We start from the raw sequence: 71,921 nt of genomic DNA on the forward strand, positions 1-71,921 counted from the left end.
TAATAAAAATGACAAAAGCTCATTACAGAATTACTAAAACTAAAATGAAAACTCAAAATATAAAATAATTAAAATTTATTCTGAAATAGTCTCGTTTTTCAAGGTCTTGGATAGTTGATATATTACATGGTTTTACTCAAAAAAAATAACAAGTAAGTCATGAACATCTTATTCATTAATATAAAATAAAATTGTAATATTAGATAGAAAAACAGATGAGAAATGTTAACCAAAATAAAGTAAAAAAAATTATTTAAAAATGGTAAAAATAAATAAATAAATAAAATATCTAAAGGAAAAAAATGTAAAAGCATATAACTAAATATTAATAAAACGTAGACTAAATTGAAGACTGAAAAATTCAAAATATTAATAAATACTATAAATTACAAAAGTGTACGAGAAACTGTATATTACAATTTAAAATGTTTAATTTCATTATCAAAAGCACAATATTGCATGCCTGCCTGCATGATGCATATACAGTTATGTGTGGCAGGATTTTGAACCCCAACCAAAAAAATGCATTTGCTGACCGGTCTGTGAGGGTTCTGACCTGGGGTTGTTTTTCCGTGAACTGCGTGGCCTGGTTTAGTGTGTTTTCTAGCTGAGAGAGCAGCGACTGTAGAGAAGACGGTTTGGCCGTCACTCCGTTTTCAGTCGTCTTCTCAGAGTTGCGTGACGCCGGCGGATGAGCGAGCGCAGAGACGCAGCCAATCAGACGCAGCGTGAGCGACCTCAACCTCAGCCACAGGGTGTCTTCCTCTAGAGAGCGCTGCTTGTGCTCCTCGTTCAGCTGCCTGCAGTGTGTGATCACCATTAAAACAAACGTATGCTTAAAACACGTCATCGTTCAGGAGGATAGACTCGTCGTACCGGTCCTTAGGGTCCCAGCTCACGAGGACAGTCAGGTCACGGTTGTCCCTTAAACTGTCCCACGGGATGTCATCCTCTTCCGGACAGAGAGACATGGATTTTACACTCTCCTCTAGAGACGACGATCTGTGCAACGATAGAGTGGCAACAATCAGAAACCTGTCGAAATATCACCTTGTGACTTCTAAATACAAAGTACGTTAGATAAAGAGCGACTAACATGTCGGCTTCCAGGAAGAGGTCCAGCAGCATCCTCTCGGTGCGCACCTGGGCAAAGTGCAGCGAGTGATTGAGTCTGTTCCTGAAGGCGATGAACTCTGGGATTTTCTCAAAAGCACCGTACTTGTATGCTTGAATAATGTATTCTGAGGTCTGGGGGATCAAGCAGCATGAGCGTGAGTAAATGAGGACAGAATGGTCATTTTTGGACATGAACTGCTGTTGAACTATGAGAACGTACATCTTTCTGGTTCGAGTGAAAAAACCTGAGGGAGAAGTTACAAGACTGGGAAGCAGCAGCAAACTGACCCAAAGACTCTGCATAGCGGGTTAATAAGTACCTGGATGAAGACAAAAAAACAAAAACACATTGCTAGTGCTTGCTCAGCGCATTTAACCTAATGTACTGTGATGCATTAATGTGATTCCATGATTTTTTCTTTTTTAGATAATTATAGTATGATAGACTGGCTTAATATCATAACTTCTTGTGTTTTCCTGTATTAGAAGAAATGTCACTTTTCAAAATATTTTGAAGTGTATTTTTTTTTCTGTTACTTTGAATTGGTACATAATGCATTCAAATTTATTTTATTGGTGCGTAAAACAGACAAAAGCATACAAATATATATTTTTTTCTTCACTAGTGTTATTAAAAAACACTATTCAAATGCCTTTTGTTAATTCAAAACTGAAAATATGAATTAAAATAAAATCTAAATATTATAAAAAAATATATATATGCATATTTATAATGTGGTTTAAACTAGTAAGAATACAAAAAAATATAAAAAGTATTGCTAGATTTATGATTTGAATAACTGTGTCTGAAATGCTTCATTACAGTCAGTGAAAAGTGTACTTTAAAATAGTTGTTAATTGGAAGAGTAAACATTAAAATTTGATTTAAAAAAACCTTAAACTTAAATGAAATTCAGAAATGTTGCATTGGCTACTGACTGAAGTAAAATAGCTAAGTACTAAAATTACTGTGAACGAACGTGATTATGAATGTAAATATATATATATATATACACAAATAAAAAGTACTATAACAGTACATAAATACTACTAAAATAACACTTACAAACCAGGTGATGTTATTTATTATTACATGGTTTACTTAGTTTTTAACGCGTATGGTAATGTGTATATTTTCAATTGGTTTTCCAATATAAAGTACAATATTTAATGTATGCATTTAATCTCTAATAATCATAAAATAATAGCTTTTTTTAATTTTTAATAAGGTGCACTGATCAACCGTGCACAATAAGACCAGGAACACATATAAAAAAATATATATATATTTTTAAGGCACGTTCTTACCCTATGGTGTCGTGCTGGACGTGTTTGGCGTCCAGACTGGAGTAAAGATCTACCACCGGCTCAAAAGCCCCCAGACGACAGTACAGAAGCAAAAGCAGCAGTTTGAACTGAGCGTTAGAGGAACTGTGGGAGAGACCTTCCTCTAACAGCCCCAGACACTGCCACAACATGTTCTGATCACCTACAGAACAGACACAGCACATTCACATCAAAACATGAACGCTTTCAATCAAGCTGACTGTGGGAATGAGCTCAGACTCACCCGTCTCCAGCCACAGGTCTATAAAGACATGAGCCGCCATCAGACAGTACATATCAGAGAACTGCAGCTCGGTTTTTAAACACGACTTCCCTAGAACAAATAGAAATAAATATAAATATAGGAAGCCGAATAAATATTAGACACATATTAGAAGAAATCTTAATGGTTCAACCTGCCTAGTCATCTGCTTACCGAACTGTAAGCCGTGCTGGTAATGTGCCTTCAGTTGTTTGATGAGGCTCAGTTTGCCCTCGGTGTTGAGCGCGTGCTGCTGACCCAGACTGCGGCTCAGCTGGGTCACACACAGATGTCTCTGAAGAGCTCGAGTGTCTCCTGGAAGAGCAACACCATCCTCTCCCGGAGCGCACAGAGGCACAGCCTCCATCAGCCTGTTGATGAACTGAGACAGTCGCAAGAACGTTCATATGTGTGACCCTGGACCACAAAACCAGTCATAAGGGTCACATTTTCAAAATTGAGATTCACATATACCGTATTTTCCGGACTATAAGTCGCACTTTTTTTTCATAGTTTGGCTGGTCCTGTGACTTATAGTCAGGTGCGACTTATTTATCAAAATTAATTTGACATGAACCAAGAGAAAACATTACCGTCTACAGCAGCAAGAGGGCGCTCTATGCTGCTCAGTTCTCCTGTAGTCTACACTGAAGACATAGAGCGCCCTCTCGTGGCTGTAGACGGTAATGTTTTCTCTTGGTTGTAAATAAATGCGACTTATAGTCCAGTGCGACTTATACATGTTTTTTTCCTCGTCATGACGTATTTTTGGACTGATGCGACTTATTCTCAGGTGCGACTCATAGTCCGAAAAATACGGTAGATATTTATATCATATGATAAAGTTAAACAATATCACACAAGCTGTGAAAGCATTATCACATCAGTGCAGTTTTTGGACTGAAAGAGCACAAGTGCAAATATCATATTGATTTTATAACAGTTCAGCAAGTAAAAAGTTAAAAAAATAGTCTGTTTTTGCTCAGTTTTGCCTCCAAAATTATGAAGAACTAATGCGCGTTTAACAGCAATGATTCTCCTTTCTGAATGAATCAAGTGAGTCAATGATTCAATGGTCCATTCATAAAGTTTAATAAATGAATGAATCAGCCACCTACTGGAAAGTTTAGTTTGTTATAGCCTATCATTTCTTATTTCCAATATTAATAAAATACACATTTAAGAGAGAGTTCACTTAAAATTAACCCCCCCCCCAAAAAAAAAAAAAAATCCACCAATTGATCTCAATGCATTATTTATGCAATTGTAATTTCAGTGTAAATGCATTCATGGCATCTATGAGCTGCAACAAACAGTCTGTAAATATATATATATAAATATATCAAATCAAATTTCTAAAGCTACTTTGTAATGTTTATTTGATGCTTTTCTCATTAAACACAGTAATGACTTTAAATATTCTTTTTGGGGTATGCAAATACACACATGTATAAAATGATTACCTGCACATATTGGTCAGGTGCGAGAAGATCCAGAAAGATCGTCAAGTCGGTGATGCAACATGGCTTGTCTCCAAACTTGACAAAGAACTGGAACATGAGTTCAAGAGGTTCACCTGCATCATGGTGGGAAAACACGTCAGAAACATACAGCAAACATGCAGCTGCGTGTAAAGCGGCCCAGACCCATCCTGTACCTAGCTGCTGTGCTTCAGGACAGCTGCGCTCCCGGAGCCGTCTGATGAGCTCCAGACGGGCCAGGTACGGCCCTCTAAGATGCTTGGACTCCTTCGCTTCTTCTGTGGCTATTCGGTCCTCCATGAAGCTGAGGGCCTGGGATATGGAGGCATGCACCTCTCCTTCTGCAGAACTGCAGCGTTGAGAGGAACACCACAACATGTATGAGACCGAGACAAGATGTGTTCAGAATAGCAACTACTTTCTAATTAAAAAATTAAATGTATGCATTTAGCAGACTTACAGTGCATTCAGGCTAACATTTTTTTACCTAACATGTGTTCCCTAGGAATTGAACCCACAACCTTTTGCGCTGCTAACGCAATGCTCTACCACTTGAGCCACAGGAACTCAACTTCAAGTACACAAACTGTGCTCAATATGCATGGAGTATCCAATCAACTACAGCCAGTATACAATGCAGTGTACTTGACTTTCCATTTCAAATGCAGCAAACTCTTTCCCAGATATAAAATTACTACTTAAATTAAATTAAATTTATGCATTTAGCAGACGCTTTTATCCAAAGCGACTTACAGTGCATTCAGGCTGTCAATTTGTACCTATTTTTACCTATATTTTTACTACTTACTGAGCTCCTTCATGTGGAGGCGTCCAACTCTGATCAATGAGGTGGAACAAAGAGTCAAAGTACAATAAGTAGAACTGCCAGTCATCAGGGCTGCAGGGAAAGATATAAAGTGACAGGTTAACTAATAAAATGGAACAATTTCACTCAGAAGTGGCTTTTTATGTGAAATCCGTTATGGATCAGTTTTCTTAGTGGACTCACTTTTTCAGGAGCAGCTTGCAGGACAGCGCGTTGCACTCGGCCCAGCGCTCCAGACGGCGGTACATCATCATGCATTTGTTCTCACGACTCTGCAGTTCACTGGTCAGCTTCTCTGAGGGAGACATCGCAGAATGACTGAGAGACGTTAAATGTGTGGATAAAATCAATCAAAACTGTATTTTCAGCATCACTACTCCAGTCTTCAGTGTCACATGATCCTTCAGAAATCAGTCTAATATACAAATTTGCTGATCAAGAAACATTTCTGATTATTATCTATGCTGAAACATTAATATTTTTAAGGGAAAATTTGAGAGACCGAGACGGTAGGAAGCGGATACTGTTTGCTTTCTTTATTTTACAAAAGCGCAACAAAAGATGTACTACTCTTATAGATGTAACCTTACTTTATTACCACAAAATCCAGCCGTTAATGATCTGTCCGTCACTGATCGCGTGATCTCACTACTTCCTGTGGATTTTTTTTTTCTGCAACTAAGCGACTTATAACATTTTGGTCAACCAAGCCTCTTCTTGTCGACTAAAGGTTAGTCAGCTATTATGGGGGAAGCCCTAATATTCAATTATTTGACCGTAGGTTACTTAATACCAAAAAGAGATGTGAACTATAAACTATTGTTTCTGCAACAGAACAAAAAATAAAGGCAATTGTGACATTTCATCATTTATTCTTGCTATTCTGACTTTATATCCAACAATTCTGACTTTTTTTCTGAGAACTGCAAAATATAAACTTTCTTTTTTTTACATATCAAAAACTGCGACCTTTTATTGATTTTATATCTTTCAATTCATATTCAAGTCAGAACTGTGATACAAAAAGGTCACAACTACCTTTTTTTTTTACCCAGTTCTCGACCCAAGCTTTCATAATAACATGCTGTTTATATGGAGAAAATCCCCATGCATTGGTAAATTGTTCTTTTTTAAATGCTTCTCAACTCTGGCAACTAACCGCATGTCACAGATGCAACACAAAGACATTCAACTGGGAATAACCCAGAATATTCCTTTGAAGAACACAGTGTTTTCTCCTCACCTCCAAGTGGCCCCTGAACCACCTCCAGCGCCTCCACATATTTCCCCAAACGCTCCAAGATCATGAAGTACAGCTGGACCTGGAACGGCCGAGGGAAAATGCATCATAAACTTCATACGGCTGAAATCAGAAGCAGATTCTCGATACCATTGTCCTACCTCAGCTTCTGCCTCGATTTTCTCCTCCTTTACCATTTTTTCCACCATACGCTCAGCCAGCGGCAGGAACATGGTCTGAGAGAGCTTCTCGTCTCGTGCGGAGATGGCCTGAAACGTACTGAATTGCTGAAGTCGATGTATTTTGTTCTGCATGGGTTCATCTCTGAAATGTATTGTTTATGTAACCAAGAAAACATAAATTGTACCTGCATCACCAAGCTCATAACCGACCAAAAGTAATAAGGGTTTTTGGGGATAATTTTATACAGTGCCATTCCAGCCTGTCAGAAGAGTGGAAAGACAAAAGTCATTCAAGTACTGTCCCCCTTTACTTAACTTACACATAAATTATAAGAGTATTACTAATATCGATAAATAAACACCCTATAAGGTAAGGCTATTGAATAGCAGTCCCAAACTAGTTTTTGTTAATCCAATTAAGTTGGTATTAGCAACCACAGTCATTTAAACATATACAAAATAACACAACATACATATACATACATACATACATACATATATATAAAATGTATTTCTGCAATAAGAAATTATAAAATAAATAAATAATAATGGCTCCCTGTGGTTTTATGCCAAAATAAAACTCAATGATTTAATGTTTGAAAAACATAAATTACTGTAAAATGAAATTATTATTATTATTATTATAGTAATTATATAACACTTTTTAAATTCTAGATTTTTATTTTAAAATGAATAATAAATAGTAATATTTCTTATTAAATTCTTATTTTGTTGATTTAAATAATAATAATAATATTATTATATTATTACTACTGCTCTTATTATTACAGTAATATTAATATATAATCTAAATTTATGCAGAATTTTGCAGCCCTTCAAACAAGCACAGCAAATCTGGAGATTTTCTTTAACTGGATTTTAAAATCAGATTTGATTTTCCCCTATTTAATTCAGCCCTAATTCATTTTTTAAACGGGGTGTAAAGACTGATGAAATAAGAGCGGATACAAACAAAACCTGCTGCATTTTCTTGTACTCTCCGACCCGGGCGTAAGCCATGAAGAGGTGAGAGTGGTACTCCTCGCTCGCTGGAACTTTCCGGACTGCAGCTTCATAAAGCTTGGACACTAACTCGGCTGTAGAAAGAAAGAGCAAAATGCACAAAATTATGGGTTTGTGGTGCATGTGGTATCATTGTATGTTAAAACTAAACATGCTCTGACTGGCATTTCGACAGGACAGAAAAATGACATGTCAGTGCTTGTAACACTCACGTCGGTGCATTTCTCTGTAGAGGATGGTCAGGGCCTGCAGAGAGTTGTCATCTGTGGGTTCGAGAACGGCCACTTCCTGTGCGAGTGTGAAGGCTTCATCCTGTTTTCCTGTGCGCTGCAGACCGATCGCCTTCAAGACCTACCAAACAAGAGCAGAGCATGTGATAAATGTGTCTGGAGCTAATTTTCCAATCTAGCAGGTCAAATTCATGAGGGTTTTTTCTTTCTTAAAGTGCCCCTGTTATGCCATTTTTAAGGTTCCTAATATTGTCTCCTAAAATAGGTTTACATGCATGCAAAGTCAAAAAATGCTTTTGTTTTCTCATATACATTTAGTATCACCTTGTTTTTGAAAATAAAGTAATCAAGACAGCCATAACTATTGAAATTTTAAAGATGTACTGTAAAATTACTATTATTACAATATAATTTTTCTTAAATAGTTTATCTTTTATTTCACAGTGACATTTAGATTTTCTATATTTTACTTCATATATATATATATATATATATATATATATATATATATATATATATATATATATATATATATACATACATTATTTGTTTATATGATTTAATTAAACAATTATTTTTTTATTTATATAATCAATTTGAGAATAATACTAGAAATAACAACAATAATATTGCTATAATTTTGTACTATTTTATAGTCATACAGATATATAAACATTAAAATAGAAATGATATTACTGATATAAAACACTGTGGGCAAACTGTGCAGATTTACAAAGAAGAACGGCAAACCTGGATAAAATAAAAATAAATCCAAATTACATTTTCTCCCCAAAATTCAGCCCTAGAGTTTGCTATTACCGTAATATGACCAGCTGGTCATGGGGTTGTGGGGAAAAATAAAATAAAATAATTAAAATAAAAAATACAATAAAAATAAAGATAAATTAAACTAAACTAAAATAAATAATTAAAAATTAATTAAATTAAAATAAATATATAAATAAATAAAACACCTTTGCGCAGTGAAGATCTTTGTGCTTCTTCAGCAGTTTGTCAGCCTGCTGGATTGCCATCTTGTTATTGCCATTGTCAAGGTAATCTAAAGAAGAAAAAAAAGTTCAATACAACAAAACAGCACAGTTGTGGAAGTAAATAATATTTTTGACGATTACCAAAGAGAACAACCATGTGTTTCCATCATTAAAGTGTGATGAACGACTGATAAACTCTCTCGCTGCCACTAATCAGCCAGTCAAACTTCAACAGACCAACACCTAATTATAATTTAACATATTCATGCAGTTACAAACCTTTTTCGAGTTCAATGAAGGTGATGTAAATGATGACAGAAACTACCTGAACTTTAATGAACTAAAATTTAACTGTGCAAGAAACCTCAAGTTACATTATAGGTAGAGAAAATGCTACAAAATTGAGAAATATGATTCCCTTGAAAAATAGGTATGTACATCCAGTCATGCTAAACCATAATCAGCATCGGTGATGAGGACCGAACGCAACACTGCATCACTGTGAGAACATTCTCTCACCAGCTGCTCAATGCGATTCAGAGCAAGAACAAGAACCCTCCCTTCCCATGAGTCTCTGCTAAAAGAACACAGGACCATGTCTGATGACAGCTGGATGCCAAAATTAACCAGGCCACATCATAGAACACTTCTGTGTTTCTGTAAATTAATGCATCCTTCCTTATAACGGTTACATTTCTAATCAATCACCCACACAAATCCAGATCACTTTCACACAACAGAATGGCAAGAGGGCAAAAAGCACTAGAATGAAGGTCACTGATCTATTAATCAATATAAACCTCACATGCACAGAGCAGCATCTCTAGTGTAGAAGAAGAATAGCGAGTCATTGATATTTTATTTCATAAAAAATAATAACAATTATATATTATATAAATATGTTGTTTGAATCAATGCAATATAAATGCACAAATCTGTAAAGTCTAAACTCCACAACCTGCAATTACATTTAAAAATCTTTTTTATAAAATCACAATTATAAATTCTGGTCCTGGTTGCTGATTGGTAAAAACAGCACTCTATATCTGAATAAAACATTTTATAATTTATTGAATAATTAAATTTAACAGAATACCATAAAAATATTAAAATCAAATTTTATTATACATTTATGCAGTAAATCAACCATTTTATAATGTCAATAAGGCAGATCACGCAATAAAAGTATGCATCTTTAATTAATCTGTATTAATATATGAACTAATGTTCTTTACTACTTTATTCTTATCTACCTTTGATTTATCTTTATTTGTTTGCAACTTGACTAAGTTCGACAGTAAAAAATACAACATTAAATTAACTTAAAACAAAGCTATGCGACCCACAAGGTTATGTATTAAGACCAATTAAGTTTCATAGTTAACGCATTTAAAGCCACTCATAGGGCATTTCTGCACAGCTTTAGAGCAAATGTTCCAATTTAAAACGCAATAGTTCATAACTATATAAACAAAGAGCCTTAAATATAATCTCTGGAAGACAATAAGCAGTTCTACCTTCAGATCATTTATCTTTAATACAAACAATTAAAGCAAAAATGGCTCGTATTGAGTGTGTTAATCTCTTTGACATCTCACACAGGTGATGAACCGGTTGATCAAATGACATTCACACCGATCTCTGGATATTTAAACATTATCTCAGTGTTTAGATAGGCTATAAACCGGCTTAACTCTACCGATTGAAACATCAGAGTGCGACCGCGTAGGGACGCACTGTCATCAGGCGCCGCAGCCGAACCGACACCGCGGCTTCAGCTCCGCAGGCCTCACCGGCTCTCCACAGCTCCTGCAGCCCTTTGATAAACTCAGTAACGTACAGGCCGGTCGTACAGCACTAGTCAGACCCGATATGTCTGTTTAAGCTCAGGACTGCGATGTGAATCTTACCGTAAATAGGTCGCAACCTCCTGTCGTTGGGGTCTTGCACATGGCCCCTCGCCGCCATGATGGAGCTGAGCAGGATTAATTGGTGCGCATGCGCAGAGCAGGCACTCCGGAAAGACTTTAAACAGGAGCCAGGAGTAATTTAATGTAAAAGACACATCCCTGCTTTATTTTTCTTGCTTACAAAAAAAAAAAAAAAAAGAAGTGATTACAATAGTATAAAAATATAAATTGTTTCCAAAATAAAATAATTTTATTTAAAAAATAAAATTAGGTTATAATAAAATAAGAAAACAAATAACAAAAAAATTAAGAATCTGCCAGTAAAGTGTTATTGGTTGAAAATGTTTACTATGTACTAAATAACGTATTAATCTCCAAATGATATTTCGATTTATTTTGACTTTAAACAGGAGCCAGGTTCAGTGTCAATGTAAAAACACAAGTGCAGTGGTACGACCATGTTTTTGCTCCCAAAAAGAAAAAGAAAAAAACATGGTAGAAAATGTAAAATACTACTACTACTACTAATTATATATATATATATATATATATATATATATATATATATATATATATATATATATATATATATATATATATATATAATATTTAATATAGAAAAATTATAATTAATAAAATATTTAACAATAAAAGCAATTATATTACAATAGCATGAAAATATAAATTGTTTAAAAATAAAATAATTAAAAAAGAATTGTATTTTAAAAAAAAAAGGTTATAATAAAATAAGAAAACAAATAACTAAATAAAGAATCTGCCAGTAAAGTGCTAATCATAGAAAATGTTAACTATGTAATAAAAAAATGTATTAATTTCCAAATAATATTTAGATTTTTTTACAGTAAAATTGGGTCTGTATGCAATAAACATTTTTGTTTTTCTTTTTGCATGTGGGCCAAATGAAATAATTTTGGGGTGGTTGCCAAACATGATTTTTTTACATTTATTTTATTTGGGCATTATTGCTATTGGTTACAGGAAATATATTGATCATATATATATATATATATATATATATATATATATATATATATATATATATATATATATATATATATATTAGTGCTGGGCAACGATTAAATATTTTAATCGCGATTAATCGCATGATTTTCTGCGATTAATCGCGATTAATCGCAGCATGCGCAAAATTCAAAAGTAGTGTATTGTATAATTTTATTCTTTCAAAGTTCTACTGTATGAACAAAAGTGCAATACAATTTTGTTTGTCAAAACTTTAAACAAATAAAGTGCTTTTTTACAACAGTTAAAAGTTAGTAGCAGTTAACATTTCTTGTAAATCTTAACTTAAACATTAATGTAATCAAATTAAATATAACATTAACGTATAAATAAAACATTAAAGTTTTGTTTAGTTTGTAAAATATATATATATATATATATATATATATATATATATATATATATATATATATATATATATATATATATATATATATATATATATATATATTAGGGGTGTAACGATACGCGTATTCGTATTGAACCGTTCGGTACGACGCTTTCGGTTCGGTACGCGGTACGCATTATGCATACCGAACGGTTCGTTGGACTAATTAATTATATTTGAAAAAAAAAAAGAGAAATATAATGATATGCGTTCAACAAGGTAGCACAATAACCCAAACAACGTAACAGGCAACGCCCCTGACACTCCCGAAGAAGAAAAAACCCCAACTTATGTTTATGTTATGTTATGACTCAGTCAGGCGCTCGCTCACTCAGTACGCGCTGAAGGCTCGTTGCAAAATGGCCAATGCGTTTAACAGACTAGAAAAAGAAGATGACTCTCAAACATATTGTTTGAGATGCATGATTCCATCTATGAGCTGCTCGATCAGAGTGACATGAGAGCCCCTCCTTAGAACATTATTTGTAAATCCATGTTATGGTAAGTGTGCACGTGAAGTCTTTGCACACTTTCTGAAATCCACACTGTGGTAAGTTTGCACACTACACTAGTGCTCTGCATTCTTTCTAAAATCCTATATAGTGAGGGCTTCGCGCGGTTGCTTCATTGCTTTAAAAAAAAAAAAAAAACACCAGCGTGAATACTTGAAACATGTCAACTCATTTACGCCGACATCACCTTATTGTGTCAGTATCTGGGAAAAGACGAAAAAAAGGAGAAACATGCACGCAACAAACTATGCCTGCAGCATTTAGACACCAGTATTATAGCTTACAGGGAATCCAAAGTGCACCCAAACACCAGACCTGTTGGTTATTTTAGGATCTTATATTTCTGGTCTGTTAAATGCATTAGACATTTTGCAATGAGCCTTCAGCGCGTGCTGAGTGAGCGAGCGCCCCCGTTCACATATCGCTCCTAAAAACGCGTGGAAAACGCTAAGCGCGTCTTTCTCCTCCTTCCAAAGCGCTCGGGCAGAAGCGCTCATGAGGCGTCTGTCTTTGCTAAGCAACAATGACGTGCTCTCTCCATGAGACGCGGAAATTTCAGCGAAGGATAAATGGATTTGCAGCTCTAAAAATCGCTTGCAGTAGCTCTGCTACTAAATTTATTTCAAAATTGCAATCCATATACAACTATGATCAGCTGATCCTTCATCTTGGCTGAGCTCTCAACGTTGTTATGGGAAAGGAAGAAGCTGATTGGTTAGTTCTTGTCACATGACCCGCGGTGCGCTTGCGGCATTCTGAAAAGTTGAGATGTTTTTGCATTTTGCTGTATCTAAAACGTATCGAACCGAACCGAACCGTACCGTGACATCAGTGTATCGTATCGAACCGAACCGTGAATTTTGTGAACCGTTACACCCCTAATATATATATATATATATATATATATATATATATATATATATATATATATATATATATATATATAAATATATAAATATATAAATTATGTCCAAAACCTCAATCATAACATTTTAACTGCCCCCTTCCGAGCAACAACATCAATCTCCTTTAAGAGACTGAGAATCTCAGTCCAAAAAAAAAAAAAAATATCTTTCAGTGATGCAGATTGACTGGACAAAATTAACTTCATTTAGCCTATCCATTCTTCCAACTTTACATTTACTTACTCATCTGCACCTAGCCAGTTGCTTAGACACACAAGGTCATTCACATTTTCAGATCAGAATCAGAATCAGAATGAGCTTTATTGCCAGGTATGTTTACACATATGAGGATGAATTTGTTTTCGTGACAGAAGCTCCGCAGTACAACAGAATGACAGCGAAAGAAAACACAAAACACATAATAAAAGAATAACAAATAACGCGGTTTCTTGGAATGGTAGGGTTTTTTGTAAATTTGTATTGAGATGATAAAGAGAGACATTTTGCTGAAGCGTGCGCTAAACATTTTATTCCTGTTGCACATCAGTGGGACATTTCAAATAAAGTCAGCACACTTAGCACAGATAGCGCAAGAAATATGATAGCTGCTGCGAGACATCTGCTTTTTGAACACGCCCTCTGCAACGCGCACAGTCTCCAGTGTTCTGTCATAGTATCTCTGCACAACAGCGCGTTTGACAACGTCCTGGCCAAATGCAGCGAGTGCTGCAGAATTAGAACAAAACAAATTGAACTTAGACAAAAGAAGGAGTCGCTTATACAAGTCATTCCTACCAGACGGAATTCGGCTCTGGACATGATTTTCTGTTTTGCGCTGTAGCTCATCCCAAGCAGCAAGTAGCCTACTGATAAACATCCCACCCCTCCTGTGACCAATGGTTTGTGTTGTATTCGGTTGTTTTATTACAGTCTAGCTATGTGTAGTGAAACGCAGTGAGCAACGGACTTTCAAAATAAAAAGTACGTTAACGCGCGATAAACTAATTGTCGGCGTTAATTAATTAATGCGTTAACGCGATAAAAACGCGTTAACTTGCCCAGCCCTAATATATATATATATATATATATATATATATATATATATATATATATATATATATATATATATTTAAAATCAAAAGAATTAAATTAATAAAATATTTTATTTAAAAATAAAAGCAATTAGATTAAAATAGTATAAAAATATAGATTGTTTCCAAAATAAAATAATTTTATTAAAAAAATAAAATTAGGTTATAAAAAAAAAAGATTTTTTTTTTTTTTACAGTAAAATTGGGTCTGTATGCAATAAACATTTTTGTTTTTCTTTTTGCATGTGGGCCAAATGAAATAATATTGGGCTGGTTGCCAAACATGATTTTTTTACATTTATTTTATTTGGGTATTATTGCTATTGGTTACAGGAAATATATCGATCATATATTTATATATCATATATTTAAAACAAAAGAGAAACCTTTAAAACTTAAAGAAATCTTTATTTGATATATGTGGACATTGATGCATATGACTGATAGTTAACACAAAAGCACATTTGTAATGAATGCATCCTCCTTGTTCAGTACACAGACAAACATCATGAAAATAACACCGCTGATACAGCATATTTGCATATTTAAGTCAAAGGACAGTCAATTTAGGTGCATACGGTCTCAGACATGACAGCTCAGTCTCCGTCTCCATCAGAACCGTCCACTTCTGCTCGTTTGGGACGAGAGCTGCCCGCTGAACTCAAGTGCTTGTCAAAGTCCTCTTCACTGATCTTCCCCTTCTTGAGTTTCTTCAGCAGACGCGTGTCATTTAAAAGCTCATTGAAGTCTTCGTCATCAACATCTGATTCCTGGAAGCACACAAATATAGCATTGAGACTTTATAGAGTGGTTTATTTAGAGCGGTTAACACTGTTTTAGATGGTGAAACATATTCAATCAAGGGAATACTTCAGCCCAAAATTTTCTGAAAATTTACTTTCTTTCATGCCTCCAAGATGTAGATTAGTTTGTTTCTTCATCAGATTAAGAGAAATGTAGCATTGCATCAGTGTCTCAGCAATGCATGCTCTGCAGTGAATGGGTGCCGTCAGACTGAGAGTCCAAACAGCTGATAAAAACATCACAATAATCCACAGCACTCCAGTCCAACAGTTAATGTCTTGTGAAGACAAAAGCTGCATTTTTTGAAAGAAACTAATTTATTGTTAAGGCGTTTTAACTTCAAATGTTCCCTTCTGGCCAAAAGTTGAGTCTCTATCCATAATATTAATTTCAACAGTAAAAAAATGCAATCCTATCTGAATCAGGAGAGAAATTTGCATGGATCAAACACTGAAAACAGTCAATACAGTTCAAAATAAATATGGGGGTGGATTTTGAATTTATATTTTGGTCATAAATAACGATTTAAAGTTAAAAACATCTTAATGATGGATTTGTCTCTTACAAACACACAGATGTTGGCTTCACAAGACATTAACTGTTGGACTGGAGTGCTGTGGATTATTGTGATGTTTTTATCAGCTGTTTGGACTCTCAGTCTGACGGCACCCATTCACTGCAGAGCATCCACTGATGAGACACTGATGCAATGCTACATTTCTCTAAACATGATGAAGAAAAACAAATCTTGGATGGTTTGACGGGGAGTACATTTTAAGTATATTTAACCAATTCTTTACTGTTTCGCAAAACAAGACTAACATACTTCATCCAGTTTTCTTTTGGAAGCTTTCTTTTTCTTTTTCTCCTTCTTGTTCTTCTGCTTCGACCAGGCTTTGTTCTTAATGAAGTTCTTCTTCATCGGCATCTCTTTTTCTTTCAGCTCCGCCAGTCTTTTTTGTCTGTGTTTCTCCCTGTTTTTATCTTTAAACCGGATGGTGTCGGTGTTGATGGCCTCCGGTTTAAAGTCTGGCAAGGTCTTTCCTCTCAGTTCAGGCATTTTGGGCAAACGGAGGAGAGCAAAGCCACGGGCCAGAGCAGCAAAATCCAGGTCTGTACAAGTAGAAGTCATTTTAATCCGCTGAATTATCTTCATGCATCTTATGAAAGGTTTAAAGTGAAGTCCCTCACCTTTAATGCGGAATATCAGACTACACTCGTGTTTGGCGTACGCCTGCACACACGACACGAAGGCTTTCATGCCCTTCTCAAACATCGCTCGGTCGCCTAAAGCCATCGCCTTCAGTTTAGGCAGAACATCAACCACATCTTTCACTGGAGGATATGCCTGAAGTGGACACTATTTGGGGACGAGAAGAACAAAACTATTTTACCCCCTTAAACTCAAAACACTGGAATGCAATTCAAGTCACTTTAAAGAATCTGCCAAATACATGAATGAAATGTATTTTTATTTGATTATTAATAAATGCCATAAATACTCCATCTGAGTTTGTAAATGAAATGACGTTTCTCTCTGACTTACCTTTTGATTAATGGACAAGAAATTAACATACGACTCTTCCATGGGCAGAAGAAAGACGAGAGCATTGCCTTGGTTTCCGATGCGTGCGGTTCTTCCACACCGATGCACAAAGGAACTAATGGAAGGAGCATTAAATCTGATTAGAAAAATGTGCAACATGCATAAAATATGCAAATAATGTCACCTTAAAACAGTAGTAGTTTCCAATATTATTTATATAAAATTACAGTATTTTTTATTTAATATACATTTAAATTTAGTTTTATTTCCAATGTGATTTTAGAAATTTTGTTATGTGCTTGACATTAGTTTTTGCTTATTTTTAATTTCAGTCATTTGAATGTAAACATTTTTACGTTTCAGTTTTTCATCTAATATTTATATTTAGCTTTATTTCAATTACCCCCCAACATTTTTTATTAATTTTAGTTTAGCACCTATTTGAAATTCACTTATTAAAAACAAAGTGTTGATCCTTAGGAATAATAAATATTTTGTATTTTTCCTGTTACTGATTAAAATAAAAGCAGAAGATGACGAAGCATTTTATAATTATGGTTAAGCACAGTTATACGCCTATATAATAAATTGTTTTATTTCTTCAGTTTAATATGTTGCTAGAGTCAGGAGTAACCTTGAAAAATATATTTTTACTGATATTTTTGGTATATAATATTAGTAAAGTAGTGCTTATCTACATACTCTCAATGCATATTTTATCAGCTTTTTGGCTGGAATGATATTTTATGTACTGTCCTTATCTTAAATAAATAAATATCTATGTATGTTGAAGTTTAAAACTTAATGTTAGGGGTTTGTTTGATTCATAAAGTACGAGTAACATGAATAGAAGGACTTTTAGGCACTGTAACACCAGCATAAAATAAATGATGTAATAAACTATTCCAAGCCTTAGTGAATGTAGTATAGACTCAAAGGTACATGCTTCTGAGCTCAAGTGTGTTGATGAATGTCCTGGTCACCTTGCACTGCTCGGTGGGTCGTACTGAAGCACCCAGTTCACTTCTGGTATGTCGATGCCTCTGGCCATGACGTCGGTGCACACCAGAATCCCACTGCACACATGCATAATGCATTTATTCCCATGCTTGATCTTTAACTTCCTCTTTGGAAATAGCTAGAAAGGCATCACATTGCATTACCTCTTCAGTGCCCGGAAGTCTGCAAAGATCTTGTTTCGTTTATGCTTCATCTTCCCGTGGATGCAGTGGATGCTGACGTTCTTGATTAAGACTTCCAGAGCTTTACCGAAGTACTCCACACAGGCACAGGTGCTGTGGATACAGAGAGCAATATCATTTACACTAATGAGTGTGTAGACAGATTTACACTACTGACCAGAAGTTCAAATAAATTACCATTTTTATTATTTTGTAAAAAGCCTCTTATGCCCAACAAGGCTTTTATTTGATAGAGATTTTTATTTTTAAGTATCTGAAACCATAAAAACCATAATATTGTGAAATATTACAATTTAAAATAACTTTTCCATTTGAATATAATGTATAATGCTATTTGTTTTTCAGTATCATTCCTCCAGTCTTCAGTATCACATGTTCTTCAGAAATCAGAATAATATGCTGATTTGCTCAAGAAACATTTCTGATTAACAATTTTGAATATATATATATATATATATTTTAATTGTGATTCAAAAGTTTGGGGTAAGTAAGTCTTTAAAAAAAAAAGAAAATGCTTTTATTTGGCAAGTATGCATTAAATTGGTCAAAAGTGAAGAAAAAAAATTATAATGTTACAAAGATTTCTAAAAAAAAAATAAAAAAAAATAAAAAACTGTTCTTTTGAAATTTCCAATATAAGAATTCTGAAAAAAAGTCATCACGGGTTTCCAGCCAAAAAAAATCAGCATTGATAATAAACAAAAATGAATCAGTATATTAGAAAGATTTCTGAAGATCATGTGACACTGAATACTGGAGAAATTATGCTGAAAATACAGGGGAATATTTTTGATCAGGGGAATAAATTACATTTTACAATATATTAAAATATATATATTTTTTTCAATTGTAATAATATTATAATAATATTTATTTTCACTTTATTTTGATCAAATAAATGCAGCCTTAGTGAGCAGAAGAGACTTCTTTCAAAAACATTCAAAAGAATCCTAATGATTCCAAACGTTCATCTAACGAACCTGAAGAACACAAGCTGCTTCTCATGTTTGTGCTGCCTGAGAAACGCCACCAAAGCGTTGAACTTCTCCTCAGCACGACAGACCTGCACAGCATGGATAAAACATTCACAAAAATAACCCCCACCAAAACACTGGGAACTAGTTCAGACGAGCTAATACTGCCAAACCAACTCGTTCATAATGAGTGAATAAAAAATCTGATAATGAACAGAGCAGCTATGATGTGCGTGAGTGAATGAGTCCGTGCTGGTTTCAGGCGGCTCTAGATGACTCACGGTGTAATAATTGCTGAGTCTGGCTGGTGTTTTCTGCACGCTGGAGGCCGCCACACCTTTCTCCTTCACTGTGATTCTCACAGGGTTACGCAGACCGGCCCTCACCAGCTTCTCCAGCTCTTGCGTCTGTGTGGCCGAGAAAAGCCCTGTGCGCCGCTGCTTGGGTAAATACCCCAGAATAGTGTTTAAACTGTGGAGGCCAAGAAAAAAGGCTGCATTAGCTCTTTAACCCAAGGTTATTCTTAACTTTGAGTTGTTTTCATAACTTGTGATGCTGGCGGTCCTCTACAGTGAATGGGTGCCGTCAGAATGAGCGTCCAAACAGCTGATAAAAACATCACAATAATCCACAGCACTCCAGTCCATCAGTTAACATCTTGAGAAGACAAAAGCTGTGTGTTTGTAAGAATCAAATCTAGCAAGGCCTTTTAAATTCATAACAAAATAAGAGTCCATAAAGCATAATACTTCTTTCTCTAATGAACAAGCTGTGAATCAGGAGAGAAATCGGCACAGATAAAGCACCATATACAAGTCAAAGCAAATATGTGGATGGATTTGGATCTGAGAGGAGAACAGGACGTTATTATGGATTATGTATTTTAGCTCAAATTAACAGTATGAAGTTAACGCACTTTAATGATGGATTTGTTTCTTACACAGATGTTGGCTTTACAAGACATTAACTGTTGGACTGGAGTGCTGTGGATTATTGTGATGTTTTTATCAGCTGTTTGGACTCTCATTCTGACGGCACCCATTCACTGCAGAGCATCCATTGATGAGTCACTGATGCAATGCTACATTTCTACAAATCTGATGAAGAAACAAACTCACCTTCATCTCGGATGACCTGAGGGTGAGTACATTTTCAGCAGGCTTTCATTTTTGGGTGAACTATTCCTTTAAATGTACTATATTTTAGGTCAATACTATTTTTATTTTCAATAATGTCTTATATTTTGACGGGACTTCAACATAGTAAACAAGTTACACCTCTATATGTATTTCTTTAAAAATATTAAAACAACTTTTTAGAATATTTTTCAATCAATGCAGTGCTTAAATTAAAAATAGAGCAAATATATTCAAAAACGAATGGAGACTAGTGCTATACTTATTGAATAATCTCATAAAACCATGGTATAACCACCTATATACAGAGATTGCTAATTATGCATGTTTAAACACCCAATGCATATTATTATTGTTATTACAAAAGACTCAATGCAGACTCAATAGAAAGTGTGCTTCAGCTGCCAAGCAATGTAAAACTAAGTGTTTTATTGCATACTATTTTAAATGTTTTCTGATTGTTATCTGACAGACTGATGGTTGGAGATCATTACCTGGCTTCAAAGCCCATGTCCAGCAATCGGTCTGCTTCATCCAGGACAAGAACGTCTAACGCCTTCACAGCGGTGGCCAAATCGAGCCCATCTGCCTTCCTCCTGAACATGTCCTCCAATCGCCCAGGGGTCGCAATTAGGATATTAGCTCTACCAAGTGCACATAACATTTGTTACATTATAGTTTCCAGATTTAGTTTTAGAAAGGAGCAGTGCATATACTCACCCCTGAGTCTTAAACTTCTCTACGTCCTCGATAGGGTTGCTTCCACCAATTAAAAGAATCTGCCTAAATGCAGACACATCATTTGTCAAATTTACAGACTGAGACCATCAGACGGTACAGAAGATGTTTTAATCTCACTTAAACTGAGGAAATCCCTGCAGAAATCGTCCCATCACCTCGCTGATCTGCAGAGCAAGTTCACGGGTGGGTGTTATGATCAATGCACCGACCTGAAAACACATTACAATAGAAATGAATGACACTGATCTGATGCAACGCAAGCATCTGATGAATAAGAAGATAGTGTAAATGAAATGTATGAAATACAAACCTGCATCTTTTTTAACTTCTCTTCTCGTTTTAAGAGGATTTCTAATGCAGGAATCACAAATGCTAGGGTTTTCCCACTGCCAGTCACCTGAAATATATTAAATATTACGATAGACACTTTGGAATGACTCTGATTAATAATGTTTCTGAAAAAAAAAAAAAAGTCATATTTTTGGATGGTAGTATATCAAAAGTTTGGACAAATATGAGGCAGCAAAAACATTTTGCAATATGGATAATAATGATAAATGTTTCTTAAGCTGTAAATAAGTATATTAGAATTATTTCTGAAGAATCACGTGACACTGAAGACTGGTGGAATGATGCTGAGAAAATTCAGCTTTGCATCATAGGAATAAATTATAATTTAACATGTACTCAAATGGAAAACAGCTGATATAAACTGTAGAAATATTTCGGAATTTTTACTGTATTTTTGATTAAACATATGCAGCGATGATGAGCACAAAAGACAAAAACAAAAAAACAATTCGCAAAATGCGTTGATACAAAAATAAACATATGGTTAAATACTCACGGCTTCAGCAGCCACATCTTTATTACTCATAAAAAGAGGGATGCAGGCAGACTGAAATCGAGAAATAATAGTTAATACAATGCGAATAATAATATTATGAGAAACACGCGAGTCCAGCCAGCGGGAATACTAATACCTGAACAGGAGTCATGTATGTAAATTTCAGCTCTTTAAGAGTCTGTAATATGCTGTCATGTAATTTAACTGGCAAACTCTCCCATTTTCCATCGCTAAAGTTCTCCATCGTTTATTATTTTAGAAGAGTCTGATCCGTAAAAGTAAACACATGAGGAGAAGACGTGCGCTACACGAAATACGTTCCGAACAGGAAACAAGCGGCAGCAACAAACGTTCCGCATCGACTTCTGCAGGACACCGATATGAGAGATATAACAATGATTTTATATACTTTTTGTACTTTATGCAATATGTATGGAAAATATCCATAAATTTTAAAATGTATAATTTAATATAATTTGCATCTTAATGTGTTTTTGGAGCAAACCATATTTTGAAAAAAGAAGCGTAACAATGGTAGAAATAACAAAGCAGCATTTTCATATATCATATTTCATGGGAATATTGATCTATAGTTTCTTTCCCTCTTGACTTGTGTTTTCTACAAATACCTGATTAACATGATGTTTGTCCTGGTGTCGTGCATGACAACTATTCCTTATTTTGTAACAAGGAATAGTTCATATTATGATTTGAAACACCATTATATTATTTTCTGAGATATTTATTCATGGAGAAACATTTTGAAAATTTGTCTGATTTAAATAACTACATAACATTATCATTTTTCCATAAGAGTGCTAAATTTTATAATTCTGTCAATATCAGAACAAGAGGGAGTGTGTTTAATGTCAAACCTCCAAACATTTGATATCTCTGAAAAGCATTAAATATGATCTGTACAGGACAGAAATTCAATAAAATATATCTTCTACAGAGGACAAACATCAATGTCTGAGTCCCAGGAGGATTTTTGATACTGGACAATCAGTAATACATTAATAAATTAAATAATAATAATAAAACACAAAATATCAAAAACATGGCAGTAAGACTTATATTTTTCTGCAAGTCTCCATGTTGTGCATCCAAATCTACACAGTCACAGATGATAAAAAGGAGACATTTTAAGAACACGTTTCATGTTTATTAAATCAAATCCATATTTGACAAACATATTCATTGAACTTCAGAGGTTTATACAGTTTTATCATCAGTTCACCAGTAGCCTCTGCCAAATCCTTTAGCATTTTCTTTAATGTAAGAGTTGGTTTAGAAAAAAAAAATGGTACAAAACTACAGAGTTCCTCTCGTGTGAAGAGACTGGAGATCGAGAAAGAAAAGAAACTGAAATTAAACATTTATAAAACACCAGAAAATCTGCAAAAGCTTTACCAGAATCAGGTTTAAATATGTGCCTTGGAGGTCGTCAGCATGACTTAATGTGATCGGGAGCATGAAATGTGCTTCCATTCACTCACAACATTGTTCATCTGATGGTTTATTACATAATGATAATTCCTTACAATCTTAAACCATATTCACATCACCTAATTCTCATAGTCATGTGCAATCGTAACAGTACTGAAGAAGAAACACCAAGCAAGAAAATAAAAAGACGTCGGGGCTAAAACGAACTCAACTAATTAACAATTCAAAATCGCACCCTTTACCAAACAAATAATAAAGAGATCTACGACTGGGGCAAATGAAGACCAGAACTAAGACTGGAGGACTAGCGAACGACCAGGTTCTTCCCATCTCTGTTGAATTGGAGATCCAATTCGTATAACTGGACTGGATGTGTTGATGTTGTGGAACACAGACAGGGTTTTATACGACTCTCCGCACTTCAAAGAATCTCTTCAGGTAGTAAATCTGTCCGAGGGTCATGGCCACCAGCACCAGAGCCTCGAAGAAGGACCACAGCACCACCCTGCTGTTCGTGTTGTCATTGACTAGAGGACACAGACACAATCAGACAGCAGGTCAATATACACAGACTAAAAACAGATAAAGAATTAATTCAAAGAGTAATAATAGAATGAGCTTTTATTGCCAGGCATGTTTGCACATATGAGGAATTTGTTTTCGTAGCAGACGCTTCCAGAGTGGAACAGAAAGAATAAAATAAAAATAATAAATATATATTTTTTCTTTCCCAAGTCAATTTAAATATGCATTTTAGCTGGACTCATGTCATGCTAAAATAAAAAATTCCATATATATATTCCAATGTCCAATATAAACATAAATATTTGTTCATGTCATACCAAAATTAATAATAAAAATACATATTAAATTAATTAAAATAAATAAAATGCGATTTCTTTATTAAAGTATATTTTTGATGGGTTTATGTAAAAAAAAAATATATATATATATATACGGTACATATATATATTCATGTCAAAATAAAATAAAAATTCAGGCCACTTAAACATGTATATTATAGCCGGATTAATGAACAATTACATTTATGCATTTAGCAGATGCTTTTATCCAAAGTGCATTCAGGGTATATATTTTTTTAACCACTCTCTACCACTAATGCCAAAATGAAAATAATAATTAAAAAAACATGAAAAAAGAAAAACATGCATATTATAGCTGGGTTCATGTCAATGTAAAAAAAAAAAAAAAAAAAAAAAAAAAAAAAAAAAAAAATATATATATATATATATATATATATATATATATATATATATATATATATATATATATATATATATATATATATATATATATATATATATATATATATATATATATATATATATATATATATATATATATATATATATATATATATATATATATATATATATATATATATATATATATATATATATATATATATATATATATTCTAAAGGCCATATAAATATTGACATTACAGCTGGATTCATGCAAAGCCAAAATTGAAGGGACTGAATAATAATTTAAAAATGCACATAGGTTCAGTTTTTAAAACCCTGCAAAATAAGAATTGCTCATTAAGTGTCAACCACAGCAGCGTCGGTGACGTGATCCGAGCGGATGTCTTACTTGCGCGGTGTATTCTCTCTCGGACCTCCATGTATTCCTGCTCGTGTTTGACCGCCGTCATGGCCACCGCCAGCTCATTGATCATCTCCTCCAGCTTATTCTGATGAGCTGGAAATAAATCAATCGCAATTTACTCATAATGATCCATTTCTACTTATGCAGCATGCAAATACAAAACCAGTTTTTACAAACAGCAGAAGAAAAGTTTGTAACCATCTGTGAGAAACAGCTTTAGTTTTTTGTTTTCATCAATAAAAACACTTTTGTATAAAGCATAAATGATAAATACCAGAATAGACTTCAGTTAAAAATGCAAAACAAGCAATGAGAACTTCAAAACAACCTCTTCTATGATAAAACACAGACATTCCTGTTATTTCTGTAAAACAAACTCCACACAGTATTCTCTTTAGGATTCAGTGAAATCTTTATACACACAGATGCATATTTAAGTGCAGATGCAGTTAGACTAAAGCTCAACATGAACAGATGTTAAATGATCCACTGTACAGTCTATTCCTACCATCCCAGCTGTCACCGCCTCCTGAACAGGGAAGAAAGCACATTACAGGCAAAAAAACAACAAGTTAAATCAACTTCAGCACTGCAGAAGTACAAAAAAATTATTATTAATAATTAAAAAAATATAGAGTCATTTCAGAATTGAGATACAATTATAGCTTCCATTTCTTTGATTATTTTCATAATTAAATTAACTAGTTCAAGTAATTTTATTGGTTTCATTTTTGTGTTATATGTCTACAGTTGTGTTAATCTTAATGTCAGTTTTAATTATTGATGAGCTGGAAATAAACGAATAGCAATTTAAATCAATGATTATATCAACGCAAACATTTCTGCATTTGCAGCATGTAAATTCAACGTTATATTTTTAACTTATTTTTAATTCTATTGTATTTTAATATTTTTAATTTCAGCTAATTTTTTTGTAATTTTGTTAGCTTAATTATTTTTTTTATTTGAAATATGCCTATATATATATATATATTTTTTTTTAAGCAAAAATGATTTACTTTTTTTTATATTTGCGTATAAAGTTATTCATTTCAAGCAATAATTTTTTACTATAATAATCCTGATATATAGAAATGAAGAAATTGCAAGGCCACCGAAATATTTCAGAACTAGGCCGAAAACCTGACATTCATTATAGAAATTTCCACAAATATTTTATTTTCCATGACTTTTCCAGTTGCCCGAAAGATTCCTGGTTTTCCGGGACCCTGGGAAGCCTGCCATCTGGAGCCAAAGAGAGCACTCAATGGAAAACAAGTGTCCAGAAACCCCTGCATCAGTCTTCACGCTCACCCTCTGTCTCCATGTCCTGTCCTTTGGGTGCCTCGCCGATGTCGATGGTGAACATCACAATCTTTGGGGTCATGGTGGACATCTTGTTGCTGAAGCAGAACTTGTAGATTCCATCCATGTGAGCGGCTACAGAATACTTCCCGCTGGACTCACGGTCTCCTTTATAGATCTGCTTCCCGTCCGGACCGGTTATCTGTTCAGGACAAACAACACGAGGTGAAGTACATCTGCAGGTGTCAAACTATGAACACATCTGTCCAAGTTAATATCTGTGTGTGTGAGAGATATTTCAATGTAAACACACACATATACATGCATTTATACACACACACACACACACACATATATACTATACACACACACACAAACATTATATATACACGCAAACACAAAAGCACAGTACAGTGTGGGTTATAGTAACAAGCAAACTATTGGATTATAAATTATACCAGAACCACAGTAATACCACAGTATATGTTTAACAACTATCTGGTGAAAGCAAAGGAAGAGCACCTCGACCCTTCTCTAAATGTTATCAAAACATAAAATACCTTACATTAAAACAATTCATAATCTAGTGTATAAGCATTATTAATCACTAACAGCCAGCAATTCACTTCCGGCTTCATGAACCATCTGGCGCGAGCAGTCCGCGACCCCCGCGAACTCCCCACAGCGGGCTAGGCTTAACTGTTAATGACATTTATGAACAGGAGAGGTATTTTAGAAGCCCACCTCCACGTCGATGTCCAGAAATCCTCCCTCTGCGACCTCGAACATGAGGCCCATCTTCGTGCCCGAGTTGACGTTCTCATAGAAACACTCCTCCGCGTGAGCATCGATGCTAACGAAATAGCCGCTCGCCGTGTAAGATATCGCGCTGAGGAGCACGACAAGTTCCGAGAGCGTAAACATGTTCGGTGCGCTGTATTAATGGAGGATTAAACCCATAAAAGAGACTTTACGCCGCGCTGGACCTGTAAAGGCGGAGACTTCGAAGCGCTAGCTTCGCTACCGATGATGCCACGTCAAGCTTTAGACGAGTCGTCCGAAGGGACAAACAGGTTACGAGGCCGGACGTGGTTCGCGTTTCAAAATAAAAAAGTGGAACATTTACCTTGTCAAAGCGCTGACAGATTGTTCATCGGATTTATCCTGTAAAACAGGTTGCTGCAATATTTTAACAAAGACATTGACCTGAACTATGTTTACACAAGTACAGAACGGATTTATTTGATTAATATATTTATACAGCATTATTTGAAAATTATGTTATTAAAAAGAACACAAACCTTACAACGCAACGCAGAGGGGAAAAAAATATTTCTTTGATAACGATGATTAAAATATTATTTATTTATTTGTATTAATTGCAATATATTAATTTAACATATTATGTATTTGGACATATTATATAGAGAGTATAGAAACGTTTATGTCCACACATTAGTTTTTGGTGCACACACGCGCACACACGCGCACACACACACACACACACACACACACACACACACACACACACACAAACAAACACACACACACACACACACACACACACAGAGAGAGACAGTATAGTACAGTATATTTTTATTAAAATCTATAAAGATGTGTTCCGTTGTTCTTGGCTCCGCCTCTAGAGGGCGCGTCAGTGCATTGCGTGGTTTCGTCGCGCGCTGTGTGTCGCAGCTCTGGTGACGTTTTTCCAATCGACTCCAGAAAACTCTCCGCCGCCGCGGCCTAGCGCTCCCGGTCCCTCTTTCCCGTCATTTAATTCACTCATGTCCGTCTGTCCGAATCCAAACCGAGCGGGAGCCGCTGCCGTGTGAGGCGCTGAATACGGGACTCTCGATTTAAGCGGAGTTTTTACCGGAAAAGCTCGCGAAATTACTGTAAACACAGGGAAGGAGCGATGACATCCCGACGGTGAGAAACTAGCAAAACAAACCCAATATTCTCTAAGTTTCGTATTTATTTGACTTCTCTTATCGCTGTAGTGCATCCTGTTTTCATGATAAATCGAACAAATGTTTGTTTCAAGTGTTTTAAGCGTCTAAATTGCAAAACGAGCGTGTTTAATGGAATGGTCAGGCAATTTAATGATTAAAACCTGATGAGCTATTATCTGTCGTCAGGGCATTGAAAGTCATATTTCATATCTGCTGTTGATTGACAGGTCGCATTGTTGATCTGACGACAATTTGTGTTATTGTTGTTAATCTATCTGTCATCTGAATCATAGATAGACAGAGATGCCTGCATAATTCATTGCATATGAACACTAAAGTCAAATTGCATTAGAAACTGTCAAAGCAAGCATCACTTGACAAAAAGTTATGATTTGTGCATAATGCATTCGTTTTGGCATCACTGTATAGATACACTGCTGACACCAAACATTTGAACGGTAGTGTATGTATATTGTTACAAAAGATTTGTATTTTGAATAAATGCTTTTAACTTTTTAATCATCAAATGATGCTGACAAAAGTATCACAGCTTCCAAAAAATATTAAGCAGCAAAACTGTTTCCAATATTGATATTAATTCAGCATTAAATTAGACGGATTTCTGAAGATCATGTGACACAGAAGACTGGAGGAATGATGCTGAGAATACAGTTTTGATCACAGAAATAAATTACAATGTAAAAGATATTCACAAAGAAAACAGTTATTATAAATTGTAATAATATTTCACAATATCACATTTTTTTCTGTATTTTTGGTCAAATAAATGTAGCCTTGATGAGCAAAAGAGACGTCTTTCAGAAACATAAATATATCTTACTGATATCAAAATTTTGAACAGCAGTGTAAATAAGTTGTGCATTATATTGCAATGTGTTGTTCCAGTAATGTCTAGGGTTAACATAGATAACTATAACTAAACTATAGGAAAACACAAAAGTACTTGTTTCATCTAATTGCCAATGCAACCTTTTTCATTTTGATTTGGTTTAACCTGATTAATTAATTAAAAAAATTACAATTTAAAATTTATTAAAACTGAAATAAGAATGAATAAAAACCATAAAAACATATTTAAAAAATAAAAACAAAACTAATAAAAAACACAACAAAATTACTAAAACTGTAACTAAAATTTAAATAAAGAGAGAAAATAAAAATATGGTTAAAAAAAACTACTAAAATATATTTAAATAAATAATAAAAAAAACTGTAATGGCAGATCAGTGATATTCTCAATATTTAATATGCTAAAAAATGGGTTTATTTTTGAGCTTCATTCCTAGTTTCTGATTCTAAATTATCTTTTTTTCAAATGAAATTTCTGCAGTTACTTTTACGTATGTTTACTGTTTGTTTCCTGGTCAGTAGCTGTTGTGTTTGCCGAGTAAAAAGGGTCCATGCACAGTGCATCAGTATTTGATGTGATGAAGTGTTGATGGTGTTGTGTTTGTTTGTGTCTGTAGCTGGTTCCACCCAAACATCACAGGAGTGGAAGCGGAGAACCTTCTCCTCACTCGTGGTGTGGACGGCAGTTTCTTGGCCCGTCCCAGCAAAAGCAACCCTGGAGACTTTACGCTCTCTGTCAGGTGAGAGGTGATGGAGAAATCAGGATTTAGTGTTAACTAGAAAACATATATATTATGCATTTGACTACAGTGTAGAAATATCCTGCTAAATTTTAAAGCTAACAAGCTTAAAAAAGTGCACAAAAAGGTGTTTCCAGTAATACAGGATGGCTGTATTGAATTAAGTGATATAATGTTAATATACTACCAACTTAACTCTTTAAAAAGTACTGATATCCATCATAATAATACAGTAGTTTGTGTGAATGTCAGTGTTTGGTAGCTTAATGTATTCACATTCTGCATGCTTTTCTTCAAGAGACACAGAGGACTTTTGTATAACGAGCTTGATGAGACATTTTAACATTGATAACTCCGTACTAAAGCCATGGAAGCAGGGTTGCACACCGGCAGAACATCTGGCAACCACAAACACCAAAGCTTGTGGAGGCTTGTCTTGAGATAACGCAAGCTAATGAAAATGAAATGTTTCAGGATTAATAACCAGTCTGTTCATGACAGAGCTTTAAAGTAAAATTGCATTCTCATTTTCCCACATTATATGGCGCGATATCTTACAGTTATGTGCTGATATACTGAACTGTCTGCTATTATAAACTGAAGTTTTATGAGCACTGAATTGAAGCTCTTCTCGTCACTAGGCGAAATGGTGCCGTCACCCACATTAAAATCCAAAACACGGGAGACTATTATGACTTGTACGGTGGAGAGAAGTTTGCCACCCTTGCTGAGCTGGTGCAGTATTACATGGAACATCACGGACAGCTGAAAGAGAAAAACGGAGACGTCATTGAGCTCAAATACCCGCTCAACTGTGCCGATCCCACTTCTGAGAGGTAGCTCATTATCCGTCCGTCCTTCCATGCTTGTTGGGTTTTATAGGCCTTTTTATTGCCATCTGCAACCCAACTCCCTCCTCTGATGTTGTCCTTTATTTTTTTGCAAGGTGGTTTCATGGTCACCTCTCTGGTCGTGAGGCCGAGAAGCTGTTGACAGAGAAGGGCAAGAATGGCAGTTTCCTGGTGAGAGAAAGTCAGAGTCACCCGGGAGATTTTGTGCTGTCTGTACGGACCGGAGACGACAAGACGGACACCAGCGACGGCAAACCCAAAGTCACACACGTCATGATACGCTGCCAGGTTAAGTTCACTTACAGTTTTGACTTGCACGTCAAATTGGTTTTCTTTTTAAAATTAGAGAGAGGTTAGGAGATGGTTAAACAACCAGCTAGTCATTCAGTGAGCTCAAATAATGTACAGTAGATTTAAAAATATATATATGTTGCTTGTTTATTAAATTAAAAGATGCAACTTTGTGAGTTTTAATACTCTTCAAGTAGTTTTTTCTTACATAAAAGATCATAAATAATAATAAAATAAAAATATATACACATTTATTTATTAATTTATTAGATATTAAGGCAAAAATGCATTCTTGCATGTAGTTTGTGTTACTTAATTGTTGCTCTAGATTGGAATCCTGTTTAAATAGTAGGTTTATTTAAAAGGCTGTTTACCTGTGTCGTGTTATATAAGTGGACTGTAATTTCTATTTTCCTTTTATCAGCATGATCTGAAGTATGATGTTGGTGGTGGGGAGAAATTCGACTCGCTTACAGATCTGGTGGAGCATTACAAGAAAAACCCTATGGTGGAAACGCTTGGGACAGTCCTGCAGCTCAAACAGGTGTGTGATTGACCATTTTATGTAACCATGTATCGAGAAGTGCACTTTTAAATCACAAATGAATACACTTCTGTTCAGAAGATTGGGGTCAGTAAAGAAATGAATGCTTTCATTCAGAAACTATGCATTAAATGGAACAAAAGTGACAGTAAAGGCATTTATAATGCTACGCATATTGATTTCATATAAATGCTGTTCTTTTGAAGTACCTAAAATCAGAAATGATTCTTGAGCAGCAAATCAGCATATTAAAATTACTTCTGAAGATCATGTGACACTGAAGAGTTATGATGCTGAAAATTAATATGAATATGCATGTATTTTTACTGTATTTGATCAAATAAATGCAGCCTTGGTTTACAGAAGAGACTCCAAACTTTTGAACACTAGTGTATATGTACTTAGTACGTTTGACATCCCTAAAACACGTATTTGAGATATGAACTGAATAAGATCTGGCGTAAGAGTTTTCCAGTGCAGTGTTATGTTTCTTGCAGCCTCTGAACACAACCCGCATCAATGCAGCAGAGATTGAAAGTCGGGTACGAGAGCTCAGCAAGCTGGCCGAGACCACAGATAAGGTCAAGCAGGGATTCTGGGAGGAGTTTGAGGTGAGAGCACACACTATAGTGCCAGATTCAGCTGATCATTTACTGTATTCATCATAAAGCAGGGCTCGACGTTAACGCTTGTCTGCTTTACCTACCAGACAAGAAACCTGATCCAAATTTTAATCACAAACAGTAACTAGGGCAGCACTGAAACTTATTTTGTTTTATTACTTTCAGTGTAAACGGTGGATAATAACGTATAATGTATTGACAGAATCAATGTCTCATCAGTTGATGCTTGTACACACGGTCTAACTAGCGGAGAAATCAACACTATAAGTGCAACAGCACACAAAGAAACAAACATGAACAAAAATACTGCGGTAGAAAAAAAAATATAAACATTCTATATAACATATGCAACATCAGACGTCCAGGAGTGATGTTTTCCCGACTTTCAGCTCGATTGAAAATGTGATATTGAATTTCTACAAATTTAGTTAAATAAACAAGTAACTGACTTACATTTTAGACACATTATGGATCGTTTTGCTCCATTTCGCTTACAAAAATAGTTCTAAGCAGAGCAGTCGCGCATCTCTGAGCAACACACAACAGTCTTTCGTTACCAAATGATTCATTTTTGAACGAGTCAATGATTCAGTGAGCCATTTATAAAAACGGTTACTTGATTCATTTATTGAATGAATCAGCCGTTTGAACGAATCGGTTGAATCAATGATTCACTGATTTAGACAGTGACTTGCCACCACCTACTGGTGGTTTAATTTTTCCTGACATTTTCATATTTGTATGTCAAAAAGTGAAACATTAATCTAACAACATTATTTATGCATTTGGACAGATTTGAATAGTAACAACCATACAGTGTCTTATTAATCTAACTTAATGTATTGATCACATGTAAGAATTCGAAATAAATGGAGACATGTACATTTAATCAGCTAAGGAAAAAAAGTGTAACAGCGATCATTTTAAGGCAAATATTAAAAATATGCTGATTTAAAGTAATACCTGATAGAGCACTGATGAGACTGCTTCAGAATAAATTACATCTGTCCCAAAAAAAACAAACAAACTTTTTATTTTTTAAGTGTCATGTCACAGCTTAATGTGGAGCCCTGTAAAGGCTCGAGTCCTGACAATCATTTTTAATTCTATGTGCACAGACACTTCAGCAGCAGGAGTGTAAACTGCTCTACAGTCGCAAGGAGGGCCAGCGGCCGGAAAACAAAAACAAGAACAGATACAAGAACATTCTTCCCTGTGAGCAAACCTCATCATCATGCATTAATCACATGCTCCCCATGATCCACCAGTGTCATTAGTGTTATCTCTGTGTCTTCTCCTCAGTCGACCACACACGAGTCGTGCTGACCGATGGAGACGCCAACGAACCGGGCTCTGACTACATCAACGCCAACACCATCATGGTAATAAAGCTGCCTTCAGGTCCTGTCCAAATGATTTCACGTATTTTTTAAGTGTAGTAACATGGTTTGTTGTGTTTCCCAGCCTGATATCGAGACTAAAAGCAACAACTCCAAGTTAAAGAGGAGCTACATCGCCACGCAGGGCTGCCTGCAGAACACCATCAGTGACTTCTGGAGGATGGTGTTTCAGGAGAACTCTCGAGTCATTGTCATGACCACGAAGGAAGTGGAACGGGGAAAGGTGAGGGCTTCTTAATGGTTGGACCAGTTACAGACGTTTTCATTCTGGGTCATGGACTGGTTTATATATTGCTAGATGAAATATCTGAATATGCAAACTTTGACCGTATTTAAGTACATTTGGAATGGTACTAAAGTTATTATTAAACATATTCTTTTGCACTGTCCCAGTTTTAATGCAAGTAGAAAGCAAGTTAGTTCAGATTTTGCCTGAAAAGGTTTTAGATGTTAAATACAGTACAGACCAAAAGTTTGGAAACATTACTATTTTTAATGTTTTTGAAAGAAGTTTCTTCTGCTCATCAAGGCTGCATCTATTTGATCAAAAATACAGAAAAAACAGTAAATTTGGAAATATTATTACAATTTAAAATAATAGTTTTCTATTTGAATATACTTAAAAAAAAATAATTTATTCCTGTGATGCAAAGCTGAATTTTCAGCATCATTCCTCCAGCCTTCAGTGTCACATGTAACATCAGTCGATCACATGATCATTTAGAAATCATTCTAATATTCTGATTTATTGAGTGTTGGAAACAGTTCTGCTGTCTCATATATTTGATCAATAACAGGTTAAAAAGAACTGCATTTATTCAAAATAAAAAACAAATTCTAATAATATATATTCTATACTATCACTTTTTATCAATTTAACACTTCCTTGCTGAATAAAAGTATTGATTTTATTAAAAAAAGAAAGAAAAAAATATTACTGACCCCAAATTACTGACCAGTAGTGTATATTGTTATTACAAAATATTCATATTTTAAAAACAAAGCTTCTTTTTGTTTACTTTTTATTCATCAAAGTATCCTAAAAAAGTATTACATGTTCTGAAAAAATATTAAGCAGCAGAACTGTTTCCAACTTTGATAATGAATCATCATATTAGAATGATTTCTAAAGGATCATGTGATAATAAATTCAGCTTTGCATCACAGAAATAAATGATCATTTAAAGTATAATAAATTTAAAAACAATTATTTTAAATTGTAATTATATATCACAATATTACAGTATTTTTTCTGTATTTGTGATCAAATAGATGCAGGCTTGATGAGCAGAAGAAACTTCTTTGAAAAACATAAAAAATAGTAATGTTTCTAAACTTTAGGTCTTTACAGTATATATTATTACTTGCTGTGTTTGTTTGTTTGCTTAGTTTTTATTGTATTAATGTGATATTTGTCTTTTTGTAATTGAGTTTTTGCCATGAAAAAAGCCTCAGATGCTGACATGGCATTAAATAAGATTATACTACTACTACTAAAGTTATTACTGTAGGATGTGATATAATGTATTTTTACAACCTTGAAATTTGTTGCTGGAAATAGAGCTGCATAATTTGGACAATAAAAACTAATTATTTATTTATGATTTATGACGTGATTCTAAAAGAAACTAAAAAAATAAATGTTTTCATGAATTCAAATAAAACCGATGAAAACTGAAATAAAATTAAATAATAAAAAGTATATTTTATTTCATGTAGTAGCCAAGGCAACATTTCTATTTTAATTTAGTAACTTGATTAATTAACAACTAAAACTATAATAAAAATGAAAAGAACTATTTAGACATAAAAAATATAAACAATTGGAATTATAAAATTAAAAACTAATTCAAAATAATAGTAAAAACTATAATATCTTCTAATGTACGCTAAAATAGCTCCAGGTTTGCTGTGCTTGCTGTGTAGGGATGCAACATTTGGCTTTAATTAAATATCAGAATTACTTAATCTTAATAACTAAATAAAAAATATTTACAAAATATAATACAAAAAGAGAAATATTACTATCGTAATGAAACTATTTCACTGTAAAAAAAAAAAAAAAGTGTATTTAAAAAAAATAATCTATTTTTACAGAACAAATGTAAAATTACAATATTCACAGCTGTCTTTTGCTACCTTTTATTCTCATTGAACATATAGAAAGATGGCTGGTGCATGTTGCATCACTCAGGTTCCTGCAACACACATTTATTCAAATAAATCACAGCCTTTGTGAATGACAATCACACAAAGCCACATCCAGAATTGGATTAATATTTTAGCTCAAGCTGAAATATTCTGAGACGCCCTGTGTGTTTCTTCACAGAGTAAGTGTGTGAAGTATTGGCCTGACGTGTCCGCGCTGAAGGAGTATGGAGCCATGCGTGTGCGCAACGTGAAGGAAACGGTGGCCCACGATTACACCCTGAGAGAGCTGAAGCTGTCAAAGGTTGGACAGGTACGGTAAAACCCCAAATGGTAATGTCACCACGAAACACAGACACAAGTCTTTCTGTAACACCGGGGGATCTGGCTGATGTTGTAGGGTAATACTGAGCGTACAGTGTGGCAGTATCATTTCCGCGCCTGGCCTGACCACGGTGTGCCCGGAGACCCTGGCGGCGTGCTGGACTTCCTGGAAGAGGTCAAAATGAAGCAGGAGAGCATTACCGGGGCTGGAGCCATCGTGGTGCACTGCAGGTTATGAGAACACAATCACAAGGTTTCTGTGGGTCCTAAAACAGCCAAATTCACCCTTGCACAAATTAAGGCCTTAAAATGATCTTGAATAAATGCTTAAAGTTCTAAATTCATTGCATTTAAATGTAGCATGCATTTTTTTGCATTATTTTTTTATTTTTGTTTTTTCCTAAAAATATCTAGATAAAAATTTAGATAATTTAGATTTAGATAAAAATATCTAAACATCCTCAAATCAAGATGCATGAGATGCAAAAGTTATGAAGTCTCGTTTTCTGGTAAATTTAACAAAATCAAGTGAATTTATACTTTAAAAAAAAAGAACAAATATCTGTCATTGGGGAATAAAAAAACTGATTTTCCCTTTGAAATAATTCTATTTTTCTGAGCACATTGGCAGATATTTGTTAGTTTTAATCATCAACTTAATGCATTTTGATCAATGTTTCATGACTTGGAAGCTGTATTTTTAAGCTTTGAAAAGTTGCTAAATAATCATTAGAGAATATATTGATATTACCCCTTCAATATATTCCTTCAGTTTTCTTTACTTGGTCTTAAAGTCATAATTTACCTTTATAAAACCTGCAGAAACCCTGAAAACAAACCTTCATGAATCAACTTTAATGAATCTTAATATTCTTTTAGTAAGGCATTTAGTTCAGTTTTTTTAGTTCATCGTTAAGCAAGTGTGTTCGTTGGTTGTAAACCTGCATTTCCGTCTCTCCTGCAGTGCTGGGATTGGACGAACAGGAACGTTTATCGTGATTGATATTTTAATAGACATCATCAGAGAAAAGGGTAATCTTGTGTTGATCCTCTTTTTGTCGTTTAGTAGGCCCTTCAGGTTAAATCGGGCCACAGTAGCAGATCTGACCTGTCTGTGTTGTGCAGGGGTGGACTGTGATATCGACGTGCCCAAGACTATCCAGATGGTGAGGTCTCAGCGTTCAGGAATGGTACAGACAGAGGCCCAGTATCGCTTCATCTACATGGCTGTGCAGCATTATATTGAGACTCTGCAGCGCCGCATCGAGGAGGAGCAGGTGTGTGCAAGTGACTCTCATATTCATAGAAGAAATCGGGACATTTCACTCCATTGATAGTGTAGATTTACAGGTAATTTTGCTGTGCTTGTTTATAGGGGTGCACAATTTGGCATATTTTGAATTAGATTTTAATATAAAAAAGACTGTGAAATAATAATAATAATAGATATTATTTTCATTATTATTACTATTAGCACATAAAAATATTTACAAAATGACACATTACTATTCCACTGTTTGAATTTTTTTTAAGCATTTAAAAAATAAAAAAAAGAATGCACATACTGTATAATATAAAGTAATAATAATGTTTTTTTTAACCAACCAACAATAAAATTACAGTGCTAATATTTAGGTTTATTTATTTTTAAATATTAAACCATAGAGCTTTTACTGTGGCAGAAAGAAGGTAAACAAAACAATATATACAATTTAAATGAGATATTTCTATTGTAATGATACTATTCCACTGTTAAAAATGTATATGAAAAAATTTTAATATAATAATTAAAAAAAACATCATTTTACAGAACAACAGTACAATTATGATTGTAATATTTAGGCTGTCCTCATTTATTCATTTTCAAACATTAAACCATAGAGCTTTTACTTTGGCTGAAAAATGCAGGGAGAAGCTTAACAGATTTATAAATAAAGGAGCAAAATAGTGTAGATTTGCAGTGTTGCCAGCATTAATTAATCTCAAGGACTTTTAGTTTTAATTAATAATCTTTTTTCTAAAGAGCTCCATGTTTGATGTGGTTATTTGTAGGAATGCACAGTTTGGCTTATATTTGAATGTGATTATAGCAATAAGAGTGTAAAATAATGCTAATATTGTTTTATGATGATGATTATTAATTATTACTACTAGTACTGCTACATTAAAACAAATACAAAATATAATAAAAATGTTTCATTTTAAGATACAACTTGCATAGTAACAGATTTATAAAGAGAGGAGCAGAATGGTGTAGATCTGCAGTGTTGCCAGCATGATTTCATCTCATGGACTGTTTCTTTCAGAAAAGTAAAATTAAAGGACGTGAGTACACCAACATCAAATACTCTCTGTCTGACCTGACTGGAGGAGACCAGAGCCCTCTGCCACCGTGCACACCCACACCGACCTGTGTCGAGTGAGAACATGCATGCATTTACACACAACCACTAGAGAGGAAGCACTGGAGAAATGAATGGCAAATTTTTTTTCTCTCTGTTTTGTTTGAGTTTGATAAAATTATATTTCCAACTCTAAATTCAGATTTGGAATAAGCACCAGCTTTCAGATTCAGTATAATACTGAAGCTGCGATACACTTTACTACTATATCGTGATGTATTTCTGAGTGAAATTACTATCAAATAAGAAAAAAAATGAGCTTGATTTGACTCTTCAGTTTTTGAGTGGATTGTGAAAAGTGAGCGTTGCGTAACGGAATAAAAAGATTTGGTCGAATGTTTTGGATTAGGTTTTCTGACATGCCATTTAAATATGAAGATTATGCATGATCAAATTTAAGTATGCAGTCATTTGCATACATTTCCGGAACCGAAATCTGAACACTTGAAAAAGTCAGGTGCAAAATACTTCAATTTGGTGACACATTTTATGGATTTCTGTTTTTTTCTACTCTATAAATTAGACCATACCAACAGGCTTTAGTTAAATAAATCAAGCAAATGTTATATGAACAACCCCTTCTGTAAAAACCCTCAGAATTTAGGCAAAGTTGTTGTTGGTGTATGCTAAATCTATAAATGCAAACAGATAAAATGTAATAAACTGTTAATAGTGCATTTATTTAATTTGTATTTATTTATCAATTTCTTTTTGGAAATGCACAGATTAATTGAATACAAGAAGACCAGTAACATGCATTAAGAAAAATAGGGTCAGTTTTAATTTCATGCCAGCTATAAGCTGGAGTCTTGTGCCATGAAGTCTGGTTAAGATGTAAATGCATGTGTTTTCAGTATGAGAGACGACAGCTCTCGAGTCTATGAGAACGTGGCTTTAATGCAACAGCAGAAGAGTCACAGATGAGATGAGATGAGATTGCAGCACTATCCAAAATCACAGGTATGACGGCTCACTCTTCACCACAACACATAACAGTATGTTCAGTCCCAGATTCAACACTTTCTTTAGTATTCTGACACATTTACATTTGTTTAGAGTCCTGGTCCCTTCTGAAAATAAACGTATTAACTCTCATGTCTTTAAAACCAGGAGAAGAATTTCCTAGTTAATGTTATCTCATTGGACTGGAAACTTACTGATTTTTGTATTTATTGTAGAATTTTTCATTTCCCAGACAGAAATGACCAGACTACAAAATTGCTTGAAATATCTTGTTAGACGATAACTAGCAAATCTTTTTTTTATTGTTTTCTTTCAATAAGTACAGTTTTTGTACTTTTGTATTGTTTTGTGATCATTGATCTGAGCACATGCACCTGGTGAACATGACCAAAGTTATTCCCAAATAATGTTTGTTTTTTACTCAAACAAGTGCATAAGCTCAGATCAATGAGGCCTACAATCAATACATTTTTAAAAGGAAGTTAAACCTGTGCTAATTGACAGAAAATAAGTTCACGAAGGTCGATCAATGTCAAGATTTTGTGATTAAAGAGCATAATAAGAGATTTACAAGCAATCTTTAAAAGGCTGGTCATTTCTGAAAAGGGACACCAAATTAAGGTCAGGTATTTTCAGCACAGCACAAGGGTCAAAATACTAGCATTTTCATCTCTCTTGAGTCATTTCTGCTTGGGTTTTATAGAATTGATGTTGCTTGTAGATGAATATTTACAATATTAACTCTTTCCTCGCCATGGACAAGTTATCCCGTCTTTTAGAAGACGACGCTTCCCCTCCAAAGCTTCCCCTTACGACTTTTGGCATTTTCACTGTTATACACTGGGGGGCACTATTACATATCTCCTAAATAAAAAACACACCTGAACAGGACAGAGAAACTAGCAATCTCTTATGTAAACAGATGCATAATACAAATAATGTGATCATCAACAATAGACCGCATATAAACAAAAACTACATAATGTTACGGAGTAAAATGATGATCCAGGAAGTGGTATATGTCTGTGCAAGCTTTGGAGGTGTTGATTTAAAGAGATTTACTGGATTTATGCTTTGATAATCGTATTCAATATTATCCAGATAGTTAGTTTTTGATAAAAATTTTATTTTCTCACCTTTTTGCTGAGAATTATACATTTTTATGAAACCTACCTATATTCGAGTGTTGATTAAAACAAATAATAATAATGCTTCAAGCTAGAATAAAACGAGTAAAGTAAAAGAAGAGGCTTTGATTTTTCTTTTGGTGTATTGCTTATTCAAATATGCATACAGCAAAATATACTGTAGGCCATTAAATTTGATTGAAAATCATCGCTGGCGGTGCCTGGCAAGTAAAAAAAAAAAATGCTTGCGGGGAAAGAGTTAACTCTGCAGGTTTCCAAAAAATTGCCTTTGTAACACCTTGTGCTGAAACGTTGAGGTCTTTAAATATGCTTTCAGTGTTTGTTATGGTTCGTTTCAGTCAACTAATGACTTTTTTTTTTATCCCTGACAGGAACTGTTTTTGTTGTTGCCAGATGCTCCTGAACACTTGAGAAGTGATCTTGACTGAACTGAGAGACGAAAAAAAAAAAAATGGGAAAAAAAAAATCCAGACACTGGTCCACACGAGCTCAGAGACGTGTGGATGGAGTTGAATTGCATTTCTCCTTCCAGCTACGTAGCCTTTTAACCCCACACTGTGACGATCATGAAGCCTTACACAGAATAAACCCAAAACAGCCCCTTTGCAAAATCATGTTTTTTTTGGGTGTGGAGTTTCTGAAATTGATTCGTCTCTGTGGGAAAAGCTTACGCTCTTTCATCATTGTTTTTTTCGTTTTTTTTCATTTTTTTTTTTTTTTAAAGAAAGCAAGAATGCTGTCTGGAACACTTAAGTGTGATATTCAAGCAGAAAATGGACAGTAGCATCACATACCCCTGTACTAAAATAATTGAGAACAGAAGAGAAGCAGAAGGAATGAGGTGAATCCTTTTCCACCGCAAAAGTTTGTACATTTTATATTGAGTAAAAAAGGCCTGTTTGTGCCATTCGTGTGCTAGTGCTAAATTCAGATCATCCTCTGCCTTTAGTTTAAGCCTAGCGTCCTTAAAACTTTGCACCAGACGGCAGGAGATCTTCAGCACACCCTTGGTTTGCCTTTTCATCCCCACCGAGAGCGACGTCCTGACTTCTCCATGGGACAAAACGTCCTCATTTGTTTGTTACTGAATTATTGCTCCGCTTCATCAGGTCACCCAGCAGCTGCTTTAGCTTGACTGCGAAATGTTTCTTACTTTTTTTTTAATGATTTTACTGTCTTTAAAAAAAAAAATGAATAAAATAAAATAATTTTTTTTATTATTTACATCAAAGCAGCATATGAACTTGATTTTAAGAGTGACTGCACATTCATAGCCTTGGTGATTTCTGGCTTGTAAAGAGCTGTGGATGTAATTATGGATTTTAAAGTGTTATTCGGACCCTCTATGATGGACAAATAATTTTTTCCCAGGTCACATGTTTTCAATTTCTCACAATGCTATTTTTTTGGCTTTTCTAGGTTTTGCTGGCTTTGTTGTGTTCGGCATCAGCAGTATTTCATAATTCGTTTAACATTTTCACAAGTGCTTCTTCCTTCATAACCATGGGTTCTTTGTTCACAGACTTAAGTCTCTTATGGTCACGGTTATGTTTGTGTTATCTGGCCTTGTCTTTCTTGCTTTCTTCACCTTACATATTTTTAACACAAAAGTCGTAGGTGATGTGCTCGGGCCCGCCATGTATCCGGCGTACTGTAGTGTGTTAATCAAGCGTGTTTGTATCTTGAAGATACTGCTGTTTGTTTGCTTCTTTTTCAAGTCCGGTCTTCTGTTTCTGCCATGCTTTTGGTTTCTCGTGAACATCACACACGTCTGTGTGTGTCGCTGACCAATTATCTTCCTTTACTTTCTTTTGAAACCAACACAAAATGTCACGGTCCTCTTTGATACACGGAATGCATTACAGTCCAAAGCAACTAATGTGAATTTTTGTCATCGTGAAGAGAACGAAACGGTTGTGGAACTCAATGCAAACTATATTTTTTAAACTTGTATATTGTACATGAATATCTTGTAGAGGAGAATGTACTTACTAAACATGTAATTGCCATTAAGATATACTGTATGTTTAACCCAGCAGCATTTCTTCTCGTGCCAGACGGTGAGCCTTACAGAAGCTAATAGGGTTGATCGTGTTGTTTGCCTAGCAATGCAATTAACCGACATGAACTCCTTGATAACAATAAAAAAGAAGCTCACATCTTCATACTCGAGTCCTGTTTATTTACAGTAAGCTGTATGATTTATTTTTGATGGATGCATGGATGAATGTAAAGGAGCAGTTTACTTAAAAATGAACATTTGCAAAAAATATATATGAGTTTGTTTCTAGATAGATAGATATCTACATAGATGCTCTGCAGTGAATGGGTGCCGTCAGAATGAGAGTCCAAACATCTGATAAAAACATCACAATAATCCTCAAGTTTATAACATCACACATAATCTGACGGCACCCATTCACTACGTCACATAATCTGACGGCACCCATTCACTACGTCACATAATATGACGGCACCCATTCCCTGCAGACGATCCACTGGTGAGCAAGTGATGCAGTGCTACATTTTTCCAAACCTGATGAAGAAACAAACTCACCTACATCTTAAATAGTTTAAGGGGCAAATAAATTTACAGCAAATTTTCATTTTTGGGTGAACTATTCCTTAATGTTGCATATAAGAATGATATTTTAGGTGAACATCAGATTTAGTTTTTCTTCCTCTGAGTCCTGGGAACGTCGCTCCAGTTTTTGGGAACGATCATAACAGGTAATGTTCTGCAAAACAATATTACTTTTGTGATGTAGACATTACACAGCCTCTTTCATTAAATGTCATAAAATGGTAAAAAGCAATGGGCCGAAGCTAATAGATGTATTTGTGCTGGACTCTGTTTTGTTGTTGTGCAGCTGTTTCACTGCAGGGATGTGAACTAAACTCTGAAGACTGCATTGGCATGACAAGTAAGTATTGAAATATAAGTGAATATATATATATATATATATATATATATATATATATATATATATATATATATATATATATATATATTTACAGTACAGACCAAAAGTTTGGACACACCTTCTCGTTCAAAGAGTTTTCTTTATTTTGATGACTATGTAAATTGTAGAGTCACACTAAAGGCATCAAGGGCTATTTGACCGAGGAGGAGAGTGATGGGGTGCTGCACCACATGACCTGCCTCCACAGTCACCGGACCTGAACCCAATCCAGATGGTTTAGGGGTGAGCTGGACCGCCTTATTTTAATCTTATTTTAATTCTATTTATAAAACATTATAGTATTTGTTAATATTTTAAATTAGCTTCTATTTTATATTTCTTATTATATTTCTATTTTCCGTTTTCATTTTAATTAGTCAATTTTTTTGTCATTTTGATGTGTTTGCCATTTCAAGAAAAAGAAAATAGTGAAATAGCAGTGGAGTTATGGAAAATTAGACCATTCGTTTTGTCTTGATATATCACTATTTGTGTACTCTTACAGTATTTATTAATGTTTTTAATGATTTTCAATTATATAATTTCAATTGAATCTTTTAATTTATTGAATGCTTTTGTCTATTTTAAACCTTAAAAAATATATATTATTATTTAAAATGAGTATTTTAGTTGTAGTACTACCAGTTTTACTTCAAATAATTGTATTGACAAAGACTTTTCAGGTGAACTACAAAGAAATAAATTAGTAAAATAATGCAATTATGGAAAACAGCGATACATTTTTATTTTATTATTACCTATATAATATTTATTTGTTTATTCATATTTTGAATTGGCTTTTAATTATTTTTTTTTCCTTTTTATATTTTATTTTGTTTATTCATGTTTTTAAGTCATTTATTTATTTTTATATTTTACTATTTCTCTATTTATTTGTATTTTAACTTTTTCAAGTAGTTACAAAACAGTACTAAACATATGTAAATGACGATGAAATAAAATAAAATCAATAGTAATTAGGAATGGCAGTAAACAGCAGGCGCATCGCTCTGTTGCGGTCTCTTATTCAGTCTCTTTTTCAGTTCAGTGATGTGAGGCTGTGAACTCTCTCATGATTTAATATGAAGCATTTTTTCATTCTGCTCACTCTCAGCTTCCACTTTGATTTCATTTGACCCCAGTAAAAGAGCGGGATCTCTGACCTGAGATCAGCACCTCAATGAAAGAGACTGTTATGTCAAGGATCGAGGATCATGTTTTTAAAAGTTACAGTCACAAATGATCACACTTTCGGTATATTCTTATTATTTAATATTGTAGTATTTATTAATGTTTTAAATTAGCCATGGGTTATGTAGTTAACTAAAACTAAAACCTTTACGTGAAATAAACAACTACTGAAATGAAGTATAGAATTTCAGATAGTTTTGTTAATGTTCAACATTACTCATTTTAATTTAGTGTAACTTTATAATAAAAAATATAAGCAAAAAAGAAATAAAAATTAATAAAAGCGATATGGTACACATGCATACATACATGTATATATATATATATATATATATATATATATATATATATATATATATATATATATATATACACACACACACACACACACACACACACACACACACACACATATATATATATATATATATATATATATACATATATATAAACCTACTTCAAATTACAAAAACACAATATTACTAAAACCTTTAAAAGAATTGGGAAATATAAAAATAAATAACCTTCAAAATATTAATACAATTATTATTTATACTTTAGAATTTTTTCTGTTTTAGTAATTTGTAAAGGTGCTTTTGTAATTTTGTTTTTTACAAAAAAAATCCCTTTTTCATTTTAATTTTATTGTAGTACTTTTCTTTGTTTTAGTTATATTTAATGTGCTTTTGACGTTTTTTTTTTATTTTTTTTATTTTAAGTTTTGTTCTAATAATTTAAGTGTTAGGGTTACTTTTAGGGATATTTTTTCAGTTTTTAAACTAGTTTCTAGATAAAGTTTTTAACCTAATATTTGCATTTTACATAAAAATATTGTCATTAGTTTTAGTTTTATCATGTGTCCTTTATGACATTATTTGGCTGTAATTCTAGGATAATTTGCTTCAAAAACAATCACAAGGGGGCAGTAGAATCCCATGAGGTCACACGGTCACTGACGACTGGAATTTAGCTCAGGATTTATAATTATAACAAATTACAGCATAACTGGTCATTCTGAATGTGACCTTTTAAAGGTAAAGAGCCGGTGAAAGATGGTAACTGAATACTAAAGAAAAGAGTTCATGTGAGAAAACCAAACTGGATGACAAGGCGTATATATAAAAGATTATTGGTTTTATGTGTGTGTATAAATTACAGCAATAATGCAAAATGATGTACAGACCTACAGAAAGAAATGTGGGGCAGAAGGGCTGGATATTAAAAATAAATAGTTGACACCACCACCATCATCATCAATCATCATCATCTTCTTCTTGAGGTATGTGTGTGGTGTAAATGAATTGTGCAGTTTCTTTCTCATTGGATGCCTGCACGGCTCGGTCAGACAGGATTGGGAGGGGGCTTGGCTTTTCTTCTCCCTAAAGACAGTATTAAAGCATCATTCCTGCATCACTGTGGAGGAGACAGAGAAACAGAGAGACGCACGTCTTCATCAGCTGAGCGCAGGAGGAGAGCGGTGAGTGGCTTCACATCACTGACAGCTTGCATCGACTCTCATAATGCAACTCAGTTATTCAGATACACAATGATCATTCATTGCATTTCAAGCATTTAGGTGAATGCATTGGGTCAGGACTCAGGAGGAGGTTTGTGATTGTTATGCATGTCTCTAAAAGCTGTTTAGACTGGTCCTGGATCAGCTCTATTATTAGACATATGCATTGCAAATAGAAAGCAACACAGATGGCAGAAACAGTTAGTGGCTCTCTTCTTTGGTGGAGTTTGGTCTGCTGACTGGCACAGACTTTCTGGACATTTTGAGAAATTTCACATCAAGATCATTGGGTTTTAGTTGCATGGATTCAAAATCTGCTTAGCTTTGAACGAGACTGCTCATCAAATAGTTTTTGAACAACATCCTCAAAAGGCTGCTGATGAGTGTGTGTTATGTAAAGGGAAGTTGAGTTATTTTTTTATATCTGACGGCATTCAGAGTCAATAAATGTTCTTTACAGACACATCTACAAGTTTTTGAGTTTAAAAATAACCCTTTTTCTTTTGCACTTCAAAGCTTTGCATCATTTTAGAGTCTTGGATGATAGAAAAGCAAAGTCATTCTCTGGAAATGTGTTGTTGTGGATCAGGGCCCATCCAGGTTTCTTGTGTATATAGTCATAGTCTAAACTCCAGCATTCTTTCAGCTCTGATCTTTCTCTAATTCCTCAACGCTTGACTGACTGTGCGTGTGATTAGTGGCTTTCTTTGCTCTCAGCTCTCAGATCAGCTTCTACTTCCTCAAAAGTTTAATCATCGTATTTGAGACTCAGATTAAAAATTATTTTCTTAAAAAAAGATAATCAAGTAAACCTATGCTGCTTTAGTCCAGTAAGTGTTTGTCTTGCAATATTACTAACAATATCAAAGTTATTCTTACCTTTACTTAATACAAATCAGTAAAGATGCAAGTTTTGATCATTTTAGAGGCTTTAGAAATTTGCATAGTTGATGGGGATTATAATACCCATGTTTGGTAATTACGCATCATTTCTGGCATTTCTTGTTTTGTCTCAGTGGACAGATGAAGCCTTTATCATATAAGAGATGTGGTGGGCTATAGCATAAATTAAATAGTGAAGAAGCAGCTGTGTGCTTCCCTACTGCAGACAGATGGCCATCACAGGTATAAAGCTCATGTGCATTAATTGTAGGCATAAAAATATAAAAATGCATTTGCAGTGCTTTTCTTCCATGATGTGGAAAACAAGATATTAATCCAGGAATAAATTCAGGGCAAGATTTGGTTTTACCGAACTGAGCACCTTTAATATTGCAGACACTAGTCCATATCGAGATTTGATTAAATTCTCTACTTTTGATTTATTCATCCAAAAATGGCCGAATTCCATGACGTTCTGCTTTATACAGAAAGTTCAATTTCCGCGATTCAATCCCTGTCGCTTTTCAAAAAGGGGTGAATTTATGAATGAAAGTGTGAAAGTTCTGACACAAAACGAAGTTGTTACTTATCCTCATGCTTTTTAAAAGTGGGTAACGTATCACGTAGGCTACACTGTAATGTTAGTTATTTATAATCTCAAAGTCTGTGCTTACATTAAAGCTTCATTTATTGATAGATAATCAATTTTTACCCAATTTTTCCTCCTGAATTTCAGGCCGGTAACACACTGGCTGCGTGTTGTGAGCGTGGCGGCTGCTCCACGTTTTCTGTGTTTTTATACAGTCTATGGTCTTTACACACCAGAATCGTGCCTGACGCGCTGCTGCTGCTGTAGATGACATAGAGGGAGACCGCCGACAGACCAGGATCTTGTCTTCGTGACAACAATATCTATACTTCATGTTGAGCATAAATATAAAGCCTACTGATAAAGGACACCATCAACAGTACTGATTGCAAAATAGACTATGTTTAACTAGTTTAATTACATGTATATCTGAATATATATCAGAGTTCGGAGCGGGATCGCGAATCATTTGAGGCAGTTTGGGGATCGCGAATCATTTGAATCAGTTCGGGAGTTCGTAGCGGGATCGCGAATCATTTGAGTCAGTAATCGGGATCGCGAATCATTTGAATCAGTTTGGGAGTTCGGAGCGGGTTCGCGAATCATTTGAGTCAGTAATGGGGAGCGCAAATCATTTGAATCAGTGCGAGAGTTCGTAGCGGGATCGCGAATCAAATCATTTGAGCCAGTTATGGGGATCGCGAATCATTTGAATCAGTTTGGGAGTTCGGAGCGGGTTCGCGAATCATTTGAGTCAGTAATGGGGATCGCAAATCATTTGAGTCAGTTCGGGAGTTCGTAGCGGGTTCGCGAATCATTTGAGTCAGTTCGGGAGTTCAAAGCGGGTTCGCGAATCATTTGAGTCAGTTTGGGGATTGCAAATCATTTGAATCAGTTCTGGAGTTCGTAGCGGGATCACGAATCACGAAAAATTCGCGCTTGTAAATTTTCAAATTGGCCTTAACCTTTAATTCGTTGCTTCCAAATGGGGTGGCAGCAGGGGTGGCAAGGCTTTCTTTTAGTGTGGCATTTGCCACCCTGTGCCACCTTGGTAGATCCGCCCCTGCCGATCAGGAATCGATTAGACTGATTAGGTTTCTGGTGACGTGAGTTAAAGCAGAGCAAGTCGTGACATTTTAAGGAAAACATTGGATAGATTTGGACATAGTTTTAATACAAATTAATCAAGTTAATGTGTTGCATATTTGTCTGTTATAATAAATGAATCAGGCAATATTGCTGCACTCAAAAAAATCATGTCATGGTTTATTATTAACTATTTGCATCCATTTGATTTTATTTAAATAATAATAATTATTTTCATTTGGAAAACAATTTGATTAATTCAGACAGAAAGTGTGAACCTGGTTAAAACATCTATGACTATGAAACAAGCTATATTCAATTACTTAAAAATGTATGAAATTAAAACAGTTGATTTATTTATTGATGATAAATATACAAACCTGGTTATTATATATTTAAAATACATTTTTATTAATACTATTACAGAATCTGACCTGGTTCCTTTATGTAGTACTGTAAAAACTGTGTAATTCAAAAGGATGGAATTTTTATAATATTTTTGCAATTCAAATACTCAGATGTAGGTTTAAATATTTTCAGTACAACACTACATTGTTCACAGTAAGACCAGAAACATGCATTAACATGCATCAATTTTGATTTCTCTTAACAGAAACATTCTGCTTTTCCTCTCTAATCAGAATTGCAAAGGGCCCGCAACCGAACCTTGAGGTACACTGCTCACTTTTCTGAGGTCTGCATGGAAATATCTGCCTTGTAGAATTCATTTGGTGTTCAAAGGCATGTAAAAATAAGGGTAACCCTATTTGACAGTCCACACTCAGCTCTCCATGGATTTAACACCATTCTGCATCCGTTAACTTCGAAATGGTGGTAAAGGGATAAACTTGTTGAGGTTCTCAGTAAGCCGGTAAGCCGCTTCTTACCAATGAAGCTCTTGACGTCTAGAGTAGGTGGATGATCTTATGTGTGCTGATGCTGATGTTGTGTTAGTGTGCATTCTGTGACAAGAGAAACTGCAGTGTGTTTGTTACAGGAATATGTTAAGTAGGTCAGATACAGTGTGTCAGATGCCCAAACTGAGCAAAAATTAGCAATTTGGTGCAGTTGCTGATATTTAGATTACCATAAAGACATGAAATTCCAATAGCTTGTAATATAAACCAACAAGATCTTAATAACAATATAGCAGATATTTAAATAACATAATATAAATATCTGTGTTCACGCTTCATCGCCCAATAATGTCTTAGTAAGATGATACTTAAAAGCCTAGTTTTATGATCAAAACATGTAATGCAATGCTGACTGAGGGATGAACAAATAAACATTGCTCAAAAGCTTGATAATCACATTTGATACTCATTTAAACATGATTGAAAAAAAAGATAATCATATAAACCAAACTTGAAATATTACTGACAATATCAAAGTTATTCTCATGTTTACTTTATAAAAAATTGGATTTCACAGCAAAAAGACACTATATGAAGGAGGATATTTTCACAATTATAGTGAAAGACCTTTTAGTATCTAAAAATGTGAGTCATTTATCAGGCTACAGAAGTTTTGTTCAACAAAGTTTTGATCATGTTAGAGGCCTTAGAAATGTAATACAGTAGGCTTTATAGGGTTAAGTGGCATGTATGCAGGTTTGTAAGATGTACTTTGAGATACTGCTAAACTATTATATATCACCTCTGCTTCCTATTTTTTGGCTTTGCTAGAATCCATTTTTCTAGGTCGCTGGGCCTTTTGCAGTGGGCATGCAGACAGACCCTTTAGGAGCACATTGTGTTGTGAAGCTAAAATGCCTCGGTTTCTTTTTACGTCACATCAATTTGTGGAGCGTTTCCGTGGGCTAGTGACGCTTCTCCTGCTCGGCAGCTGCTGATGAATTCCAAGTGACATGGGTTTTTCTCTTGGCTTCGTGCCGCGCCTTTGCTTTCCTGTTATGAAAGCTTCTTAACACCTGATTTATTGGACATGTTCACAGAACAATGTCCATTTTGTGTAAAAATTTCTTGGAATTTTTATTGAAAGTAAAGAGATGAAAATGAGAAATGCTTTGGAGAAGAAGGTGAAAAGTCAAACTGGATTTGAATCCTTATCTACAATATGAGAAACATGGCTTAATGCGTCTGGAGCTTAATGCCAAGTGTGCACAATAAGAATGAAGCAATCCCATCTTGTGATGTTTTAAAAAGAGCAATGTTGTTTTAATGTCTTTGATATACTATTATAGTTTTTTTTGTATATTTTATATAAGATTGAATATTTTCTTTGTTTATTTTGTTGCGTTTAGTTGCATTTTAGTCGTTCAATTTAAAGCAAATGCATTGGCAACACTGTATCTAAACACTGTAAAATTGCATGATAATTGCGATTACAGCTTTGTAAGATTAAATCTTCTGATATTTAAATATTCTGATATATTACACAATTTTTTTGGTTCTTTTTCATAATTTGTAATAATGTAATTTATAACAGTAATATATTTATCTTTTTTCTATTTAGAGTCAAAACATACTTCAACTACTAAAATATTATATTTAAATTATATAATTATTATTATTAGACATTAAAGAAATTAACATGCAAATATGTGATTCGATAATTGAAATGTTAACTTAAAATCTCAGGGGGCCCATGGAAATGTTACGAATAATTTTAATGATTTAAGAATCCTAAAAAAAAGTTTAGGTTAAAGGCGAATTAAATTTGAACAGGAATAATAAATACGTTTGGATTTGAACAGGACCAGGGTTGCCAAATATACACACGATGTAAATCAAATTACAAAAAGATGCAAACAGCAGCACTTTACATGAATAAGCATCTAAACATCCCATGTGTAACACTTATTTTGGTCCACTTATTCGTCTTTGATATGATAACGCGGACATGTTTGTGTAAAGACAGAGCTTTAATGAGTTTACACCAGCACATCTCTCTGTTTACCTCCCACTCGACAAATAACATCCCCAATTAATCCCAGCATCTCGTTATCCCACATCTCATTAACCTGCATTCTGCTAGAAGTGAGATTAGCTTGATGTATTTAATACAACATTCTGGAAGGTTGTGGACAAATGGAGCAGGGGTGGAGGAGAGCAGGTGTTTTTGCTAAAGTCGGCTGGTGGTTGGGTGTCTATAAGCCCCAAGGCGTATATAAATCACAGCACAAGAGCTCACTAGAGTGTATTATAGGTAATAATATCAGCTGCTCTGGAACAGCTGAGGTTCTAAATTGTGGATGTGTGCAGGGTTGTAGAAAAGAAGCAGTGTTTGCTAAATCCAGGCGTGCTGACATCGCTGATCAAAATCAGTATCATGTGCCAAATGCCTCATCTGGTTCCAGAGCGCACAATGATGTGGATTTAGCTTTTAATATGTGCAATCACTTTGCTAATGAAGCTCTGTTGGCTTGTAGTTCTTCAGTGGTTCTTTGCAGCATCATAGGTTCCTCAGTGAACCCTCTAAAATGTTCTTTGTTTCAATCTTAAAGTTAAAGGTTCGTTATTGTCATCGATGGTTCCATAAAGAACCTTCAATATTTAAAAACCTTGCCATTGCGCAAAAGGTTCTTTAAAGTGGAAAAGGCTTTTTTTGATGATTCAAATGTTTGCAATCTTAAAAATAAAGGTTCTTTATTGGCATCAATGGTTCCATGAAGATTTTCCTTTTTATTAACTTTAATTTTTAAGACTCTCTATGGCTATTCGATTATTATAAATGTTGATGATGATTCACTCTTTCAAATATCTCTTCGAAAAGGGTGTCATAGAACAACCATTTTTTGGTTCTGGTTACCAATTCTTGAAAGAAAACATTTTCTTAGTGTGTGAAAAAAAAATGTAAATAACCTTGTTCCACTATAAAGAACCTTTTGTTCAATGGAAACATTGCATGGATGTTATATATTCTTTATTGAATCATCAGTTCCAATAAAGAGGCTTTAACCCTTTAACAGCATATATAGTTATATGAAGATGTATCGTTATACACTTTTAAAAATAAAACTTCCAAAAGTGTGTTCATAGTGATGCCATGGAAGAACCATTTCTGGTTCCCTAAGGAACCTTTAAGTGAACAGTTCTTAATGATCTAAAGAACCTTTTTCCACCACGAATAACCTATTGTGGAATAAAAAGATTCCATCGATGTTAAATGTTTTTTATGCAACCATTGATTCCAATAAAGACATTTTTTTTTAAGAGTGTAGGTGCTTCAGATTAGTGATTTCTGGGTTCTTTAAAGCACCAAAATATAGATGTTTAACTAAATATCCTTGTATAGAATGGACTGCTTAGTTTCATATAAGAATATTTAGTGTATAAAACTCACCCAAAGATTTCCGCAGCTGTGCTAGCTTTTTATGCAACTTTCAGAATTTCACGGCTCAGTAATATTGAATTCGCTTTAGCTAATAATACAATAATGCAATCAATATCCTTAATGTCCCAGCATAGAAAATGACCCCCCCCCCCAACAGCTGACCCTACCAGAAAGACTCTGATTGATATATTGTAGTCTGTGACAAAGGGTTTCTCTGTGTCTTAATTCACCCTTCCACAAATTACAGCCTTAAAAAGATCTTAAATCAGAGCTGATGGTCTTTAATTCCTAAAGTTATGGCCTTAAATTGTGCATGCATGCAAAAAAATTATGTCTTGTTTTCCAATACAAATACCCGTTGGAGACACATGTTCATGCTTTCTATGGAAACGGCTGATGAGATGAATAGTGACAGTGCTGGTGAGAGTGTGATGTAATTTCAGAACAGAATCTCCCCTTTACTCGGTCTCGATGTCCTCCTCCTCTTCTTTTCAGCTCTAGATGGCCATCAGTCATGTCCTCTGTCACCTTGACATTTTCAATCAGCGGTTCGAGTGTCTCTGTGGGGACGGAATAGAATTTGTCCAACACGCCGGAAAGAGCAGTGCATCGACTCATTAATGCTATGACATGCTCTAATGTCAAAAGGCACCGAGCGGATTTCACTTTCGCTGGAGATAAAGAGCAAAACAGCTGTTGTAATTGCTCTACCTTTGGAAAATTATTTCCTGACCGATGCGTCTCTCCGTATGCGCAGCACGGTGTTCCTCTAAAATCCCCTCTGTTGGTTGATTGTGATTGGGTAATCATACGGACAGATTGGGCCGCTGGGAGCTTTTGGTCATAAATTAAAGCATTGTGTGCTCCAGTTTGGTTTGGCTGAACGCTGGGTGTAATTGACTGTTGTGCTCTTGTTCTTTAGGACGGACTGCGAGATGTACGGCAGACAGATGGAGTCCACCGCTGGAATCGAGGAGCTGACGGACCAGGAGAAGGAAATTATAAACAGCGTGCTGGCGCGAGCCAAGATGATGGAGGCCATGGAGCAAGAGAGGATTGGGTGAGACGTTGACTTGAAGTCGTGTTGTTGTTGTTCTGCTCAATCTACTCTATTTCTGTTGTGCTTTATATGAAACAGATTGATTCACAGGGAAAAAATAATAGAATTAATGATGCAGACGTCTTCAAATATGAGACCGATTCAAATTCTGCTGTAAAGAAGCTCTAAAGAGACTTTTTTTCAGTTCAATGTTGATTCAGTTCAGTTCAATAACAGTGTCGATTTAGCTAATTCCATCCATTATGAAACAAATTCAGCTCCACAGAGTGAATATTTCTCAGCAGATTCTTCTCAGATTGAAATATCTATCATCATATTCATTGTGAAGCTTTATTCTCCTACTGTATGTCAATTATTGACTCATTTGTGTCCGTTTCTATTTGTCCCATGATATATTAGGAGTAACAACTGAGACAACTTTGATATTTTAGGTACAGTAAATAATAATGGAGAACATTAGGTCTCTTCTGATAAAAAAGAGCCATGTTTATCCAATGAAATATTTCCTCTGCCAGATGTAAAGAAAAATCAAATAATGAGATGTCTATATTGTCTCAACTGTCTGTTGAAGATGGGAGTGAGATTAAATGGAGACCAAATGAAGACTTAATTCGTTTTTACAATATCCATTATTTTTTTTTAAGTTCTCTTTCTCAATAATTGTTATAAAAGTTGTGTCCTTTTGTATTCATCATAAGGCAATTTTGAGGAAAAAATTGAGATGAGGTTAATACTTTTGGTAAAGAAAAACATAATAGAGCACTCCATTAAGTTTCTGTTAATTTCTGTGCAAATGAAATATTCCTCTGTCCAAGAAAAACTGTTTCAAAGAGTAATTCAATCAAACAGAGACCTACTGTCTGAAACCTGAATCTTCATGCTTGTTTGGTTGTGTTTTATATTGTCTACATGATTTAATTTTAAGCTCCCTGATCCTACAGTATGTGTCTCATGTGTCCATTTTTATTCCTAATACGGCATGACACCTGGAACAAAGTTTATATCAAAAGTTGGTCTTTGAAAGACAGAAATATAATTGACCTAATGCACTGACACTATTGGATGAGAACAAAATTTGTGCTGAATAAAGACACCAACTTCAGTAATACAACTGAACTGATTAAACACTGAACTAAATTAAAGACACTATTGTCTTCTATAAAGCTGCTTTACAACTTGATTTACTCTCATAATTGCTGAATTTTATAACATTGGCACTATTATTTCCCTGTTAATGTGATTAATGTGAGGCTGCCTAGAAGCAATCCATACTGTATAAATAAATGCATTTCACTTTTCCCGAACACTCTGTCTTCTACTGTTGACCAAACAGGTTTTCATATAAATGTGTTATCCTCAGGGTCACATATGCTATCACATTATCACACACAGGACTGGACTCAGTAGCTCCCGTAGCAAAAGCAATACTGACCAACACCTGAGAAGAACACCTTCCTTCTCATTCTCTCTCTCTCTATCTCTCTTTCTGAGCACTTTGCTTGTGTAACGTCTTAACTCACTGTTCTTTACGTCAATACATTACAACAACGACATGGAGGATGGGCAGAAGTGTGCCGACCTTATACTTGGATGTTTTTTGTCCCGCAGGCGTCTGGTAAATCACCTGGACAGCATGAAGCGGACGGCCTGCGGTGATGGTTACTCGCGTTGTTTATTCTGTGGCCAACAGTTCGGTCTGACGGGCGTCAGAGCGGTCGTGTGCGCCGAGTGTAAAAAGGTAAACATGCATTCGCCAAGCCTTTGACCTCATGCAATTATTTAATGCATGCTGAGTCCTTATTCCCTTAACGATTTGTCCAGAAATAACCCTGCTGAAATGAATGCGTGATATGCATTTATATTTATTATGCCCTGTCTATAACTGAGTCATGTGCACATTTGAGAGGGATTCCAATCAGTCTGCATGATCAAAAATAATGACACGGTCTTCTGCGATGCATGACCCAAAGATCAGTAATCTGTTTAATGACCCCAGAGGAGATGTTTAGTGTGTGGCTGTTTTTACTGATGGAAGTTAAGGCCATCTGAATGCGTTTACAGCGCAGTCTGTGTTTCGCCCCCACAGAACATGTGCACTAAGTGTGGCGTTCAAAGCGTCACTCATTCCAGTCCAATATGGCTGTGCAAAATCTGCAGTGAGCACAAAGAGGTGAGATGCATGGAGGTATATTTCAATTGTGTTAGAGCAATAACAGTTCAGACAAAACCTCATCATTTTGCATCATTTTGCTGTTCTTTCCACACTAATGGAGACTTCTCCAGCTCATCCTGTTCAGACAATGACAGTTCATTGCGACCCTGATTTCCAAGGTCCAAAAAGTGCAATTAAAGCATCATTAAAATAGTCCATGCGACGTGGGCTAAAATCCAAGTCTTCTGAAGTCACATGATAGCTTTGAATGAGAAACAGATTTAAATTACTTACAAATTACTTTCAGACGTGTTGTATTAAGTTTGATGATGTTGATGCAGTGTTTTTTTTTTTTTAGATATTATTGACATAGTATTATGGTTTTGTTAATATAGTTTGAATTCGATTTTATTTTTAAATATTCTTTTGGCAATTTAAATGCTAAAATAAAATGCAATAAAAATAATAATATATACACACACACATTTGTGATTTGGATATGCAAAATCAGAAGAGCACAAGTCAAATGCTTTTTATCCCTGTGATCACTTTAAACTGTAATTTAATGGAAATAAGTTGCATAAATATTGAAAATAAATAATTTCTCACACACTATATGAAAACATCATGTGAGCCATTTCCTGTTTGGGTGAATTATTCATTAAATTTGATATGGATGTAACTGTACTGTGAATCCTTCCTGTTTAAACATCTGTTCTTATTTTCAGAAAAGTGTTTATGCATATCTGCACTTACCTGGCATTGACGAGATCCTTCGTTTTGACGGCTGTGCTTATGCAGCAATTAAACAAATCCATTTCTACAACGTTTTTAAATCAACTCCTAAATGCTCGATAAATAATATTTAAATTAATCCACTGAGCCGCTGACATTTTATATCATAACAGCAGGGTAGAACTGAGTTTCTGCATTTTTATATTCCAGCCATTCCGGCTCCCAGCTGATGCTGATGTGGATGGTAATTGGCTGAGATGGGATTCACAGGTGCTGTAAAATAAAACATAGTAAGATGTAATGCAGCATTGGTTTGCAGTTAACTTGAAAGCATAGCAATCCATTCTATTTTTCAGACTCTATGAATTCCAGCTAATGGTGTTATATACGTACAGTATATTTGATCTCCTGAGATTCAACTGGGTTTGAAATTGCTTAGCTTTTTTTTTTGCAAAGATCTGCAAAATGGCTGATTCTTAACCTAAATTTAAATTTTTGTCTTTGGCTGTAGTCAGGCCAAAATTAGTTTAGCAGACTCTTACAGTTCCCTCATGCAAGAGTTTACTAAACTGAGCACAAACGTATGTTATTAGTGACGAATTAGAATAAATTAGTGTGCAAAAACTACATTAAAGTTGCCAAATGATCATTTACTCTTTCCCAAAGATGCTGAAGCGGTCTGGTGCCTGGTTCTTCAAAGGTTTACCCCATCAGATCTTACCCGCTCCTTTACCGATCTCTAATAATAGAGACATCACCAGTGCACCAACTTCAACCAATCGATCCACCGATCGAGAGCCTTCCGTATCATCACGGCCAAAAAACGGAGGTAAACTCTGTTTCAGTTTGGCTTTGCATTGGACTAATTCCCAATTACAAATTCTCAGTATCATGCAATTAATTTTTTTATGTATTTGCATGGGTAATTTATTGTAATGTTTTCATAATTCATGGTCCAAAGAAACTGCTCTATTTCTATTCAGAGAGCATGCAGGTCAGCGACAGAGAGCAGCAGATATCTGGCAAGTGTCCTGCATTTCAATAACACTAGAGGGAAATAAATCTTACGATTGCAGCATCATTTTCCTGTTTTCTCCTGTGCTCAGCAGAAACGATGCCCCGTAAACGAGACGAGCATTGTGTCATGCCCCAAAGAGCCCTAGAAGAAGACAGAGGTGGACAGGTTATGAGCAGGAGCACAGTTCAGTCCGGACAAACTTACTCCCCTGTGATGAAGAGAGAATTACCAGCGATGAGCTCCAAACCTCCAGTGTCAACCCTTTTCGTGACTCCCATACCAAAAGGTGAGAGATCTCCTGTCAGATTCACATAGCATAGGCAGTAATGAATCTGGAATGGGGATATTCTGCAAGTGTATGTGTCCTTTGCTTGCATCGCAGTTCCACGTAAATTCCACGGATTTCATTCTGTGTCAGAATTCAGGAGCAAATAGGTCGTTATAAAGGCAATAACTGACACCACTTTTAATTACGACACACACCAGGGTTATTATAGTTAAATAAAACAAAAACAAAAACAAAAAAAGTTTTGCATTACTTGAAATAATTGGGATAGTTCATAAAAACAAAAATGAAAATTTATGAAAAAAAAAAAATACTATAGAAGTCAATGGCTACCATCAACTGCTGGTTAACAGCATTCTTCAACATATATATTATATAATATATGTTGTATTCAGCAGCAGACGGAAACTCAAACAGGTTTGGAATAAGTAGAGGGTTAGAAAATAATGACAACATTAAAATATGTGGGCAAACTCTCCCTTTAATATTATGTTATGTGCAAATAAGCATCTGCTTAGTGATAATCATGTCACTGCAATTAATTCAGTAATTATATTCTAAAATATGATTTCCTGGAATAAATAAGATTTACAAAATTATACCACATTACACACACACACACACACACACACACAGCTCTGTCTATTAAAATGTGAAGATGAATAGACAATCGTAATATGCATTTTGCATATTGTTTTGCAATGTGTCACTGGCATGAACTCATTAGATGAAGCTGATGTTCTTGTTCACTTTACATTTAAATTTAAGATGGACTAGGATTTATAAAGGAAGTTTTTGTGCATAAATCAAATAGTGATGTACGTTCACATTTAGGAACATTTTGTGGAAGTCTTCATAAATGTGGTCCCTGGGCTTGTGAGCAAAATGCCGTAGGTTTGAATCCCACAAGCGTTTAATTCGTCGCCACTGTGCCCTTAATTAAGACACTTAACCTCAGATTGCTCCAGTGGACTGAACCTGTAACAAGCGCACTGCAGATTGCTTCAGTTAACCGCATCAGCTAAATGGCTTCTTACAGTTGGTTGATGCATCTGGATGTGTTATCGATCTGGATGTGATAACTGTGTTTCCTTACTTAATTGTTTTTAGCATCAGACTGTTGCAATTGCACATTTTTGTTTCCCCACAATCTGCACAATAAGAGCACACGTCACTTGGTATGATTTCTAGATCCTGTGAGTCGATCGGAGACCATGGCATCACCTGCTATACAGACCAACACATGTTTTCCAGCTGCCAACATCATTCCCTCTTCACGCCAGCCACCACCCCCCACCGCAGAGGATGAAGAGGACGCCAACAGCTATGACTCTGACGATGCCAGTAAGATGCTAATTTGCACTGACATATGGACATGTTTGTACCCCATGGGAACCACAGAACAAAATGGTTTACCGTGCATGCAAGTCTTGCATCACAGATTGCATAAAGTCAGCAGACGTGTGCATGAGACTGTTATTCTTCACTGTCTGCTTTTTCATGCCTCTGACACGATTTTGTCCGCTTTCCAGCCACTCTGGGCATGTTGGACTTCAGTCTGCTCTACGAGGAGGAGAAAAACGAACTGCACTGCAATATAATCAAAGCAAAGGTACTGTCTTTCTTTTGCACCGGAAAAACCTTTCTGAAGGATCATGTGTTCAACTGCTAACCATGCAATTATTCCATCTTTGGTGAAGGGTCTCAAGCCCATGGACTCCAATGGTCTGGCTGATCCTTATGTGAAACTGCACTTGCTTCCAGGAGCCAGTAAGGTAGTGGTCTTTAAAAGAGGTTATGTGATGTGAAAAATACAAATAAAAATGAAGCACATAAAAGTTTGAATCTGACAATCTTCTCAATTGGATTAAAAAAGAAGTTCTTTACCATGCCTATGTTTATATTTAGTTTTACTGCTCAGTGGAGAAGACTAAAAGGCTAAAACGCTCTTCTGACATATACATCAACTTCATTTTTAGATATGTTTAGGTATAAACAATTATACTCAAGTTAGCTCTGACGACATTATCGCAATGGCTTTTGCCGTTTTTTATTCGTAATGCATGTAATGCACATGTATCGCATTGCAACGTTTAGCATTGGACTCTTTCCAACTGATGAATATTAGTTCAACATAACTGCAACATGAAGCTGTACAAGTAGTTGTAGAAATGGTAAACTCACAGAATGTGATGGATGCATGATATCTTGTTGATCTCTTAGTCTAACAAACTAAGAACAAAGACGATTCGTACCACCTTGAACCCTGTGTGGAACGAGACCCTTGTTTATCATGGCATCACTAATGAAGACTTGCAGAAAAAGACTCTCAGGTAAAAGCAGCTTTACTGTATTTAATGCACTGAAGCTTTCAGAGGTAAATGAACGGACAACATAATGCTAATTGTTTACAGTTCTCCTTCCTCAGTTATTTGCGTGTTGGAATGAGCTGACTTGCATTTTATTTCATTGAATTTACAACGAGATGTATTTTGTTAGAATAGTTTGCAGTGGACTTAATTAAAGCGGTGACATTTCCCAAAGTGGAAAGGGTCATCATCCGAATTGTATCCCGGCAGGCTTTCAGTCAGTGATGAGGACAAGTTCGGCCATAATGAGTTTATCGGAGAGACGCGTGTGGTCTTGAAAAAACTGAAGCTGAACCAGAAGAAGACCTACAATGTGTGTCTTGAGAGAGTGATTCCGGTGAGCTGAAGGGGACAGTAAAACGTTCTGTAGATAGTTTATTATATTCGGGTCATTCCTACACTTTGGACTAAGCAGGTTTGTTTAAATTTTATATATAATATAATAATTGTTTTATTCTTATCAGAGGGAGAAAATTTAGTATAATAACCCTAACAATCTAGATATTTTACACGTGATCTGGGAAATGTTTCCCATTGACATTTTTACAAAACAACATGCAGTTTAATGTTTTAAGATAATGCAGGACTGTTTCTTCATCTGAACAGATTTTGAGGAGTTTTGCATTGCATAACTTTCTCTACAGTGGATCCTCTGCAGTGAATAGGTGCCGTCAAAATGAGAGTCCAAACAGCTGATAAAAACATCACAGTAATCCACAAGTAATCCACACCACTCCAGTCCATCAGTTAATGTCTTGTGATGCAAAAAACTATGTGTGCGTAAGAAACAAATCCACCATTAAGATGTTTTTAACTTCAAATCAATATGGAGTCCATAATCTATAATATTGGTTTCTTCAGTGAAAAGTCGTCTTGTCAGAATAAGGAGAGAAATATGCATAGCTCAAACACTGTTAAGCAAATGTGAAAACCAAGTTGCAATGCAGTTCTAAACAAATACGTCGGTGGATTTTGATGCGAGAGGACAAAAAGGGGACAGACTTGTCTTCTGAAGGAAGACTCATATTTTTTTATTGACTTATTTTGGCCAAAAGCAACATTTTAAGGCAAGGTAAACATGCTTCAATGATGAATTTGCTTCTTACAAACATGCAGCTTTTGGCTTCACCAGTCATTAACGGATGGACTGGAGTGCTGTGGATTATTGTGATGTTTTTATCAGCTGTTTGGACTCTCATTCTGACGGCACCCATTCACTGCAGAGCATCCACTGGTGAGTTATGTCAAAGATAATTACTGAATGTGCTTTCTAATATTTAAAATTAGCTAATTTAGAAAAATTTTACCTCGATTTTACAGGAATTTGTCAAGCGCTTTTTAAAATTATTATTTCTAGGTTAGGTACTAAACATGAATTTGTGTTGAATGGGGTACATTTATGCATGGGAAACCATGTGGCATGAAAGATTACCATTTCTTGTCAAATATGCAGTATTGTTTCATGGGGACATATAATCCAAATTGTAGAAATGACCCAATTTGACTTTGCATTGCATTGAATTGACATGTGTTTATCGCCTGAAACACAGGTGAGATGTACTGCAGGCGCAGGTGCATCTCGTGGCATGGCGCTCTATGAGGAGGAGGTAACTGCACCATACACTGTGTGAAATAAATATGAAAATAAATACTTACCACACTGTGTTCCCAAGAGAGCATTATCATTAGATTCTGGTTGGTATTATCACCATTGTGCACCTGTGTGCATAATAAGGCATCTTGTTAAAAGATTGATCTGTTAATTAGTGTCCACAAGAAGATATATGGGTTTACTCCTCTTCTGTGTGGCGTTTTGTAGTTGAAGAACGATGAAGAGGAAGAGGAGAGGGGACGTATCCTGATTTCTCTCACCTACAACAGCCAGCAAAGTCGTCTGATTGTGGGTGTAGTTCGATGTGCTCATCTGGCAGCAATGGACTCCAATGGCTATTCAGACCCCTTTGTAAAGATGCAAGTATACAGCAATCCAAAAAGCACTTCTTAAAGTGTCATTAAAATGTTCTCTGTAAGAAGAATCATTTGCTTGGTAGAATTGTTTTGTGAAAGTCATTACGCTCATTTAACACGCTGGTTTTTGTGTTCTGAATTTTTATTCTGTTTTTCAGTCACTTGAAGCCTGACATGGGAAAGAAAGCAAAGTATAAAACTCAGATCAAGAAGAAGACACTTAACCCTGAGTTTAATGAGGTCTGTGGTGCTAAAACCTGCAGTGAACATCTTGCCACACTCGACACTGACATGGCACCATGATCGTGTTTTAATACGCTCTGACACTATAATGAAATAACTTTTTTTGGGGCATATATCGTATGAAATGGACCTGGCAAGATTTTTTTATTTGATTTGATTTCAGGAGTTTGGCTATGAAGTTAAGCATGCTGAACTAGCAAAGAAGACGTTGGATGTCTCTGTCTGGGATTATGACATGGGAAAATCGAATGATTTCATAGGTGAGAAATATATATATTTGTGATGTGTATAAAGCCCAAGACCCAACGTCATGAAAAAAAAAAATAAGTGTCTATTTAAAGGAATAGTTCTCCCAAATGTGGTCACCTTCAGGCTATCCAATATGTAGATGAGTTTGTATCTTCATCAGAACAGATTTGGAGAAATTTATCATTACATCACTTGCTCACCAATGGATGCCCTGCAGTGAATGGGTGCCGTCAGATTGAGAGTCCAAACAGCTGATAAAAACATCACAATAATCCTCACCACTCCAGTCCATCAGTTAATGTCTGGTGAAGCCAAAAGCTGCGTGTTTGTAACAAACACATCCCATCATTAAAATGTTTTTAACTTCAAATGTGTGCTTTTGTCCAAAATACGAGTCCTCTTTCCAGTCATCGCGTCTGAATCAGGAGAGATCTCTGCACAGAACAAGCACTGTTTACAAGCCGAAACAGTCAAAAAGAAATAAGTGGGTGGATTTTGATTTCAGAGAACAAAAGGGGATGGACTTTTCACAGGAGGAAGTGTTATTATGGATTATGGACTCTTATTTTGGCCAGAAGCTTTGGTTTAAAGCTAAAACGTAATAATTAATTGATCAATTTAATTTGTAATTAATTATAACCAATGGTGCAACAAATCAAGCCTTAATAATTGATTTGTTTCTTACAAACACGCAGCTTTTGTCTTCACCAGACATTAACTGATGGTCTGGAGTGCTGTGGATTATTGTGATGTTTTTATCAGCTGTTTAGACTCTCATTCTGACGGCACCCATTCACTGCAGAGCATCGTTTGGTGAGCAAGTGATGCAATTGCAATGCTACATTTCCCCAAATTTGTTCCAATGAAGATAGAAACTCATCTACGTCTTGGATGACCTGAGGGTGAATACATGTTCAGCAACTTTTCATTTTTAGCTGACCTATTTCTTTAAGCTTTTCATGTGTCTCTTCCGCACAGGTGGATGCCAGCTTGGTATCACCGCTAAGGGCGAATGTCTGAAGCACTGGTATGAATGTCTGAAGAACAAGGACAAGAAGATCGAACGCTGGCATGTTCTGTTGAATCAAAACAACATTGAGGCCGATGACTGAGGTGTCGACAGTATGTGGTTCCATCTTCCAAATGAAGACATCTCGCTTCCAAGCTCGAACTGCTGATAATGTTTACATGTCATCCAGAAAAAAAAAAACACCTTTGTCTTTGCTTCTCCCGAAACCCTGTGATGAGCTGTAGTGGTCCAACTGAGAAAAACCTAGAAAACCCAGTTACTTTGTTTTTCTGGTGGGAAAAAGACTGTGTGTGATATTCTTTGACTCAGTAAATGCCTTAAAGAACAAAACCTCATGAATACAGATGTGACACAAATATATTAGTCATTAAACCCTGCAACCAAATCAATTCAAGGACACTAGGGAATAAAAAAGACTTTACTCTAGTTCATGTGAAATGCTATTGTACACACTATTGTTTGGCATTAGAAATATATGCTTTCCTTGCATATGTCTCTTATTCATTTATGTTTATGTTTCAATCATTATGTCACAGATGAGAAAGACTGTGTAAAACAAATTGTGAGTATAACGTTTAGACAACTATTAGAGTTGTATTCAGTAATTGACAGGTTGTACAGGTTCAGTATTGCATATGGAAATATCTTAATGTCGTGTTTCCTAATTCTACGTTATTATCATTGTGTTGCTTGAATTTATTTCTGTAACATGTTTACGGTTCAGAAAATGGTGTTGGTAATTCACAATACCCAATAAAGTGTTCTCAGCTATCGCCTATGAATCAGTGACGTGAACTAATGAATCTTTCTACAGCCTTCTGGAAACTGGAACAAAGGTCATCAGGTGAACTCGCAGTCTCTGAAGTGTCATGCGAAGCCTGGGTTTCTGGTGTTGTGTCTGATGTTAGTATACTATCTTTCAAGGTCATGTTCTTTAAAATCATTCCCGAAGCTCGACCTTCGAACCGTGACGAGGAATTAAACTTCCCTGGGTCTTTCATGTTTACCTACATCATTATGTAACAGATAAACTCAATGTTTCCTTCAAGCTGACAGGAAATTTCTTTGCTTTTCTTCCATTAGACATAAATGCATGTATTTTTCTTTAGCTATTACGTTTAGAAAAGTATGTGTCATATGTTTATATGTCATAGCCAAAATGAATTGCAAAAATTTGGACTAATTTCAAACATACAGGTCTTTGATGGGTGTTACTTTTCACAATCATGACTTAGAGTGCTGAGAGCATATTTTTATGTTCTGTTTGTATTCAGTGAACATTTCTGCAATGTATTAAGGATCCTGTTGATTGGAAGTTCGCTGTGATTTTGCCAAGCAAGACATGTTCCTGGATCAATTTTCAAGATCAACCTATCCCTACCCATAATTCATTCCTAAAATCAGAGGAAAATGACAGTGTTGGGGAAAGTTATTTTTTAAAATAATGCATTGTAGTGAATGTTACAGACATAATTCACCATTGTTAAGTGTAGTTCTGTACACTGTTCTGCATAACTGTTCAGGGATCGTGGTCCCTTTAAATGTTCGGAATGCGTGATGACGTAACACGCCGGTCAGCGCCATTGTTCGGTTATTCTGTTTTTATTTCACAACTTGCGGATGATACAACCCTGATTTTAGAGAATACAAATCAGGTTGGTAAGGCTCTTGAAATAATTAATGCATTTTCAGAGGCTTCTGGTCTAACTTAAAATATTCCTAAATGCGAAATTCTTTGTTTATATGAGTCTCTTGAAACTTCTGTGAATAATATACCCATTAAAGATAATGTTAAATATCTTGGTATTCATATCTCCAAAAAATATCTCTTAGACAAGATTTGAATTTTCTTCCTTAAATTAAAAAAGCTAAAACAATATTTAACAATTGGCTTTAAAGAGATTTATCTTTTCTTGTTAGAGTTCGTTTAATAAAAGCTGAAGGTCTACGTTAGCTCGTTTTATATATCCATCTTTTTCATTATTTGTCCCTGAAAATACCTGTAAACAGATTCATTGCTTATTATTTAAGTTTTTTTTTTGGAAAAACAAACATCAGTATCTGAAGAAACAGGTTTTATGTGGTTTCAAATTGAATTGGGTAATGAGTTGTGTCAATTTTCCAGAGTCTATTTGGTATTTTATCCCACACATTGGGGCGGCGTTAGGGGTGGGCTAAGGGGGCTGGAGCCCCGAATGTTTTCAGTAAAGCCCCTAATGTTTTTTTATTAACACCATGCCATCAATGAGTTTTCATGCCCCTATAAAGTAATTTATATTAGAATTTAAATAAATAAATAAATATCTCTCGACTCTCACGTCCACAGTGTCTGTAAATTTACCCAAGTAAGTTATGCGTTGTCATTCACACCCAACGAAAACCGCCCCGTGCTTATGACTGACATGTAAACTGGCCAACCATCGATGAGCGTCTGTACGATCCAGCCAATGAAATTAGATCTTTTTGGGGCAGGCGGTTTGTTGGCGTGTAGTATTTTACTAGATCAATTTATTTGAAAATTAAAATGTATATTTCAAAAAAATTAATCTTCTTCTTCTTCAAAAAAGGAAGTAAAACCCCCCAGCCAAAACACTTGAAAGCCAAGATACAACTGCTAAAGGTTTCTGTAACTTTTAATCTTAGTATTTTATTTCTTTTTCGGTTTTAAATTGTGTCTCATTTAACGTTACATTTTGAACATCTAACAGTTAACGGTTGCGCAGCACAGTCTTTAGGACACACACACACACACACACACACCGCGCTCCGAACTCCCGAACTGATTCAAATGATTTGCGATCCACAAACTGACTCAAATGATTCGCGAACCCGCTACGAACTCCCGAACTGCTTCAAATGATTCACGACCTTCAAACTGATTCAAATGATTTGCGATCCCCAAATTGACTCAAATGATTCGCGATGCCGCTCCAACTCCCAAACTGGAATCAGATGACTCATATGATTCGCGATCCCGCTACGAACTCCCGAACTGCTTCAAATGATTTTCGTTCCCCAAACTGACTCAAGTGATTCGCGATCCCGCTACGAACTCCAGAACTGACTCAAATGATTCGCTATCCCGCTACTAACTCCCGAAATGACTCAAATGATTCGCGATCCCCAAATTTACTCAAATGATTCGCGATACCGCTACGAACTCCCGAACTGATTCAAATGATTTGCGATCCCCAAATTGACTCAAATGATTCGCGATCCCGCTCCGAACTCCAGAACTGACTCAAATGATTCGCGAACCTGCTACGAACTCCCGAACTGACTCAAATGATTCGCGAACCCGCTACGAACTCCCGAACTGACTCAAATGATTCGCGAACCCGCTACGAACTCCCGAACTGACTCAAATGATTTGCGATCCCAATACACATGCTATAAAAGTGTGCACATACAGAGAAATAAACAGCAGATGTTCATGTTAACAACTTCTTTAACTTGAGAAAACGCTGCTAATACATATACATTTGTTAATAAAGTAAATAAAACGAAAACATGAATGTTTTAATGCCACTGAATAAAAGTGAACGATCCACTCGAAAGTGTCTGCTCATCATGACAGGACGTGGATCAGTGAGCTGTCTCTCTAGGGCCGATGACGTCACTTCCATGGAGGCATGTTGTACACGCCCCCGTCCATTGACTCCGCCCCCACGTCAAAACAGTGCCACAAAGAGTGACGTGCAGAAAAGTGAAGCGCAAAGGAAAAATGGCATCGCAAGCTCAAACTAGACTGACACGCAAAATAAAAGCAGCGTTGCAAATAAATGAATAGATATGACCATGGAAAATATGTATTGCAAAATCATTGCTTTCGCGCTGTTTCATTTGTTTTGCATTTTTGTTTGCATAAAGCAAATGTATTTTCCTCAATACTTTAAATAAAATGTTTTACATTTGTTTTTGTTTTTATAGTTTTTGTATATTTTAAACAAGGTAAATCTTTCTGATTTATTAAAATAAAAAAGTCACATACATGGATTTTTCTGGGCTAAGCCCCGGATCTCCACTCACCCTAGAACCACCCCTGACAAACAATATCTTTAAAAAAGTGGGTGGGCTTAAGTTTTTGCTCACCTGTAATTTCTCTCCTTCTAAGCTCCCTATAAAACTTTCTAAATTCCACAAACAGGCGCTGTTGGCATGGAAACTTTGCTTCGTCCACAATTTTTCCCCACATAAAGTAAAGCTATGCAATAATGAAACTTTTCTTGCAAAGAACAAGTCAATTTTTTTAAATAATTGGCATGAAAATGGAATTGATTATCTTTGTGATTTGTTAGATCCACAAGGGAATTTTTATTCTTATAATGATTTCATGTCTAAACATAATTTCCCTGTCATTCATAAGGAATTTCTTACACTGGTAAAAGCTATACCAAATGGTCTTGTTCATCTAATGAAATGTCATTTATCATTTGAAGAGATTGTAAAGAGTGAACAGAAATTTCTGATTGAAGACAAGAGTATTTACGACCCAAAATGTAGTAATAAAATTATAAGAAATGTGTTTCAGTCAAGAAAACGAATTACCCCGAGGGGGAAATTTTTTTGGAATTCTCTGATAGAAAATATTAATTGGAAAAAAGCATGGCTCTTGCCTTACAAATTTTGTATCCCCAACAAGGTGAAAGAACTACACTTAAGAATTTTGCATAATATATATCCCACTAATGAAATCACATCTAAATTTGGTAAATGTTCATTTGAAATGTAATTTCTGTAAAAGCAATACTGAGTCAATTGATCATCTTTTCTTTAATTGTTCCCTTGTTAAACAATTTTGGATGGAATTGTCAAAACTAAAATTAGATATTGATTTTGTAATGAGAGATGTAATTTGTTCTTTTTCTCACTGTAATCATAAAATAGAATATATTGGAAATGTATTTATTCTATTGGCAAAATACTTTATTCATAAATGCAAGTTTTCTCTAAGAGTACCCAAATTAAATAATTTTCTATGTGACTTCAACTACTTAATTAAGACACTGAAAATAATTAAAAACAAAAAAAGTGTAAAACTTTTGAAACTGTATGATGTTTTGTTGAGTGAAATGTAATTTGATGTAACACCCCCCCCTTTTTTTCATTGTTTTCAATATTTAATATATTTACTGTCTTCCTTCTTTTTTTATTGTCATCCACTGTCATTTCATTGTTGTAATTGTTCAATTTTATTTGTATTTGTTGTTTGATTGTTCATCAGCAAATAAAAAAAATAAAAAATAAAAAAAAAGGTTATTCTGTTTTTGCTTAAAAATAAACGAGACACGCATTCGTGTGCTCAAAGTGAGAAGTTGTCCCTTGCAAATTACTGCTATTTCCACAGCATTACAATATTGCATTACTTCCTAAAAAAGTAACTAATTATGTTACAAAGTTACTTTTTATTGAAAGTAATTCATTACGTTAATTTTGCATTACTTTTTAAATCTGGGCTGGGCTTGCTTGTTTGCTTATAATATAAAAAGTTTTATATTTGTCAAAAGTAAAAGCTCTTTCACACCAAAAGCCTCAGGTTGAAAGAAATGTAAATTCTCATCTACATAGAACACAGAAGACGTTCAACACTTCAGCAATAAAAAAGAAGAAATGTTAGTTTATCTTGTGTAATTTTTGCTTATTAGTATGGTTGAACTGGATCATCAAAGGTCAGTAGCAAATTGGTTAATAAAATGGGATTAAATACATAAGAGATATTTGTATGATTTAACATATCTAATTATTGCACAAGTTTCAGAGAAAATTTATTGAAATAAAAGCAATTAGTTCACGGTGGTGACTCTAAAGTCGTGACTGTGGTGTATTCGTTTATATCCTACATCTAGATTTCTACTTCAGGCAACTGTGTCCATGCTTCAAAAATAATATAAATTATGTTAATTACTGAGGACTATCATATTTTGTTCCCCACAGAGCTTATTTTCTGCAATAATCCAAAAGCCAATGGAAAAAAAAAATCCTATTAGAAATAACCAGTTTGTACGTCATCACTGCAGCACCATATAAGGTCATTTTTATGTCAAAGTTTTCTGTAAATGGGTGGGTTTACCTGAAAATGTAAACATTGACAGTCTATTGCACTATCAAAACATAGTTCTGTTTGTTTAAATCTCTCGGTTGGTTGATACAGCTACACTGACTCAACCCATGGGGTAATTTTGTAATTTTCTTTTCAGTTCTTGCCGCAGGCGATAATGGTGCACACATCACTTTCAATAACATAATCGTACATAACCTCACTCAACATATGCTGACTCATTTCTCATATTCAGAATCAGTATATTTTCCTCGTGTCTTTCTTGAGGCTGTTTTGAAGGGATATTCATTAGCCTGCATTGAAGAAAGAAAGAAAAGAATGACATTAAAAAATTCCAGCTAACCGAGGTTTTGAGTCTAATGGCATAATTGCAATTATTCCAAATTGAGCTAACAGTCAGTATAAATATTCCTCTGAGAGCATTCTACCTTTTAGAAAAGTAATCGGTTAAAAGCAAACGTTTTTAGCTTCTCATTTGATAGCAATCTTGTAATTTTCTTTCATTTCCTCTAGCTTGTGTTTTTCCTCATTTGACAGATGTTAGAGTTACATTTACCGGTGGAAGTACCACCAGTAAAAGTGCTGTAATGGTTAACTGATTAGGACCGCATCCAGTGGTGACAGGGCAGAAACTTTGTGCGAATCAGGCGAGGTCTGCACCAATCAGCGCAGGCGGACACGTACAACAAACTCATGTGACCTTTGCATCCTCATGTAAACACTGCAGCATTATGCAGCAATGTAAATGGGTTCAATATTAATAATTCCTAGATAGAAATAAAAATTGGTGTATAAAACTGGCCAGATGGCTGATAACTTTGTTAGGAACTGAAAAGACAATTCATGATTTAAAATGCAATATTAATCTGAAACTGACATGAGCAATTCAGATCAAAGACACACAGACCGCCTTAAGAAGGGAAACTTTTGCACTTTCTCTACTTTTATCAGTGGAAAATCTGATATCAAATTTATTTTGCCTGGTAAAAAAAAATAAAAATAAAAAATAAATAAGAATATATATATATATATATATATATATATATATATATATATATATATATATATATATATATATATAAAAATTAGGAAACAAAACAAATGTATAATTTTTTTTATTTTTTTACAAATTTGTGACAGATGCAGTTTCATAAAGAGAAAGGAATTACCCATGAGGAATATGTTTGTTATTAATATGCAATAAAAAAATCCAACTAAGTAATTATTTTAGTGACTTATTTAGGAGAAATAAGTAAATAAATTTAAAATATGATTTGTGACTACTAATAAATATTCACGACCGGTACAATTTTAACTTATGTGCATACATCGTGCTTAATAAATAAGCACTTGATGATTTTTTATAACATTTTGATATATTAATGCACAAAATAAAAATGCTGACCTAACTTAACCTGAACACACAAATGTAATAGTTTTGGATCGTATGTTTCTTTCTCCTCCCACGTGGAGTTTGAATCTTTTTGTCACGTTGTAAAGAATCATTTCATCTTGAGTAATAAGATATTAAATGTTTACTGCTGAGGGCATTGTTGACACTACTAAAAGATGATAGTGATCAGCCGGAGAGATAATTATAATTATACTAATGTGAGCCCAGGAAACAGAGAGGATTTACAATCTAATTCATCATCCTTTATGTAAATGTGTGTGCAGACATCTGTGCTTTCACGTCTGTATTTACCAAAGACACACCCCCTTGTGTCATCCCACCCGTCTGTTCTGATGTGGCCACGAGCCACAATGCAAGGAAAATCCCACATACGGATCGGAGTATAAATAAGGA

At 35.0% G+C, this 71,921-nt stretch overlaps 5 protein-coding genes across 6 annotated transcripts in view; 2 read left to right on the top strand and 3 right to left on the bottom strand.

The window, feature by feature from the left end:
* LOC113099912 (N-alpha-acetyltransferase 25, NatB auxiliary subunit-like) overlaps positions 1-10,690 on the bottom strand; it is a 15,885-nt gene extending 5,195 nt beyond the window's left edge. Inside the window, exons 1-18 of the mRNA XM_026264820.1 lie at positions 10,589-10,690; positions 8,661-8,746; positions 7,669-7,807; positions 7,412-7,530; positions 6,619-6,693; positions 6,413-6,520; positions 6,255-6,333; positions 5,195-5,306; positions 4,994-5,083; positions 4,362-4,534; positions 4,168-4,280; positions 2,879-3,086; positions 2,687-2,776; positions 2,425-2,605; positions 1,337-1,436; positions 1,097-1,248; positions 877-1,002; positions 557-800 (exon numbers count right to left, since the gene is read on the bottom strand). Of these exons, the coding sequence (XP_026120605.1) occupies positions 557-800; positions 877-1,002; positions 1,097-1,248; positions 1,337-1,436; positions 2,425-2,605; positions 2,687-2,776; positions 2,879-3,086; positions 4,168-4,280; positions 4,362-4,534; positions 4,994-5,083; positions 5,195-5,306; positions 6,255-6,333; positions 6,413-6,520; positions 6,619-6,693; positions 7,412-7,530; positions 7,669-7,807; positions 8,661-8,746; positions 10,589-10,646 (2,253 nt within the window). The 5' untranslated portion in view covers positions 10,647-10,690. The remainder of the gene's footprint in view (positions 1-556; positions 801-876; positions 1,003-1,096; positions 1,249-1,336; positions 1,437-2,424; positions 2,606-2,686; positions 2,777-2,878; positions 3,087-4,167; positions 4,281-4,361; positions 4,535-4,993; positions 5,084-5,194; positions 5,307-6,254; positions 6,334-6,412; positions 6,521-6,618; positions 6,694-7,411; positions 7,531-7,668; positions 7,808-8,660; positions 8,747-10,588) is intronic.
* A 4,199-nt stretch (positions 10,691-14,889) lies between these two features.
* On the bottom strand, positions 14,890-22,106 carry LOC113099907 (ATP-dependent RNA helicase DDX55). The gene is made up of 14 exons (XM_026264813.1): positions 21,912-22,106; positions 21,776-21,826; positions 21,239-21,325; positions 21,046-21,137; positions 20,908-20,970; positions 20,682-20,831; positions 19,333-19,522; positions 19,058-19,140; positions 18,039-18,170; positions 17,859-17,951; positions 16,876-16,990; positions 16,521-16,689; positions 16,156-16,442; positions 14,890-15,295 (listed from the first exon to the last, which is right to left on the bottom strand). Exons 1-14 carry the CDS (start codon positions 22,017-22,019, stop codon positions 15,122-15,124), a joined length of 1,794 nt encoding a protein of 597 aa, XP_026120598.1. The 5' UTR covers positions 22,020-22,106; the 3' UTR covers positions 14,890-15,121.
* Positions 22,107-22,918: 812 nt separating this feature from the next.
* Positions 22,919-27,232, bottom strand: LOC113099909 (transmembrane emp24 domain-containing protein 2-like). Of its 2 annotated transcripts, XM_026264816.1 has the most exons (5): positions 26,906-27,232; positions 26,171-26,363; positions 25,365-25,385; positions 24,842-24,949; positions 22,919-23,751 (listed from the first exon to the last, which is right to left on the bottom strand). In XM_026264816.1, exons 1-5 carry the CDS (start codon positions 27,083-27,085, stop codon positions 23,627-23,629), a joined length of 627 nt encoding a protein of 208 aa, XP_026120601.1. In that variant the 5' UTR covers positions 27,086-27,232; the 3' UTR covers positions 22,919-23,626. The 2 variants fall into 2 exon arrangements, with proteins under 2 accessions (XP_026120601.1, XP_026120602.1); XM_026264817.1 differs by lacking the exon at positions 25,365-25,385 and having other exon boundaries at positions 26,906-27,230.
* A 598-nt stretch (positions 27,233-27,830) lies between these two features.
* Positions 27,831-42,229, top strand: LOC113099908 (tyrosine-protein phosphatase non-receptor type 11). The gene is made up of 16 exons (XM_026264814.1): positions 27,831-28,093; positions 29,604-29,726; positions 30,368-30,562; positions 30,673-30,865; positions 31,293-31,412; positions 31,910-32,023; positions 33,154-33,250; positions 33,338-33,417; positions 33,500-33,658; positions 35,765-35,896; positions 35,984-36,138; positions 36,872-36,939; positions 37,033-37,184; positions 38,214-38,326; positions 39,164-39,269; positions 40,792-42,229. The coding sequence occupies exons 1-15, from the start codon at positions 28,080-28,082 to the stop codon at positions 39,231-39,233; spliced, it is 1,785 nt and encodes a 594-aa protein (XP_026120599.1). The 5' UTR covers positions 27,831-28,079; the 3' UTR covers positions 39,234-39,269; positions 40,792-42,229.
* A 3,394-nt stretch (positions 42,230-45,623) lies between these two features.
* On the top strand, positions 45,624-64,829 carry LOC113099911 (rabphilin-3A-like). Its single transcript, XM_026264819.1, has 17 exons — positions 45,624-46,051; positions 53,869-54,006; positions 55,615-55,744; positions 56,093-56,176; positions 57,560-57,722; positions 57,877-57,915; positions 58,000-58,197; positions 59,389-59,541; positions 59,730-59,809; positions 59,898-59,972; positions 60,421-60,530; positions 60,777-60,903; positions 62,117-62,173; positions 62,386-62,537; positions 62,693-62,774; positions 62,941-63,037; positions 64,005-64,829. Exons 2-17 carry the CDS (start codon positions 53,882-53,884, stop codon positions 64,136-64,138), a joined length of 1,806 nt encoding a protein of 601 aa, XP_026120604.1. The 5' UTR covers positions 45,624-46,051; positions 53,869-53,881; the 3' UTR covers positions 64,139-64,829.
* The last annotated feature ends 7,092 nt before the right edge of the window (positions 64,830-71,921 follow it).

This window comes from Carassius auratus, unplaced genomic scaffold (genome assembly GCF_003368295.1).
Source record: "Carassius auratus strain Wakin unplaced genomic scaffold, ASM336829v1 scaf_tig00217085, whole genome shotgun sequence".
NCBI lineage: Eukaryota > Metazoa > Chordata > Actinopteri > Cypriniformes > Cyprinidae > Carassius > Carassius auratus.

Coding starts and splice junctions, on each gene's coding strand:
- LOC113099907 (XM_026264813.1), bottom strand. CDS start 22,019: ATGGAGAACTTTAGCGATGGAAAATGGGAGAGTTTGCCAGTTAAATTA. Junction 16,443..16,520: donor TCTGATATTCCGCATTAAAG/GTGAGGGACTTC, acceptor CTACTTGTACAG/ACCTGGATTTTGCTGCTCTG. Junction 15,296..16,155: donor CCAAAAGAAAACTGGATGAA/GTATGTTAGTCT, acceptor GTGTGCTTCCAG/GAATCAGATGTTGATGACGA.
- LOC113099908 (XM_026264814.1), top strand. Junction 30,563..30,672: donor GCCGATCCCACTTCTGAGAG/GTAGCTCATTAT, acceptor TTTTTTTGCAAG/GTGGTTTCATGGTCACCTCT. Junction 33,418..33,499: donor TCAACGCCAACACCATCATG/GTAATAAAGCTG, acceptor TGTGTTTCCCAG/CCTGATATCGAGACTAAAAG.
- LOC113099909 (XM_026264816.1), bottom strand. CDS start 27,085: ATGTTTACGCTCTCGGAACTTGTCGTGCTCCTCAGCGCGATATCTTAC. Junction 24,950..25,364: donor AGGCGGTGACAGCTGGGATG/GTAGGAATAGAC, acceptor ATTTATTTCCAG/CTCATCAGAATAAGCTGGAG. Junction 23,752..24,841: donor AGAGAGAATACACCGCGCAA/GTAAGACATCCG, acceptor TGTGTCCTCTAG/TCAATGACAACACGAACAGC.
- LOC113099911 (XM_026264819.1), top strand. CDS start 53,882: ATGTACGGCAGACAGATGGAGTCCACCGCTGGAATCGAGGAGCTGACG. Junction 62,538..62,692: donor TCAGACCCCTTTGTAAAGAT/GCAAGTATACAG, acceptor TCTGTTTTTCAG/TCACTTGAAGCCTGACATGG. Junction 62,775..62,940: donor TTAACCCTGAGTTTAATGAG/GTCTGTGGTGCT, acceptor ATTTGATTTCAG/GAGTTTGGCTATGAAGTTAA.